The sequence below is a fragment of the Vitis vinifera genome, chromosome 5 (genome assembly GCF_030704535.1).
Source record: "Vitis vinifera cultivar Pinot Noir 40024 chromosome 5, ASM3070453v1".
NCBI classification, from domain to species: domain Eukaryota; kingdom Viridiplantae; phylum Streptophyta; class Magnoliopsida; order Vitales; family Vitaceae; genus Vitis; species Vitis vinifera.
In genome coordinates, this window is record NC_081809.1 from 5,256,150 (window position 1) to 5,315,557 (window position 59,408).

At 35.1% G+C, this 59,408-nt stretch overlaps 7 protein-coding genes and 1 non-coding gene across 10 annotated transcripts; 2 read left to right on the forward strand and 6 right to left on the reverse strand.

Moving 5' to 3' along the window:
- The first annotated feature begins 3,345 nt into the window (after positions 1 to 3,345).
- LOC100244323 (amine oxidase [copper-containing] alpha 2, peroxisomal) lies at positions 3,346 to 7,054 on the forward strand. The gene is made up of 5 exons (XM_002278208.5): positions 3,346 to 4,326; positions 5,296 to 5,680; positions 5,777 to 5,890; positions 6,045 to 6,583; positions 6,682 to 7,054. The coding sequence occupies exons 1-5, from the start codon at positions 3,545 to 3,547 to the stop codon at positions 6,884 to 6,886; spliced, it is 2,025 nt and encodes a 674-aa protein (XP_002278244.1). The 5' UTR covers positions 3,346 to 3,544; the 3' UTR covers positions 6,887 to 7,054.
- Positions 7,055 to 7,817: 763 nt separating this feature from the next.
- Positions 7,818 to 12,034, reverse strand: LOC109122557 (G-type lectin S-receptor-like serine/threonine-protein kinase LECRK3). Its single transcript, XM_059736854.1, has 2 exons — positions 10,844 to 12,034; positions 7,818 to 9,322 (listed from the first exon to the last, which is right to left on the reverse strand). The coding sequence occupies exons 1-2, from the start codon at positions 11,942 to 11,944 to the stop codon at positions 8,072 to 8,074; spliced, it is 2,352 nt and encodes a 783-aa protein (XP_059592837.1). The 5' UTR covers positions 11,945 to 12,034; the 3' UTR covers positions 7,818 to 8,071.
- A 1,487-nt stretch (positions 12,035 to 13,521) lies between these two features.
- LOC100266656 (G-type lectin S-receptor-like serine/threonine-protein kinase LECRK4) lies at positions 13,522 to 16,789 on the reverse strand. Its single transcript, XM_059736672.1, has 2 exons — positions 15,454 to 16,789; positions 13,522 to 14,832 (listed from the first exon to the last, which is right to left on the reverse strand). The coding sequence occupies exons 1-2, from the start codon at positions 16,702 to 16,704 to the stop codon at positions 13,522 to 13,524; spliced, it is 2,562 nt and encodes an 853-aa protein (XP_059592655.1). The 5' UTR covers positions 16,705 to 16,789.
- Positions 16,790 to 29,195: 12,406 nt separating this feature from the next.
- On the reverse strand, positions 29,196 to 31,191 carry LOC100256366 (primary amine oxidase 1). Its single transcript, XR_009465648.1, has 3 exons — positions 30,480 to 31,191; positions 29,811 to 30,355; positions 29,196 to 29,718 (listed from the first exon to the last, which is right to left on the reverse strand). It is a non-coding gene; the product is annotated as a primary amine oxidase 1 (transcript).
- LOC100251211 (amine oxidase [copper-containing] alpha 3, peroxisomal) lies at positions 31,090 to 35,489 on the reverse strand. Of its 2 annotated transcripts, XM_010651588.3 has the most exons (6): positions 34,601 to 35,489; positions 33,974 to 34,358; positions 33,767 to 33,880; positions 32,842 to 33,380; positions 32,390 to 32,557; positions 31,090 to 31,613 (listed from the first exon to the last, which is right to left on the reverse strand). In XM_010651588.3, the coding sequence occupies exons 1-6, from the start codon at positions 35,374 to 35,376 to the stop codon at positions 31,610 to 31,612; spliced, it is 1,986 nt and encodes a 661-aa protein (XP_010649890.1). In that variant the 5' UTR covers positions 35,377 to 35,489; the 3' UTR covers positions 31,090 to 31,609. The 2 variants fall into 2 exon arrangements, with proteins under 2 accessions (XP_010649890.1, XP_002278327.1); XM_002278291.4 differs by lacking the exon at positions 31,090 to 31,613 and having other exon boundaries at positions 32,177 to 32,557.
- Positions 35,490 to 39,326: 3,837 nt separating this feature from the next.
- Positions 39,327 to 42,938, forward strand: LOC100252916 (heat shock 70 kDa protein 8). 2 transcript variants are annotated; one of them, XM_010651589.3, is made up of 3 exons: positions 39,327 to 39,509; positions 40,472 to 40,500; positions 41,007 to 42,938. In XM_010651589.3, the coding sequence occupies exon 3, from the start codon at positions 41,009 to 41,011 to the stop codon at positions 42,731 to 42,733; it is 1,725 nt and encodes a 574-aa protein (XP_010649891.1). In that variant the 5' UTR covers positions 39,327 to 39,509; positions 40,472 to 40,500; positions 41,007 to 41,008; the 3' UTR covers positions 42,734 to 42,938. The 2 variants fall into 2 exon arrangements, with proteins under 2 accessions (XP_010649891.1, XP_002282143.1); XM_002282107.5 differs by lacking the exon at positions 40,472 to 40,500 and having other exon boundaries at positions 39,328 to 39,509.
- A 2,104-nt stretch (positions 42,939 to 45,042) lies between these two features.
- LOC100246068 (uncharacterized) lies at positions 45,043 to 46,645 on the reverse strand. The gene is made up of 2 exons (XM_010651590.3): positions 46,349 to 46,645; positions 45,043 to 46,163 (listed from the first exon to the last, which is right to left on the reverse strand). Exon 2 carries the CDS (start codon positions 46,070 to 46,072, stop codon positions 45,170 to 45,172), a length of 903 nt encoding a protein of 300 aa, XP_010649892.1. The 5' UTR covers positions 46,073 to 46,163; positions 46,349 to 46,645; the 3' UTR covers positions 45,043 to 45,169.
- An 8,195-nt stretch (positions 46,646 to 54,840) lies between these two features.
- Positions 54,841 to 58,309, reverse strand: LOC100247799 (uncharacterized). Its single transcript, XM_002282134.4, has 7 exons — positions 57,960 to 58,309; positions 57,516 to 57,633; positions 57,194 to 57,282; positions 57,044 to 57,090; positions 56,846 to 56,934; positions 56,234 to 56,367; positions 54,841 to 56,028 (listed from the first exon to the last, which is right to left on the reverse strand). The coding sequence occupies exons 1-7, from the start codon at positions 58,044 to 58,046 to the stop codon at positions 55,321 to 55,323; spliced, it is 1,272 nt and encodes a 423-aa protein (XP_002282170.1). The 5' UTR covers positions 58,047 to 58,309; the 3' UTR covers positions 54,841 to 55,320.
- Between the last annotated feature and the right edge of the window lie 1,099 nt (positions 58,310 to 59,408).

Below are 59,408 nucleotides of genomic sequence, written 5' to 3' on the forward strand. Positions count from 1 at the left end.
ATTCGATTTACTTGTTTTCATTGGTTTTGGATTGAATGTTAAAATATTGATTATAATGTATACATGTGATAAACTTTAAACATTTAGTTGTATAGAAGGTAATACTAATTAAGTGATAGTATTTTTTTTTTTCTTTTGTGGAAGGTCAGCATAAATTAGAAATTCTCCATTGTGTACGGAAATTGTGAAAAGTGTCTCTTGAAGAGACACTTTCAATATAATTCTATTTTTTGGGAATTGTGAAATGTGTATTTTCAAAATTTGAAATTTTCTACTATGTATGACAATTGTGGAAAATGTCTCTTCAATATAAACCCAATTTTTTAAAAATTATGGAAGGAGATAAAAGACATCTTTAGTATAATTCCATTTTTTGGGAATTGTGGAAGGTGTCTTTTCAAAATTCAAAATTTATGGTGGAAAGTGTATTTTTTTAGTATAAACCCAATTTTTTTAAAAATGATGAAAGGTGTCTGAGCATAATTCCATTTTTTTGGGAATTATGGAAACACCTTTACCATAAATTCAAAAACTTTCATCGTGTATAGAAATTGTGGAAAGTGTTTCTTCAGTATAAACCTAATTTTTTTAAAATTATCGAAGGTGTTTCTTCAAGATATACCTTTAGTATAATTTCATTTTTTGGGAATTGTGGAATATGTCTCTTCAAAATTCAAAATTTTCCACTATTTATAGAGACACCTTCCACAATTTAAAAAAAAAAAAAAGTTTATAATGAAAGTGTCTCTTCAAGAGACACTTTCCACAATTTCGATACATAGTGAAAATTTTCGAATTTATGTTGAAGGTGTCTCTTCAAGAGACATCTTTAGCTTTAAAATTATTTCCACAATTTTTAATATATATTGGATTTTGTGGAATTGTGGAAAGTGTCTCTTCAAACAACATCTTTGTAGAATTTTTTTTTTTGAATTATAGAATGTGTCTCTTCAAGAGACATCTTTAGCTTTAAAATCAAATTCATGAGACATTTAAATTTGTCAAATTATGGAAGGTGTTTCTTCAAGAGACACCTTTAATGCATATTGGATTTTATGGAATTGTGAAAAATGTTTTTTCAATAGACACTTTTAATATAAACTCAATTTTCTGGAATTGTAAAATGTGTCTTTTCAAGAAACACCTTTAACTTAAATTCAATTCTTTTAAATATGTATCATGATTTTAAAAATTATGGAAGATGTATTTCAAAAGACACATTCCACATGGTAAAAACTGTCGTAGATCTATCAATATTTTTCCAACTACCATTTTTAATAATTATTTTTTAAAATTGCTGCAAAAGTTGAAAAGCCCCTGCCCACCTTATTACATGAAAGTAGTCGTAGTTTGCTTGGCCAATTGAGTCCTTCAACATAAGGATAGATCTTAGAGATCATTGGTCAGATATCAAACATTGGACCCCACCCACCCACCCTCATAAGGATTTTTTTGAATTTACTCTTGGTGAAATCTGAGTAGGAGAGGAATGGCTTCGAGGTACTCGGTCCAGTAATGGAATGAGAAATGGGATGAATGTGAACTCAGTCCGATACTGATATGATGGTGGAGCAGTGATAATTCGTTGCGTGATAAAATATTGCGGAAGAAAGGTCACAGACGTCAGAAAGTCTTTGCCTTTGGGTGCTTGATGTAAACAATTGAATAGGTTTTGAATGATTCATCTTATAATTGTATTAGCATATTCTGAATAAAAGGGGACAAAGTCTTTCACGTATGGACAATTAGTCTATAGATTATACCATGACAAAATTTATGATTGTGACCTAGTCCTTATTTTCTTCAGAGAACAGTTTTTAAAAACTATAATCACAACTATTTTTCAAAGCTACTTTCCAAAATCTTTGTCTACAAGTGTTACCATCCCAGTGAGGAAGCAAAAGCAACTCAAATTTCAGTTGTACTTCTCCTTTCTATGTGAATTGGGTTGCATTGCGTATAAAGTGGAGATAGGATCCATAGATTTTCTAAGTTCTCAAGTTGAGTGCTGAAAAGAAGACCTTGTAAGTATATGCAACCTAGCATTGAAAAGGAAAAAAATATATATATATTTTATTTCATTTAATTAATTAGGTTATGTTTGGTTCTCGGAAAGTATTAAGGAAATAAAAAAAAATGTAAAGGGAAATGATTTTTTTATGTTTGATTTCATTATAATTTTTTTTAAAAAAAAATTAAATATAATTAAAATTAATTAAAAATTTATATATTTTAAAATTATTTAATTAGAGGAAATAAAGTGAAATGAGTTTAAAAAAACATATAAAAATAATTTATTAATTTAAATTTTTTTTTATTTTTTTTTCTTTCTACATAAATTTTCCGAGAACCAAACATTAATGTTTGACTAAGGTGGTGTTTGTTTTTTTGGCTTTTTGCTGAAAACCATTTAGTTTTAGAATTTAGGTTGTTTGTTTTTTTACTTTTTCATGACTTATTATAAACTTTTTACTAAATAGAAAAAGCCAAAATATGTGACTTTTTCTAAATAGAAAAAATAACACAATGGTTTTTTTTACTTTTTAATACTTAATAGAAATAAAATACTATAAAAACAAATAACCTAATATTTAATACTATTAAGTATTAAGGTTCTATTTAGAATTAAGTAAAAAAACAAACACCACCTAAGTCTAATGACTGTTGGAAGCCTGTATAAGTGAGTACTTTTCAACTGAGGAAGAGCAGTTCCTACTCCTGCCTTTAAATTAATTTATTCTTTCCATTGATGCTTGAGTTTTAATATTACTTAATTAGACTGAATAAATTAAAGAAAAACAAATTTGAAATAAAATATATTAGTAAAAAAAAATTTTAAAAATAAATGAACAAACAAAGAGGATAAGAAAGCACAAAAAGAGGAGTAAGGGAAGATACAAAATTAAGCTTGTCTTATATATGCTAAGTGAACTATATATTTAATACCCAAAAAAGAAAAACATGTGGAGAAATTCAGCCATGAACACGGCATCCAGTACGAGAGTGCCTTGTATTTCAACTGCAAAAGTCACGCCTCATTCTTTGAATATTTAGCTTATCTTGGTCCCTGGAAAAATCGCTGCTACATTGTTCTAACTTAAGTTCCTCAAACGTGTCACATTCTCACCATGAAATATTACAATTTCAGTCTTCCCTTCATTTTTTGAATATTTAATTTTCTTATATGCGAAAAAAAAAATTAAATTAAAAATAAAAACAATAAAATGATTTTCTTGTAATTTAATGTTATTTATTACTTATTCTATATATGAATGAGAAAGAAAATATGGGAGGAACAAAGAGTCAAAGAAGGTGTTATTCTCAACCATCACAGGGGTTGGAACTGAAGTGATTGACGCATGTTATTTATGAGTTTTCTTAGTAAACGTAAAAAGAGTTTAGTTTCCACAAAATTCTTTCAAAACTATAATTTTCTAAATCCGCGTGCCATGGGCCTAGGGACACCTCGATCAAATATTCAATTGATTTCCCTATAAATCTCTACTAGAAATGGTACAAAGAAGCAATAGCTAAGCACAAAGCCATGGCTTCTCTAGTACAGCATCTGGGGCTCTTCTTGCTCTTCTTCCTCCCCTTGTCACTAGTCTCTTGTCACAGCCACCACCACCCACTAGACTCTCTAACCCCATCTGAGTTCCGCCAAGTTCAAGCCATTGTCAACGGGTCGAACCCTGGCTCCAGCCACAACGTAACCTTCCAGTATGTTGGGTTGGACGAGCCAGACAAGCCCGCCCTCCTCTCATGGCTCTCGAACCCCAACTCTACAACCCTACCTCCACCTCGCCGAGCCTTTGTTATCACTCGACTCCACAGTCAAACCCACGAAATCATTGTCGACTTATCGACTCAGTCCATCGTCTCCGACAAGGTGTACAGTGGACACGGCTACCCTTTGCTGACTAGCGAGGAACAAACGGCTGCATCTGAGCTGCCTCTAACTTATCCACCATTTATAGCTTCAATCAGGAAGAGAAAGCTCAAGTTATCCGATGTGGTTTGTTCTACCTTTACAGTGGGGTGGTTTGGAGAAGAAAAGAGCAGAAGAGTGTTGAAGATACTGTGTTTTTACACTGATGGGACAGCTAATTTATACATGAGGCCAATAGAAGGGGTAACAATAGTAGTTGACCTCGATGAGATGAAGATAACTGAATACCATGACAGATTAACGGTTCCGATGCCGGAAGCGGAAGGAACGGAGTACCGATTGTCGAAGCAGAAGCCCCCATTTGGTCCTCGTCTAAATGGTGTGTCTAGCATGCAACCAGATGGACCTGGATTCAAGATCGATGGGCACAATATCAGGTTCGTGTAGCTTGTTCATTGTTTCTTGTTTTTGGGTCGGCACCTTCTGTGAAAAAACTACAAATAGAAGAGAAAAAAATCATATTCTATATTATATCACGTTAATCAAATAAATTAAACAATATTATTCTTTTATTTAATTTATTATTATTATTTTTAGGTAAGCGAAGCAAGAACTTTATAATTATTTTACCAAAAACTGATTCATTGGTTGTTAAGCTTGGTACCCGCTGTTGAAGAATCATTATTAAATTCCAGGAGCAATGCAACTCAAAGTCCAAATCTTGTTTAGTCATATGATATATCAGAAAAATTTTGAACCACAAAGTAATATTAGAGGTGGCGGTCCACAATTCTAAATTTTATGTGAAAAGTCATACCATAATCACATCACAGTGGTTCAGTTAAGCTGGACAGAGAATGTAACCATCATGTAGTTGGTGGTGGTCTATAGATGGTTGTGGTGCATGTAGGATTAAATTCAAGCACATCTTCTGACTCTACGCTTTTTTCCATGCATGGGTGTTCTGACTGTCAACCTCTGCGACCTTCGCCCTTGTGGAAACATTGGTCGTAGGGAGAGTTTTGCAGTGATAATATTGGGCTGGGTTAGCCCAATTCTGTACAGGGCGGCCTGAATAACTTGGCCAGCTTGAACCAGTGTCCGTGGGTTGGGCTCAATTCTGAGAACAAGTAGGTATTTGGTCGTCCTTAGATTGGGCCTAAATCCCAACCCAGCCAAAACTTCATATTTTGGGTTGGGTATTTTGTTAGACAATCGATTTTTTTAGAAGTAAATTTAAGAGGTTCGAATTTCTGCCCTTGTAAATAAACCACAGATATTCTCTTTCGAGACTGCTCATCAAACAAAGCTATAATTCTTTGGGGTCATGGGCTTCTAGCAGGATCTTACCCTCGTATATTTCTACATCTTAGTGCAAGAATATTTGATTTTGATTATTTGCGTAGGTGGGCTAATTGGGACTTCCATGTAAGCTTTGATGCACGAGCCGGTCTAATCATATCACTCGCATCAATTTATGATCTTCAAAAACGCACATTTCGTCGAGTGTTATACAGAGGATACTTGTCTGAGCTCTTTGTACCATATATGGATCCAACTGAGGAATGGTACTATAAAACCTTTTTCGATTTAGGTGAATTTGGGTTTGGTCTTTGCACAGTCCCACTTCAACCATTAGCAGATTGCCCATCCAATGCCGTGTTCATGGATGGGTACTATGCTGGCCAAGATGGCAAACCAGTGAAAATATCAAATGCTTTCTGCATATTTGAACAACAAGCAGGAAGAATCATGTGGCGTCACACCGAGGTTGAGATTCCAGGAGAAGAGGTAAGCAATTTCCTGACACATTTGAATGGTTTTAACATGTAATTATAATTTACATTGAATGTGAATTGTATATATATATATATATTTTTTCTGCAGATAAGGGAGGTGAGGCCAGAAGTGAGCCTAGTAGTGAGGATGGTTGCAACAGTGGGCAACTATGACTACATACTTGATTGGGAATTCAAGCCTAGTGGCTCCATCAAACTTGGGGTATATTTGTCCACACATACTATGCTATTGTCTCAAATTAATATGGTTGTGAAATACAGTAACAAAAAAATTGAAGCTTGATGGAAAAACTATTAAACTATTAACATTTGGTCGACTATGGTTTTAATGGTATGTCATTTTGTGGTTTTCACAGGTGGGGTTAACTGGTATCCTAGAAGTGAAGGGGGTGTCATACACTCACACAAGTCAAATAAAGGAGGATGTTTATGGCACATTGTTGGCACATAACACTATTGGCGTAAACCATGATCACTTCTTGACATACCATCTTGACCTTGATGTAGATGGTGATGCCAACTCCTTTGTTAAGGCCAATCTGGAAACAAAGCGAGTAAAGGATAATATTTCACCAAGGAAGAGTTACTGGACAGTTGTGAGTGAGACTGCTAAAACTGAATCTGATGCACAAATTCAGCTGGGACTGAAGCCAGCTGAGTTAATAGTGGTGAATCCTAATAAGAAGACCAAACTTGGGAACTATGTTGGTTATCGTCTGATTCCAGGGTCATTATCTAGTCCTCTTCTATCAGATGATGATTATCCGCAAATTCGTGGTGCCTTCACGAAGTATGATGTTTGGATCACTCCATATAACAAGTCTGAAAAATGGGCAGGAGGGTTGTATATGGACCAGAGTCGAGGAGATGACACCTTAGCCGTTTGGAGCCAGAGGTATATATTTTCTGATTCAATATGTTAAACTGTTTGAATAACATTTTAAGAAGTTGGTCGTTATGAATTATTTTCAAACTTCTTGCTAATATGTACAGGAATAGGGAGATTGAAAACAAGGACATTGTGTTATGGTACACAATAGGGTTTCATCATGTTCCTTGCCAAGAAGACTTTCCAGTGATGCCAACACTGAGCGGTGGATTTGAGCTGCGACCCACCAATTTCTTTGAGAGAAATCCTGTGTTGAAAACAAAACCTCCTACGTATGGGCACTGGCCTAATTGCACCACCAAACCCTAGTTTTACTATTTGTAACAGATGATGGAATAAGTATAAGAATGCTATATATTCTTGTTGGCCATATGTGTTTTTCAATCATTATTTTGACTTTTGAAAAATGTTTTAGATTGTGTGTAATTATGGTTCCTTTATCATTTTGAATAAATACAACTATAGTATAATTCCCTATCCTAATTATTTATTTTCTCATACATCATAAACCTTTTTTTTTTTTTTTGACATTTATTTTAGAAAATCTCTCATTAGTTCACTTGTTGAGTTATTGTAAGTATGAAAAATAGCTAATTAGATTAAGTAAATCATCAAAAGGAAAGGGGAGTTGAATTAGGTTTTAAAAACTTTTTCAAATTAATCAATTGAAACCAAAAATAACAAGTAAAGCAAGGAGTAAACAAAAGAGATTAAGAGATTGAGGGAAAGAGATGCAAACTCGTTTATGGTTACCATATTCCTTATCAAGAGATTTCCAACAATGACAACATTGATTTGACCAATTTGAGGTATCCTCCCACCCACCAATTTCTTTGATAGTAATACAGGGCTGAAAACAATACCTTTCAGGCCTCTCCAGTAGCCTAGCTGTACCACCGAACCACAGTAATATTATTTATAATAAGATTTAATTTCACCATTTTTATTTTATTTTTGTCATTTAGACTAAATACACATAATTATCATTAATTTAAAATTTCATTAAATATCTTTTATACCTTTTCGTTTGTTGTTTTCATTATCTTTCTTATCAAAATAAGAGAAGCATTCGATAAAATTTCAAATCCATGTAATCAGTTCTATTTAATTAAAACATCATAGGAGGTTAGTAAAATTTACTTTTATAATAATGAATAATGAAAATAAGTACGAGAATCCTTTCTTCTGGGTAATATATATCATTATTCCTAGTACTGTAAATTACAATAGACTATGAAAATAAGCACACCTAAGAATATCGTGTTTTTATTTATTTATTTTTTTTATTGGCAATACGTATCATGGTATCACCAGAGGTCCAGACCCCGGTAATACTATTTATGATATATGATGAAAATAAGGACAGAAATTTCTTTTCGGGTGGGCAGTTATAAAGCAAAATTACAATGTTTATTTTCGGTTTAAAAAGGCAGATTTACCATGCCATGAGCAAAAGTACACTATCAAAAGCCAAAATATACAACACACAAAAACTTAGCCTTTCATGAGCAGAGGTGGGATCCCAACTTCAACTGTCCCTTCCAGCATTTGTGTCACCTTTTTCATCGACGGCCTAAGAATTGGGTCTGGGTGGACGCACCATAACCCAACTAATGCCATTCTCTCAAACCTCTTGAAATCATCCAATACCTCTGAGTCATGCCCCACCAGCTTCTCTAGTTTCCCTGAAATCAGACAACTGAGAACCCAATCAATGATAACTAAGTCATCGTCTTCAGTTTCTTCCTCAACCCGGCTCAATTCTATATGCCTTCTAGCACAAATAATCTCCAGCAGCATTACACCGAAACTGTAGATATCCACTTTGGCTGTTACGGCTGCATTCCTCAACCATTCGGGTGCCATGTATCCCATTGTTCCTCTTATATTGGTGATGGTTTTGGTTTGGTCTTTGTTTAAAAGCTTGGAAAGCCCAAAATCTGCAATTTTTGCAGTGTAGTTGGCATCTAGCAGCACATTCTGGGGCTTTATGTCGCAATGAATGATCTGGGTCTCACATTCTTCATGCAAGTATAGCAGGCCTCTTGCGATCCCAAGAGCCATTTCAGCCCGCTGAATCCAGATTGGCTTCTCTTCCTTTCCGAACAGAAAGTCAGATAGTGTCCCATTTTTCATTAACTCATACACCAGAAGCTGATGACCGTCTTCAATGCAAAAGCCCAACAGCCTTACCAGATTTTTATGATGGGTCCGGCCAATTATTTTGAGCTCCGTCACGAATTCCTTCTCTCCTTTCTCAATCGCTTTCTCTAGCTTCTTTACCGCAATTTCAATATGTATGTCCTTTGAGCTTAGAACCCCACTGTACACCTTCCCTGAAGACCCCCGTCCGATTGTCTTGCTGAAGCCATTGGTTGCTTCATGCAGCTCCTGAAATGTGAACTGCCGGAAGTTAATGCCTATGGCATTTGCGTTCTGGAAGTGCTTTCTTTTGACTAATCTTCGAGCTACAGGATGGTAGTAGACAGCAAAAGCTGCAGAGAGAACTGCTAGTACTCCGCTGGTTATAAAACCCACCGTCAGATAAACCCGATCGTTGGAATTCTTCTTCTTTGGAAGCATACCGGGATCATTAATCTTCATGGGCACCTTGATAAGTGCCTTGATTCCTTTGGTAGAAACACTCTTTCTGGCATTCAACAAAGGCGTCTTCTTCTTGATACATCTAGAATCCACCAGGGAAGCAGCCATGGTGTAACAATCATCCATGACAGCTGTCACACCCTCGAAAATCACCCTAAATTTTTCACCTGGTGCGCGGTGCTAAGGACCCCTCCTTAGCCAACCTTCCTTCCCAGTCTTTTCAACAATCACACACACAAGCAACAACAAAACACAAAGAAGCAAGGACACACGAGATTACAGGAATTTCTTCCCAACTTGTATTAGTTCTCAACCTACAAGATACAAAATTGTTCCTTGAGCCAGAGGATGATGCTTACAACCCAAGCATTCAGAGATCCTCTTTCTCTCCTTCCTCTCTCTCTCTCTCAAGGCTGCAGGAGTCCTATTTAAAAGACTAGGCCTGCAGTTTCTCCCCAGGTGGTGGTGCAACTGCTCAGAACCGCTCTGAACTGCTGGTAAACTGCCCACCACCCAGATGGTGGCCTGCTGAGAAACCACCCACTTGTATCAGTTTTGCCTCAGCCCACTGTCAGTCTATGCAGCTCCTTGACTTGCTCACTAGCTGTCCAAGCTGTATCAGTGTGCCTCCCCCACACTGATGAGTGAGCCCAAGCCATGTCGAGGTGCCCATGGTCTGGGCCTGTTGCTTTCCCTTCCTGTGTCAGGTTCCGCTTCAACGAGTCATGGCATTGCGCCCATGACGGTTCCCTCGTGGTGCACAGGGCATTGCGCCCCTGTGCTGTGCATAGGCACTCGGGTGCTAGTCGGCTGTTTGTCTGATGCCCCATCTGGCCATGGCATTGCGCCCATGGTCTTCTTGGCTGGTTCGCTTGCACAAGGTTTAGGCGCCCTCGTGCTGGCGCGGGGAGGGGTTAGGCCGCATCATGCCCCGTGCTGCTGCAGCCACGGGTTGCATGCCACACATGTCGTGGAGCCCATGCGTGCATGCTCAATTGCCATGCCAAGGTGCCTTCTTGGTGCGGTCAAGGCTCGCTCTAGGTGCGGTCAAGGCTCGTTCTTGGTGCTCATCCCCCTTGAGACACCCACCCCCCCCCCCCCCCCCCCCCCCCCCCCCCCCTTAAAGAGCAATACGGGCCGTTTTCAAAGTTTCTGGAGGAGACATCAATATGTCTGAGGAGACATAATGAAATATTTAAATAAATACAAATTAATTTAAATTCCCAAAATATCCCTCTGCACCACTCCTTAGCCCAAGTGCCTTCAAGGTGCCTGTCTGGCTTGTCCTTGGTGCGCGCCTGGCTCGTCCGTGGTGCGCGCGCGGTGCGTGTCTGGCTCGCCCACGATGTACGCGCGGTGCTCGTCTGGCTCGCCCGCGGTGCGCACGCGGTGCTCGTCTGGCTCGCCCGCGGTGCGCGCGCGGTGCTCATCTAGCTCGCCCGCGGTGCGCGCGCGGTGCTCGTCTGGCTCGCCCGCGGTGCGCGCCTGGCTCGTCCGCGGTGCACGTCTGACTACTTTGTGATTCTCACACTAAGCTTCAAGGATAAGAACCACCAACCCTCTAGGCTTCCCTTGCTTTCAACCCAGGCTCTCATGGGTGCAAGGCCTACCCATGAGACCTATTTTTCCCGGTCTAGGTCAAGTGGCTAAGGGGCTGACAACAGCCTTCTTGCATCCCTCCACATCCACGTTCCTCACTCGTGCCAAATCCGCATAGCCCTCGAATGGGAAGTCAGCGTCATCAATCACCTCCACTGTAAAATTCCTAATGGATGGATCTGCACAATAATTCAGCACGATTTCTGGATGACACCCTTTTGACAGATCGTTTGGATCGAATGGAATATAACCTGGCAGGCAAGAACAGGAAACTGTTTCATTATCAGGGGAAGTGCAGAAGCCGTAAACACCGCAAATTGAATTCACGAAGCAAGGCTCCTCAACGGCTCTCCACACCCTTTCCCAGTTTCTGCCGTTCACTTTCGGGTAAACATACTGTTGGAAATTGCCATGATCATCGATGGTTGCTCGGTGGTAGTAATCTTCAACTGGGATGGAAATATTTTTTGTCAAAGCGTGAATATTAACATTGGACCCATTGACAAGGTACATGAGAGCAGTCTTCGGATCAAAATACAGACTTACATTCGTGACTAATGTTCCGGTATACCAGTACCCAGGATCTGAGAAGCGATAGGCAGAGAGCACCAAATTCCCATCCTTTTGCATTTCCAACATGAAATTCCCAGTTGAGTAATCGACAGTTCCTTTTTCATTGGAATAGAGCTTTGTGAGTTCGTCCACAACTTGTCCTGGCAAGAGAGTGTCTGTTGGGAAGTCGAAGCTCTGCCACATGACCACTGAATTGGCGTCTCTCAGTACAAAATTGCCATCATTTCCCATGAACCCCAAACTTGCAGCGGCTCCGGCGTATATAAGTTGAGTGCTGCCATTGACGTATCTGAGCTCAAGCTGGCCAGGCAAAGTCAGCCGGACAGTGGATCCTCGTTCTGCTGGATTATCACGGTTGGCTGACCAAACTAGTGTTCTTTCTGAGATTTTATCGAACCATATTCCAACAAGGTACAATCCACTGGCGAGAGGATAGAAACCAAATGCAAAATCCGCAGAGAGGGAGCGCCACGATGCATTGGACCCAGCAACAATGCTAGAACCCAAGCTTATATTTGGAGGAATTTGGGCGTAGCAACCATGGAAGCTTGAAAACAGTACTAGAAACCAGGAAATTAAAGCAACGGCCATTTTCAACTGGGTAAAGATTCAAACAAAGTGCAGATTGCCCTGAGGAGGAGAAAGATGTAGAACTTATATTTTATCAACAAAAAAAAAAAAAAAAAAACCATTATTTTAGGATTTGGTTTGGAAAACTCAAGAAAAAGGTTAAGGAAATTATATTTTTTAATATTATATTAAGTTTGGCTCGGGAAAGTAAGAAAATGATTTTCTAATATTTAATTTTATAATATAAAATACAAAAATAATAATAATTACTATAACTAATTAAAAAATTATAAATTTTCAAATTAATTATATAATCTTTATATATAATAATTAAATAAATAAATTAAATTAAAAATAATTCATAGCATCACCAATCCAATTTCCCAAACAACCAAGCATGAGCCAAGAAAACTGGGAAAATTCAATGGAATATTAGAATAGACCAAAAACCCGTAAATGATCATTTTCTGGTCTACATCATGAAGGCAACTGGACAACTAGTTTGTGGGTGGTGGGCTTGCAGTGGATTGCCTTAAGAGATAGGTCCAGTAAATTGGACAAGTCATACTCCAAGTCATAGACTCATACTACAAGTCGTGGATGGAGGCTGCCATATTTAGAATGACCAAGCAATACCGTGTATTTGGCAGAGCGATGAGTGGAGGCCCCACCACCCCCATAAAACTTTGAATTGATGACGCTTTATCAGCTCCATTTGTGGAACAGTTGAAGACACATGGGTGGAGGCTGCACCAGGTTTCTCCCAGCCAGCATACGTCATGCCCCGTAGAAAGGTTAGAAGACATTTCAATCTCCTTGAAATTTGGTCTGGATTTATTGCCTTGTATTAATTTGGATATACCACCTGAGTCGCGGGCTTCTTAGCCTCCACATACGAATTAAATATTGGGGCTATTGCACCATTTTCTCAACATAAAAGATAGAAAAATATTTGCGTTTTTATTTAGTCAAGGCAGGCGGCGAGATTAGAAGAAATTAAGCACCTCACATAGAGATCGTGATAATTGAAATCATTGACCACTGGAAAATGCCAACCGGTGAAATTGATTAATTGAGTTGTAGGTCAAATTAATATAGACTCATACGATACAAAATTAATTATGAAGGAAAATCATGGTTATCAACCAATTTGAAAAACTGCACTTTGTGTGTGATTTATGTAACAAGAATCTGATTTTCTTTTCGCCATTTTCCTTTTGATTATAAGACTTGAGTAAGATTGCAATATTCAAAATACAGCTTTCAAAAATGATCTCGTGAAAGTAAGTCAGAAAAAAATTCTTGTATCAAACGAAGCATAAATCAATCAATACTAATGCATTGCATTTGTCCATGAAATAATTCCACAAGGGGATCATCTTTCTTGTAATATGAAGTTACTCAAACCCGTGAACTCTGCTAGAAAATGGAATATAGATCAACACAACATAGTGATAGTGACAAGGGCAAATTACAGAATAACCTAGTGGAGTATTAGAATTGCCAAAGAATGAAGAGGAAATAGTTACGACCAAAACGCCTCTTTAAATGTCAAATTGGTCTCTTAAAAGGATTAACCCATAATAACACAAATTATCTTAAAACATGAGTGTTTCGATCAGGGGAGGAATACCAACATCAATACTTCCTTCTAACATTTGCATCACCATCTTCATAGAGGGCCGAAGGGTTGGGTTAGGACATACGCACCATAAACCAACCATGGCCATCCTCTCGAACCTCTTATAATCACATAAAAGCTCAGTATCATGACTAACAACAGCTTCTAATTTCCCATCTCTAACGCAACATAGAACCCAATCAACTAAAATCATGTCATCCCCTCCAGTCTCTTCATCCTCAATTCGGTGCAACTCTAAGTGCTTTCTGCAAAATATAATCTCAAGCAACATAACCCCATAGCTATAGACGTCAACTTTTGTGGTTACTGGTGCATTCTTGAGCCATTCCGGTGCCATGTATCCCATTGTGCCTCTCACATTGGTGCTGGTCCGTGTTTGGTCTTTCTTTAGAAGCTTTGCCAGACCAAAATCTGCTATCTTGGCAGTATAGTTACTGTCAAGAAGAACATTCTGTGGCTTTATGTCGCAATGAATGATCTGTGTCTCGCATTCTTCATGCAAATATAACAGACCCCTTGAGATTCCAAGCACGATTTGAGCTCTTTGATCCCAACTGGGTTTCTTCCCTTCATCAAATAGGAAACTAGATAGAGCCCCATTCTTCATCAGCTCATAAACCAGAAGTCGATGATTGTGCTGATTGCAGAAACCCAACAGCCGAACCAGATTCTTGTGATGGGTCAGACCAATTACTCGAACTTCATTCATGAACTCCTTCTCACCTTGTTGATCAATCACCTTATCTAGCTGCTTCACAGCAATTTCAACCTCTTCATCCTCTATGGTAAGAACCCCCCCATAAACAGTACCAAAAGCTCCGCCACCTAGCTTGTTTTTGAACCCATTTGTCCCTTCCCGCAACTCCTGGAATGAAAAGGCTTTCAAATTTATCTCCACCGGCACTTTTAAAGTTGGAGGAGGGTGTTTTCGTATGTAGGGCTGAGCAAGAGGATGATGATAGATGGCGGACGCCGCAAACAGTACAGCAAGTATGGAGCAGGATAAAAGACCTGCAAGCAGGACAGCCCGGGATGGGGCGCGGCTTTCATTGTGGTCATAAATCCCCAAACTGTTGTTCACCTTGGGAACTTTAAGAAATGCAACTATGTTATTAGAAGAGTTGCTTCTTCTAGCATTCAACAAAGGCATCCTTGTAGGGACCCCTCCCCTTGGGAAACACGTGGCACGCAGCTCATGGTGACGCGTGGCACGTGTTATCAGCCGGACCATCATCATCCGAATTCCCCTAAAGATATGCATGGTGCGGCTATCCTATCCGGAACCCCTCAAGGAAAGGCAAACGACGTTTCAGCTTCTCCTATCCAAGGAAGAGCAAACGACGCTGGCAGAGCGTAGACACCCGGATAGTCTCCACAACACATCCGGATAATCAGCATGATCCATCCGGATATAAATCGTCTAGATGGTCAATTAAAGTAAAGCGAGTCTTACACGCAATCACAGCAAGCAGTCATGGCCCACATCCCATTACCTGCAGAATGAGAAGACAAGAGGAAGTGACAGCAAGTCACTTCCCACGATCATTCTACATAAACACTCCCCACGATCTCTGACAACCGCATTGCCTACCATGGTTTCTGACAGCCGTTCGTAGGGTGATAATGCTCCTACTAACACCTATTGTCATCATCACAACAGAAAATATCTCCTCACCATTAATGAGAGGAACAGTACCCCTGAAGCTGTATATATATGCCTTCGCATGAAGAAGAAAGGGATGATCCCTGGTAACCCCTTGATACCTAGTAAAAGGCCAACTGATTTATATATCTTTCTCTGATCATGGCTAACAAGACCATCGGAGGGTGCGTCCGGACACCCTGTCCGGATGCCCTTTTTGCAGGTGCAACCGCTGAATCAAGAACCCCTTGTGTGTTGAGAATCGCGTGTCCATCCATCTAGCAGCAACGTGGACCACCGGACACGCGAGGTGACAACAATCCTCTTCTTGTAGCAAACTGATTCCACCCAAACACCAGCCATGCAGGAACAGTCATCCATCACTGCCTTCCGGCAGCTAACCAAATCTGACGGTGCGCTTTTCGCCATATCTCCAAATGCTCCATTGGGGAAATCCGTATTATCCATCTCTTCAAGGATTAAATCTGAAGCCAAAGAATTTGGGGCACAAAAATCCACCATCTCATTGGGGTAGCATCCTTTTGAGGGCACATTTGGATCCCATGGTGAATAACCCCGCAAACAGGTACATGTCACTGTCTTGTTATCAGGCGAAGTGCAAAAGCCATACACCCCACAAATATTATACACAATGCAAGGCTCCGTGACAGCCTCCCACACGACCTTCCACCGGCCGACACTTCCTTTCTTGTAAACCATCTGCTGGAGATTCCCATAGTCATTGATCACTGCTCGGTGGTAGTAATCTGTGATTGGAGTCGGCACTTCTCTTTCCATACCCATACGGTATCGGATAGAAGTTGTATTCATCACATACATAAAAGCAGTACTGGCGTTGAAAACTAGACTTATATTCTTATCTCCCTCAGTTAAGGTGAACCAGTAACCTGGATCTGCAAACTGAAATGACGAAATAACCACGTTTCCATCCATCTGAAGCTCCAACATGAACCTTCCCGTCGAGTAATCTACCGTTCCATTGATATTGGAGTAGAGCTTCTGGCCCATAACCAGAACTTGGCCTGGTAAGACCGTGTCAGTAGGAAAAGCAAAGCTCTGCCAGACAATTTTTGAGGAAGAGTCTCTCAACACAAAATTTCCATCATCTTCCATGGAAGCCGAACTTGCGAGCGTGCCATTGTATATTAAAAGTTTAGTTCCATTTGAGTGTGTCAGCACAAGCTGGCCACTGAGTGTGAGGTTGACGGTTGATCCAATTCGAGCTGGATCATCACGATTGGCGGACCATACCAGTGTATTCTCCTGGATCTTGTCGAACCAAATCCCAACAAGGAAGCAGCCGCTGTCAAGGCGGTAGAACCCAAAAGCAAAATGACCAGAGGGAGATTTCCATGAAGAATCGGTACCGGCAGTGATCCCTGAACCCAGGTTTTTATTGGAAGTAGTCTGAGCTGAACAAACAAAAAGGGAGAGAGCAAAAACTAGAGAGCAAACCAGAACTCCAGCAGCAACCATTGCTTCTAGGGACGAGAGATCACCAGGGAAATAGTAGAGAAAAGATTGCGGGAAGTTGTATGTGATTGCATCAAAGCCATATACATTTAAATATTTTTTTTTTTAAAAAAAATTGTTTTTACATAGGAACTCATAGTAAAGAGAGGAGTTACTTTGAGGATTTTTTTTTTTTTTTTTTAATATATATATTTAAAAAAAAATTATTTTACATGGGAACTCGTCTCTTCAACAGACAAGTTGCCTTTAGAATTGTTTTTTTTTTTTTTTTTTATAAATATTTTTAAAAAAAAAAAATTGTTTTTACATGGGAACTCATCTTAAAGAGACGAGTTCCCTTTATGAAATTTTTTTTTAAATATATATATATATTTTTTTTTACATGGAACTCGTCTATTACATGGGAACTCGTCTCTTGAAGAGACGAGTTCCCTTTAGGAATTTTGAGAAATTGTTTTTTTTTTTTTTAATATATATATTTTAAAAAAAAAAAATTTTTTTACATGGGAACTCGTCTCTTCAAGAGACGAGTTCCCTTTGGATTTTTTTTTTTTTTTTTTTAATTTGGGATTTTTTAAAATAAAAAATATATTTTTTTAAAAAAATATTTTTTTTACATGGGAACTCGTCTCTTCAAGAGACGAGTTCCCTTTGAAATTGTGTTTTTTTTTTTTTTTTTTTAATTTGAGATTTTTTAAAATAAAAAATATATTTTTTAAAAAAAATATTTTTTTTCCTAAAGGGAACTCTGAATTTTTTTTTATATTGGAACTCGTCTCTTGAATAGACGAGTTCCCTTTAGGAATTTTGAGGAATTGTTTTTTTTTTTTTTTAATATATATATTTTTAAAAAAAAAATTGAAGAGACGAGTTCCCTTTGGAATTGTGTTTTTTTTTTTTTTTTAATTTGGGATTTTTTAAAATAAAAAATATATTTTTAAAAAAAAATATTTTTTTTCCTAAAGGGAACTCGTCTCTTTTTTTTTACATGGGAACTCGTCTAGAAACGAGTTCCCTTTAGGAATTTGAGGAATTGTTTTTTTTTTTTTTTTTTAATATATATATTTAAAAAATATATTTATTTTTTTTACATGGGAACTCGTCTCTTGGAATTGTGTTTTTTTTTTTTTTTTAATTTGAGATTTTTTAAAATAAAAAATATATTTTTTTCCTAAAGGAACTCGTCTCTTCAAGAGACGAGTTCCCTTTAGTAAATTCTTTTTCTTTTTCTTTTTTTTTTTAAATATATATATATATATTTTTAAATATTTGTTTTACATGGAACTTGGGAACTCGTCTCTTGAAGAGACGAGTTCCCTTTAGAAATTTTGAGGAATTGTTTTTTTTTTTTTTTTTTAATATATATATTTTTAAAAAAATATTTTTTTTTACATGGGAACTCGTCTCTTGAAGAGACGAGTTCCCTTTGGAATTGTGTTTTTTTTTTTTTTTTTTTTTAAATATATATATTTTTAAAAAAAAAATATTTTTTTTACATGGGAACTCGTCTCTTCAAGAGACGAGTTCCCTTTGGAATTGTGTTTTTTTTTTTTTTTGGGATTTTTTTTAAATAAAAAATATATTTTAAATAAATAATATATTTTTTTTCCCATGGGAACTCATCTCTTCAGACGAGTTCCCTTTAGTTCCAAATTTTTTTTTTTTTTAATTTGTGAATTTTTTAAAAATATATATATTTTTTTTAATGGGAACTCGTCTCTTGAAGAGACGAGTTTCCTTGAATAATTGTCTTTTTTTAATTTGAGAATTTTTTTAAAATTATATATATATATATATATTTTTTATGGAACTCGTCTCTTCAAGAGACGAGTTCGCTTTTTTAAAAAATTTTATCCCTTCACCCTCTCTCCTATCTCCTATCTCCTATCTCCTCTCTCCTCTCTCCTCTCTCCTCTCTCCTCTCTCTCACCCTCTCTCCTCTCTCCTATGTGGCAAAAACTACCATATATTTGTAATAACTTCTTCCACTACAGTAATTTAAGCATAACTTTTTAAAATTACTGTAATATTGAGAAAAGTCCCCCATTTGGCATGACCAAAAAGTCTCTAATGCATATGGTGTTGGCATCGTACAGTCCAAGTCGCAAGCCTTTGGCAAAGAATCGAAGATGAGGATGTCTACCAACAAAGAATACTTTGAAAGAAAAAAAGAATGAGAATAGTGTCCCTCAAAATATTTACATTTTAATCTTTTCTAACCACATGTGGCTTTTTTTTTTTTTAAGTATAAAAAATCACCTGTAATTTTAAATTCCTAATAATCATAAAACTCTTAATGACTATGATTTTACAATTTCTTTGTTTTTTAAAAATAAAAATTAGAAGCACAATTAATAATTATGATTTTAAAGTTATTTTTAAATACTAGTATTGTGATTTAAAAAAAAATTAAATTTTTTTTAATACCATAATTAGTAACTGTGGTTTCTAAATAATTTTACACAAACATCTTTAAAGCTCCAATCATAAATTGTGTTTTTATAATTTTTTTTAATTTTCTTTAAAATCATAGTTAATAATTATGGTTTTAAAATTATTTTTACAAACTAATATTATGATCTTAAAATTATTTTTAAATTTTTCTTTAAAATCACAATTAATAATTATGGTTTCAAAAATATCTTTAAACCATAGTCGGTTGCAATTTTTCATAATCGACATTGTAATTTTAAAATTATTTTTAAAATATTCTTTCTAACCACAATTATGGTTTTAAAAATATTTTCAAAATTTTCTTTAAAATCACAGTTAATAAGTGTAGTTTCCAAAATATCCTTAAACCATAGTTCATTATAATTTTTCATGGTATTGTAATTTTAAAGTTATTTTAAAAATCTTTTTTAGAACTACAATTAGTAACTATAGTTTTAAAAATGCTTTTAAAATTTTCTTTAAAAAAAATTATAAAACTACGGTCCATGACTATGATTTTAAGGATATTTGTATAAAATTATTTTAAAACCACAATTAATAATTATAGTTTTAAAAAGAAAATGATAAATCATAATATTAGTTTTTAAAAATAACTTTAAAATTACCGTTACTAAGTATGATTTTAAAGAATGTGAAAGAATATTGTTAAAGAATGTGGTTTTCTTGTATCTAATTTTATTATTATAAATAAATAAATTTTAAAAATTTTAAATTATTTAATTTTATTATAATAAAAAATGAATTTAAAAAATATATAAAATATAATTTATTAAATTTATATTTATTCTTTTATTTATTTATTTATTTTCTCTATTTTATTTTTTCTCAAATTTTTTAAAAATCAAACATAACCTAAAATCCAAAAAAAGGAAAAATCCAATACGACTTTAAAAGAAACTTGTAAAAATTAAAAACAAATACGTAAGTTGCAAGATGTTGACTATTATACATATAAATGCAATTACCACATATTCTCAAATCATGTATTCAGAGAAACCCAGTAAGGCCCTTTTTTTCAATGAAGAAGTTGAATAATGGACGCCATTGCTTTTAACTGAAAATCCAGTGGGTACAGTTTCCTGGACAATCCATATAACCTTACAATTAATTCGTACTGCCAGCCTTGAATCTAAAACACGCCCCTTACCACATATTCTGATAAGAGCAAAACCATTCGTTACAATTAATCCTAATTCCTGTTTGTTGAGCTGTCAATATTTGAATCATTTGAAGGAAGGAAGAGAAGGCAAGTGGAATGGCTCAGAGTACCAGAATAGTCAAATAGGAGCTTATCCAGTGCTGGGGCAACTCTACAGCACCACTTCGATATGATTTGATCCTTATCTAATTTTAATTGGTCTGACAAGGATGGGACCGTTCGCCATCTTCCACGGCATCTGGTCATGGAAGTCGTTGTGGAAATTTCCTCAGGTCAATTCTAAGCATTTACGGCACAGACCTTTACGGCACAGCGACAAATGCTTAGGATGCCAACACGGTGAAAGGGAGAATTATGTTTTCGTCGACTTGTTCTAAAAATTAACATTTAGTCCATATATCATTTATATTTAAGCCTAAGACCTAAATAAAATATCAAAATTAAAATAAAGGATATTATCTTTCATTAATCCCTAAAATATATTTAACCCTTATCAGATATAAGTGAGTGTGAATTTCAATTTTTTTATGTTTTTTTTTTCCTTTTTCTATTCCCTATTAAGTATTACTCATTTCTAACTTTTTTTTTTCTTCCAATCTATATTTCTATTTTATGTCAAATAAAAAGTAATAATGTTTTTGTGTTTTTTATTTTTAAAGATATTGAATCTTTTTGCTCTTATTATAAGCAATAATAAAAATTTTAAGATTTTTCATTCAAATATTTTTTTATCTTTTTGTATTTATCTTTTAGTTTTATTTTTTATTTTAAATTTATATTACCCTTTTATTTATATTTTTCTTTTATTTTTAATTATTTTTTATATTTTCTACATTAATCATATTTAAAAAAAATTAAAATTGACTATCACCTCACCCTATTTTATATATATATTGAATCTTTTTGCTCTTATTATAAGCAATGATAAAAATTTTTGGATTTTTCATCCAAATATTTTTTATCTTTTTGTATTTATTTTTTATTTTTTATTTTAAATTTATATTACCCTTTCATTTATATTTTTCTCTTATTTTTAATTATTTTTTATATTTTCTACATTAACCATATTTTAAAAAAAAAATTGACTATCACTTCACTCTATTATATATATATATACTTTTAGCTTTTTAATTTTTAATGTTTTTATTTTAAAATTTTTAAAAAGATAAATTTATTGAAAAAAATAACTAAGATATGAAGTTCTAATATTATATTAATAATTTTTCTTATCTAGATAGACTAATGCAAAGTATTTTGATTCACAACAAGAAAATCGTCAATACAATTTTTTAGTAAAACTTTAGAAATTAAATTTTAAATAAAATATATTATATAAAATTTTATCTAAAAAATTATTGAAAGTGGTATTTATTTATTTTTATTGACTTTCAAACTTATTTAATTTTTTACTTGAAAAGTAATAGAACATGTTTACAAAAAAAATTAGTTTTTCATTTTTTAAATAAATGAGTATAAATATATTAAAAAAATTAAAGATAATCTTAGTAAAAATTTTGATAAATATTATTATAATTTTAAATATAGATTCATTGGGATAAAATTTCACAAAAAATAAAAATAAAAATAGTGGAAAGAAAAAACATTGTTAAAACTACAAAAACAAAATATGCAATTACAAAAATTTGATGATGAAATTTAAAAATAAAATTCGAAACAATTCTTGAGTGAGAGAATTTGAGTCAGGAAAAAATATTTGAGTGGAAAAAAATGAGTAAGTTTTTCAAAATCACTTAAAATTTTTAACAAAAAGTAGTCTTGTACACCCTTGTACAATTAGTAAATTTGTCTTGTACAGTTAGTGTAATACCCTTATACAATAACTCAAATTTCATTCATCATCTCATGAATATCTAACAATAGGTCGATTAACCATGTTTGCATTGCTTTGGTTTTAAAAAAGAAGAAAAATTGTTATATAATTTTGTTTTACAATTATTATAAGTGAGGTACCTATTAAAATAATCATATACAAGTTAGATAAAGTGTATGAGATGAATGTATGTTTAACTAATGTGTGTAAGGAATGTCATTTATCCTCGGTTAGGGGAAATAAACAAACAAGTTTTTCATAATCACTTAAAATATTTTACAAATAATAGTTTTGTACACCCTTATACAGTTAGTATATTTGTCATGTACACTTAGTGTAAATACCTTGTACAATGACTCAAATAAAACGTTATTTTATTTTATTTTCAATGCAAAATGTAATTAAAAATAAGACAAAGAAATTACTTAAAAACTATTATTTAAGCCAAATTTATTTATTTATTTCATTTTATTTTTGGAAATAAACAAAAAAGAATAAAAAAATTTATTTAACCATAAGAAATATAAATATAAGATCAATTGGAAAATTCCAAATTTATTTATTTATTTCATTTTATTTTTGGAATTAAAGAAATAAAAAATAAAAAATTTATTTAATCATAAAAAATATTGATATAGGATATGTTAAAAAAAAAAAGAAATAACCCCAAATTTATTTACTTATTTCATTTTATTTATTAAATTATAAAGTAATTTATTTTAATAGATTAAAATGTGCACAATTGATTTATTATTACTTTGTTAATTATGGATATATTAAAATTTTCTATTAGACAAAAAATAAATAAAGAAAATAAAATTAAAAAGAGTAATAAATATATATAATTTAGTTATTTTTCATATAAAAGATAGTCCCACAAAAAACACATAATTGATCAATTTATTTGTTTAATCGTAAACATATTATATTTTTTTATTAAAATAAATAATGGAAAAAAATAAAAATGGATAATCAATGAATGAAATTTAATTCTTTTAATTATTTTTATATAAAAAATAGTACTAAATAAGTTTTTCAATTTTTATTTTTTAAAATAGTTTTCATTTTTTTAATTAAATGTTTTTTCAAAAAGAAAATATAAAAAATATAAATCATATTACTATTTTTTAGAAAGTAATTTTTAAAATAGTTTTTGAACATAATTTTTTTTATTTATAATTTAAAATAGAAAATAATGTTGATTTTTAATTATTTATAAATAAAAAATTTAAAATAATGAAAAATTCAAATTGTTAAAATAGAATTATTATGGTTGCATGAATAATGGTGCAATAAAGACAAAAAAAAAACCTTATGTGAAAAGTCATTGGCTATTTTAGTCCATCATTATTTTATATCCTTAAAAGGCAATGTATAGAAATTTAAAGGATATATTGATATTTTAACATTTCATATCATTTTCATCAATTATGAAAGTTATATGGGTCAAATATTAATTTTTGGACCAGTTGGTCCAAAACATAATTCTCCCTTTTAATTGGTCTGTAGGACCGTACGGCATGAAGCGGTTGTGGAAAATTCCTCAGTCAATTCTAAGCCTTTACGGCATAGAGTCAGCCTTTACGGCACAGCGACAAATGCTTAGGATGCCAACATGGTAACATTATTGCCCTTGGACCCAATCCAAAACATCCCCAATATTGGAGAGTGCGTGTCTAATTTGAGTTAGAGGCACTATCAAACCTTGAAGAAGTTGGACGGCCGCCTGGGGTTGGCCCTATTGGAAAACTCACAGGCCCTGATGTGGGGCTGGGCAGTGGAAACAATTGAATACAAAGCAAATACAATTCATTTTGATATCTCAACAAAAAGAAATTCAACACAGTTTGATGCATTTTCTATATATGTGAATAGACAAAAATACAGACACCCAATAAGGAACTATCACCTTTCCGTTATAACCTGGCTCACATCCTATATAAAAGAGACGATATGACTTACCCAACTTGAATAAAGCGCCTAATCCCCAGCACAGATCAAGACACTACCAAAAAACCATTGAAGGTTTTCAAAAGCACTGCGAATACAAGTTTGCCAACCCTCTCATTTTATTATAGGGATAATATATTCAAGGTTTGAAACATTGGTAAATACAAATATATCGATAGATTTTATGTATATATTAAAAAAATATAAGAGAAATATCGTGAATATTTTGACAAAAATATTGGTGAAGTAAAAATTATTTAAAATTCATAAAAAAATATTTGAAAAAAATTATAATATATATATATATATATATATATATATATATATATATATATATATATATATATATATATATATATATATATATATTAAAGTTATTTTATAAATGTAATTGACATAAATATTATTATGAAGAAAAATATCTATATGTAAGGATATATTGGTCTTAATATATAATTTATTATTTATCTTATCAAATTAATTTTAATTTAAAAAATATTAGAAATTTATTATTATCATTATTATTTATATTTTAGTTTTTTTTAAATAAATTTATATCTTTAATATTTTAAAATAAAAACATTCAAAATAAAAATGGTAAATATAAAAAATTTAAAAGTGAAGTGATAGTAATTTTTTAAAATATGATTAACAAGATAAATGATAATACATTTAATATTAAAACTATAATTTATTTAATTCAAATATATTTAATAGTGTGAAATAAATTATGATACCCATGTGATTTTTAAATTAGGTTATTTTTAATGATCAACCTTAACAAATTTACATTGAACATATATTAGCAAAGAATATCTTAGTCCAATGGTAACTAGGGATTGGACTTAAACCTTTTGGCTTGCAAAATAAATAATAATGCGTAGTGGGCGTGCAAAATAAATATCGATTATATTTTCATAAAAATACTAAAATTATTTGTGTCAAAGTCGGCCAATAAACGAAATATCGCCAAAATTTTTCAATATTTCAAATACTGAATATAATATAACTTATTCAGTAAATGGATTAAGTTGAATTACATATAAATTGAGAGGAATAACTTGTAAATATAATTCTAATATGTTAAATTTATTAAGCTATTCTAACTCATCTATCTTGTTAACATGATTATAATCCATTTGAATTATTTACAATTTAAATTTATAAATGTACTATTTTAAAGTACTTTTAATTACTTTAATTTTTTAAATCTAAACTATTTAATTATTTAATTTTAATTATAATATAGTAAGTAAATTGAAATTTTACACTTGTTTATTATTTTATTTAATGTTTGAATTATAAAATACTTTTAATCTTTATAATAAAATATATAGATTTCACTCAAGTACTATTTTTTTTAAAAAAAAAAAAAAAACTACATAAGATTTATAATAAATCTAATGACATAGTTGGGGTAGAGAGGAAATATAATCTGAATAAATTAGAGACATAAAAATAAAAAGGAATTTTGTGATAGTTATAACTTATAAGGCATGCAAGGAAGAAGAGCAAATTCTATCATAATAAACTCGTCTTGCACGAAGAGCTCAAGTACAAGGGCGAGGTGCTACTTTATGACTCCAAGTTTCACATCTTTCTTTCCAATGGCCTTTATGTCACGAAAAAAGTCTTCCCCATCCAAAGACAACATACAAATTCAAAGTGCATGGGCATTGCCTTGAGCATTTGTTTGATACCTAAGTTTGAAAGAGTGTACAAATTTTACAAAAAGCATGAAGTCATTGTATGTTTCCTGTGAAACATGAATCCTCGAGGTAACACCTACATGGTAATTCTCTCATGAACTCAAGATGACAAAGCAAGCATCCCTCAAGGTAAATTCATTAGGTTTCTTATTTTTAACCCGAGATGAAATTTTAATAAATTGAGAACCCCATGAGGATATTCAACTTCGAAATTTTGATGTGATTTGCACTACTACCAAAAATTCATTTTTAAATTCAAAGAAATTACAATATATATATATATATATATATATAAGGTCAGTGTATCATTTCAAAACCTTGATGAGATTCGATTTTAGGAAACTCAAGAAAATAAAGTCTGATGACTTAACTCTAAAATTTTGAGATGGAAACTTCAATTCTAGATTGAGCAAGATGAAAATTGAATAAGGTAATGCTCAAATTCAAAATTTTTGGATTCATAAACTTGATTTCAACTCAAGCAAACTACAAATTTGAAAAGTTAGTGGCTAAATTCAAATATCTTGAATTCATAGGTTTTATTTGGAATTTATAAGTTAATACAAATCAAAAATAAAAATATCAATTTTTATGAATATATGGGTAACTAGATTTTACGGAAATTTCAAAAAATATTTATAGAAAATTTGACACAATATATCAATGAAACAAATATGTATAAATTTATGTAGTAAAGCATGTTTGGTGGAGTGGCAGAAGATAACCATTTTATACCCGAAGGTTGAGATCATGGCACCACATGTTTAGGAGTTTTTTTCTATTTAGCTTTGAAAAAGCAATCCCACATCAAGAACCTGTAACGGAAAGAATGATATATTGCATCAAGTCATGTCACAAATAATATTGGGCTTTGATTGGGCCCTGTTCCATTTCTTTCTTGGTTAGCCACAAATGAGTCTTGCGGCCCAGTGGTTCCCATGAACCCACTTCCACTTTGATTTTTAACAAGCCTCACCAGTTCTTAAATGGTCCCAAGCCCATTTTGGTGCCTTGTAGAGTTTAGTTTCATTGGTTATCACATCCAAGACATGTTTCTAACCTTCCCACTTGATAGCCACCATTCAAATTTAGGTCTGTATCATTTGTTGGATTCCCAAGTGTTGGGATTCCTACGAAACATCTTGGGGATAAATTTTTTACTTTAATCATGCTTGTTTAGGTTATTAAAATTTCTCTTGGATGCATTACATGTTGTTTTTCTCTATTGAAGTGTTTTGGATTTCAATGGAAACCTTTGGTTTTTTTAAAACCCATTTTATGCTTTCTTTTTTTCTTTTTTTCATGATGGAAAAATGACTTTCACATTGTCTTAAAATTGGATTGTTGTGGTTTATACTACATTTATGCTTAGGCGACTAAAAAATAGGCTTAACAATGAAGGCATCAAGAATGAACTAGAGATAATTTAATCTTGCATTGTTTTTGGTTTTTTTATTTTAAATTTAATTGAAGTCATAACGTGACTAGTTTTAGTTTTAGTTTTCGAATTTAGCTTAGGTATTTTCATGAATATCTTTGGTAATGAATTGAATTAATGTTTACACTATTCAAATGAATTCTATTTTCCTTTTTGTAATATTGTAGATGAGTGTTTAGGATTAGGGATGATAATGGATGGGTTTTTTCGGGTATCCGCTCCATCCTGTCCCTAATGAGGCAAGTTTGAAATTTAAATAAATGAATTTGAGATTTTTTTTTTAAACTTGTGATGGGTTCAAGGTAGGTTCAAATATTGCCTTGTTCCACCCGATTCAATATAAATTATTTTTTATGTTCCTATTTTTAATATATAGATAATAATAAAAATAATAAAATATTTTTCAATAAAATAAGTTATAAAAAATATAATAATTTAATTATTTATCACAAACATATATATATATATATAAAATTAAAAAAATGAAAATGATTTTTAAAAATAAAAATAAAAAATTTTCTAAAATAAAAAAATTAAATGTGTGGAATGGAACAAGTATGAGAATTTCTTACACTGGCTTTCCCGTCCCATCCTGTTTAATTTTTTTAACAAAATGGGGATGATAATTATTTAAAATAAAAGGGGTGAGGTTAGAATAAAAGCGACCCATCTTAAACCCACCATGTTGTCATCCCTATTTAGGATAAAAGAAAAACTATTTGATAGGAGGATGGCGAATCCTCATGATTATGATAGGATAAGTGCTTGAAGAGACTTATCATGCATCAATGCCATCATTTGATGTATGTGTATTAGATGCTTAAGGTCTCCAATCCTACTAAACATGTTGAATTTGGGAATAACAAATCTTTTAAGGGTCAATAAAAGGTGTCGAAGCGATTTATTGCATGGTACGAAGAGTGGGTTCCATATCCTTCCTTTTATGAGCAAGGGCCTTTGTCAAGCCTGAATTTGATTGCCTAAAAAGGCCTACCTTGAGGATAGCAAGGTTGTCATGGTCTCTAGCTTGCCTTAATTGCTTACAATTTGTGAAATATTTCCTTACTCCCTCTCTTGTGTTGCTTGTTCTCTTGCATGCAATTTTTCATGGATGACTATCGAGTGAGTTAATGAGTAACATCATCTAATTGCCCTTTAAGCCTTACATTTTCTTGAGCCAACACCTCATTTTTTTTTTTTGGACAATTTCTCTATTTTCCAGAAGTTTCCTCCACCTCGTTATTTTTCGACAATTTCTCTATTTTCCATAGGTTTCCTCCCTTTCTTTGTTCATCTATTTTTCTATTATATTTATCCACTATTAGAGTTGTATGGAAGGTGCAAAGTCATCCTATATCTGTTTACCATTTGTACGAGTTTGCACCATGATCATTGATTTCTATTGATGATACTAATCTATTACACTCTCTTAAAAAAATTGTGGGTTCATCTTAGAATCCAACCTCCTCTTTAATACAAAAGAAAACTAGTTAAAGTTGGGTGGCCAATTTGGCCGACCTCTTGCCAATGGTCGTGAGTTATAGGCAGTTAATAAAAAGATAAACAAATAAAGGTAGTGTAAGATGAATAAATACTTAGATATTACACATGCCTTAGCCCACTCTAATCTTAGGTTTTTTATGGTGTCTTGGTTTGACCCATTTGGTAAATTTTATCATACTTCTTGTTGAAAGACACATGTTATCACATACTTCATTAATATATCATTAAACAATTATTATGGGATCCTTGGTTTGAGAGTAAAGCTTTATGCACTTTGAAATTAGGATGGTGGAGTCAATCGAATTTAAAATCTACTATATTGCATTAAGTGTTGTGGCTATGAGATTGCCTTTTACTTCTCAAAATGTCAGGTGTCACTTGGTTATGACAACCCAAAATACTTGCTTTTACAGCATTTCTCATATAAAACATCATGTTTGTTCCCCAAAATGTTCTAATATTCAAAATCTAAAAATATTTAATTCTTCTCCACAACATATCATACAATATATTTATAAGAATTCCATTCTTGGATAAACATTTTAATATAAGAATTACATTTTTGTGACATCAATTTATAAAGTTAACTAATTTAAGAATTCCATTTTTGTAGCATCAGTTTTAAAATTAACTAATACTTAAATGAGACTAGTATCATCATCTAGATGAAGGAGTGAATCAACTGAAGCCCAATTTGTTGCTGACCCAGAACTGGGTAAGAGCCCCCTGATATGACCAGGCCTTGAATCGTGGTCAGTTGAAAATACAACATAGAGCAGGCCCATCACAGCTCTACTACAACTTTGTTGAAGAAAATCATCGGAGCAATGGGTTGCGTTCAAAAAAGTTAGCCGGCCGGAGTTGGAATCCGTCGTGAAGTGTGGGCATTGCCGGGTAATCTTCCTGGTAGGGAATGTGATGGAACCCTACTGTGTACCATACTACTACATCTTTGTTTGCGATGCTTCTATTCCTGCACACAACAACAAATGTTAAAAAGAATTGGCTTAAAATATATTCTGTCATCATCTGTTACTGATACTATTTATCGAACTTCCAATTTACCTGTTGCTCCAAACAGCCAGCTCATCATCTCCTCGACTCCTATCAGCATAAAACCCACCAGCCCACCTCTCTGACTTGTTATAAGCAGTCACCCACATTTGATACTTGGTGTAAGCCACACGAATTTGGGGATAATCGTCATCGGATAAGAGGGAGTAAACCGGTTGTCCAGCAATCAATCGGTAACCCACATAATTCCCTGTTTTTGTCTTTTTATTGGTATTCACTACTAACAACTCCGCTGGTTTCGAGCCCAATCGAATCCTACCCTCAGCTTCCGTCTTGGCCATTTTCTTGACTACCGACCAGTAACTCTTCCTTGGAGATTTGATGCCAACGCTTGTTGTCTTTCTTGTTCCTAACTTAGCTTTGATGAAAGAGTTATCCATTCCGTCAACATCAAGGTCGAGATAGTAGGTGAGAAAGTGGTCATGGTTCACGGCAACGATATCATCTGCCAGTAACGTACCAAACACGTCCTTCCGTATCTGATCTGTATTTGTGTATGATGTGGCCTTCATTTCCAGAACACCAGTGAGCCCAACCTGACAGTATAAAGGGCATCCATGTTTTACTTCAGAAAAATTAATGACATGCATGTGGGTATGGTCATAGAGCCATTCACCCCTACTTTGATTGACATAAAGGTAATAATAAGGTAGATCTTACCCCTACTTTGATTGACCCACTTTGTTGGAACTCCCAATCAAGGACATAATCATAATTCCCAACAGTAGCCACCATCCTGACCACCAAATTCACTTCTGGTTCCACTCTTCTTATCTGCAAAAACCATTCAATAATCCATATCACATTTTCCCTAAACCGAAAGACACTTAAACCACCTTACCGTTCGTCCAGGGACACCAATTTCAGTATGTCTCCAAGCAACATCCCCTGAATGCCGCTCAAAAATGCATATCGCTCTGTCAACCTTTTGTGGCCGCCCGTCTGCCCCAGCCATGTACCCATCCATATACACTGCATTTCCCGGACAGTCGGCCAGTGGCTCAAGGGTGTCAGCAGATCGACCAAACCCGTATTCGCCCATGTCCATGAAAGTCCTGAAATACCATTCACTTGTAGGATCCATGTACGGGACAAAAGTCTCGGAGACATGCCCTCTGTATAGCACACGCCGGAACCTCTTTTGTTTTGCATCATATACAGAAGCTGTGGATATAATCACACCCGCCCGAGCATTGAACCCTACATGGAACATCCAATTACCCCATCTAACCTTGTGACCTTCCATGGTGAACCCGCGCTCTGTTTCATTACATGGAAAGGAAGAAGGCTTCTGCTTTGTTGATTGATAATCGGAGCCCTTGGCCGGAGGCACTACAGTTTTAAATCTATCTATGTACTCTATAATTTGCATGGTTTCAACATCTATTAGTATGCTTATACCACCAATTGGTCTTGCATAGATGTTAACTGTGCCTCCTCTGTAAAAGCTTGCAATCTTAAGGGCTCTTTTAGCAACAAGTTCCCCAAACCAACCAACTGTTAATGGTATGCAGGAGACTTCAGATAGATTTAAGCCCCTTCTGAGTATAGAGTTTTTGAACCTGGGGTCCTTCTTGGGCAGTTGGCTGGCTTGGTAAAGCTCCTGATAAGTGAATGGAGGGTAACCATGGCCTCTGTAAACATGTTCTGATGTGATTGAATTAGTGGCCAAGTCTACAACGAGTTCACGGGTCTCTCCCCCTGCCCGAACCACCACCTTGGCTCGACGGGGAAAGGACTCATTGTGTTTATTTGAAGATAGCCACTTGAGAACATCTCTTTTTTCGGGATCATCTACATCAACAAAATGGAAAGTTAGGTTAGGAAGAGTAACAAGATGAGACTTCTGAATAATATGCCTTATGTGGTTGATTTCGGCCGGATTGAGAGGGTCTAGGGGGTGAGGAAGACTGGCTATGAAGCAGCACTGTAGGGCAAGACCTAGAGCAAGAAATGGAATACTAGCCATGGATTCTTCTGTGATGCTGCTTTATTCCCCACAAAGAATTGATCCAATTGTTGTGCTTCCAAACAGTTCACTGTTTGACAATATATATTAGGATACGTTTTTTTTTTAAAAAAAAAAATATTGAATCATGTGCTACAAGTGACAACTACACATATGAGCCGTATCATAATTGCAGCCATTACTTTGGTGTCCCATTTTACAGCGATTTGCTGGCTTTTCTTTGTGAGGAGCAATACACACTTCACAGCTAAGCCTCCCATTTCTTTTAGTCCCTTTCTTGCATTGAGGACTAAGAATCTTTAAATTGCTTTCCTTTTCTAGTTAAGTAAATGGCATTCCCCTCTTTACACGACTCTTCTACCTTCATTATCAGTATCACAACATCCTATTTGAAATGGGCCAATTGAGTGTTTTTTATTTTCATTAACCCATCAAAATATGCAGTCGTAATTGCTACAGTTACTCCACATGATCTTAAACACGGTATGATCCTTGGGAAAAATATTAAAATCATTACTAATAGGATGATGCATAGTGTACTCCAAGCATAATCTAAGGCAAGTCGCTTATCGATGTGGGACAACTTGGCCACTTGACTTGCCTGGGAGGCTTTACTTTGAGAACTGGATTGCTGTCAAAGAAATTGGACGGCCTCAGCTCAAACCCCCCACTTATCGTTGGCATCAATGGAAAATCTTCTTGATAAGGCACATGATGGAAGCCCATTGTGTACCACATAACTATATCCTTGTTTTCTATTTCCCTGTCCCTGCATTTAATGTCCACAACAAACTCTATCAACAAATAGATCAAAATGCTTCACCTAATGTAATATGGTGCTCCAAAACCAGGTTTAGGTATTGTAAAATGTTTCTGCTTCTCAAAGTAATATTCATTTGCTTCTTACCATTTTCAACATCTTAAATACTTAGTTATAAAGAAATATATTTAAAAACAGTATGTTATTAAGCATTTTTCTTAATATTGTTTCCATTTTTTAGATTTTAAAATAAAGCAAATTTCCGAATTTTAATTAGGTTGATCAGACAGTACCTGAGGCTCCATTGAGCTAAAGTGTCATCCCCTCGGCTTTGATCAGTGTATAGTCCTCCAACCCATTTTTCAGACTTATTGTAGGGTGTGACCCAAACATTGTATCTAGTGAATGCTCCACGCCTTTGCGAGTAATCATCGTCGGTTAAAAGCGGGCCTACAACAGATCCTGGGATCAAACGATAACCCACGTAATTCCCAACTTTTGTTCTCTTGTTCGGATTCACGACTAAAAGCTCAGCCGGCTTCAAACCCAATTGGATCTTAGCATCAGACTCTCTCTTAGCCGTCTCGCTCACAACCGTCCAATAACTCCGCCTAGGTGATCTGTTGCCACTCACTAGCGTCTTTCGCAAATTGGACTTAACAAAGGAGTTGGTATCACCGTCCACGTCAAGATCAAGATGGTATGTAAGGAAATGATCATGGTATGCACCAAGGGTATTGTCGGCCAAAAGTGTACCATAGACTTCCTCATGTATTTGATCTACGTGAGTATAAGTGGTCCCTCTCACTTCAAGCACCCCACTCAACCCAACCTGGCAAGACAAATGATAGGTTACTTTTAAAGACACAACGGTCATATTAACATGTTTTAAAAAAATTATAGAATTAGGAGGCACTATTCTAAGGTTTTGTGTATTTACTATTTACAGCAATGTAATAAAAAAGATGCTCTTGTGTGAAAAGTGAAAACACTTTTAAGCTTTTAACAGTAAAGAGTAACAACGTGGCTCTTCATGGTTGTTCCGCAGGGCGAGGGATTTTGTCTGGATTCAAATCTGAAATGCTTGAAAAGTCAAAAGATGCTTTCCAAATAAAGAAAACAAAGCAAGACACGTGGCGTTGATTGGATTCAAATAGAAAATGTCCAAAAGCATATTATCAAATTTTGTCTCGTCCAACTCTGAAATATTTGAATTACCGAAAGTTTTATAGAGCCGCTTTGCAGGAATTCCCAGTCAATGATATAGTCATAGTTGCCCACAGCCGATACCATCCTCACCACCAGACTGACCTCCGGCCGAGACTCGGTAATCTGCAAAATCCATTTTTAAAAAGTCAATAAAATTATCTCTAAATTATATATACAAATACATACATCGGATATTAGTCTTGAGAAAACAGAGACCAATTTTCCAGGAATCTCAGCCTCTGTGTGACGCCACATGATATCCCCAGCATAGCGTTCGAAGATACAAAAAACATTAGTCATATTCACAGGCGTCCCATTCTGGCCAGTCACGTAACCATCCATGAAGACTGCATTTTCTGGGCAGTCTGTGAGGGGCTGAAGTGGCATGGCACATAGCCCGAACCCATACTCGCCTGCATCAAAAAATGTTCTAAAGTACCATTCTTCAGTTAGGTCCATGTATGGGACGAATAGCTCTGATATATACCCTCTGTACAAAACTCGTCGCTGCTCTTTTTTCTCCACATCGTATATGGACGCTACTGATATGATCGGACCCGCTCGCATGTCGAATGCTAGGTGGAAATCCCAATTCGCCCAACTGATTCATATTTCATAGCAACATTATGCAATAACCTTTTTTATTTATGAACCTACATTAAAATTCATTTTATATAAATGTTGGATTAAATTGATAGCCTCACATGAAATATAGTTGATTCAAAGGATTTTTTTTCACAATATTAGAACATCAAATTGATAATCTAATAGATTTAATTTGGCAGAAGAAACATAAGTATCGGTAAATAAGTAAGAAAAGGTATTATTAGGCAATCACTTTACCTGATTTGGTGGCCGTGGATGGTAAAACTGGGTCCATCTGGTTGGACGACTGTGATACCCTTCAGACGTGGACCAAAGGGCGGCTTCTGCTTCGATTCTCTGAAATCCGTCCCATCTGCTTTAGGCACGGGAACCATCAATCTGTCGTGATATGCGATGACCTTCATCTCGTCTAAATCAACGGTCACCGTTATCCCCTCTATGGGCCTCATGTATAAATTGACTGTCCCATCCAAGTAACAGAACATAACCTTCACAATCCTTCTGCTAGTCCCCTCCTCACCGTACCACCCCACAGTATAGCTTAAGCCCACAATCTCCTCCATCTTAAGCCCCCTTCTGCCGACAGACGCCCGAAACGGCGCGTGCGTTAGCGCCAATGAATTAGCAGCCGTCTGTTCTTCAAAAGTGAGCATAGGGAATCCGGAACCACTGTAGATTTCATCGGAAACGATGGAGTGGGTGGACAAGTCCACGATGAATTGATGGGTTTGGTGGTTGAGTCGGGCGATAACGAGGGCTCGGCGAGGTGGTGTTTTGGCGGTTGTGCGATGGGCGAGCCATGAGACGACGATTGACTTGTCTGGTTCGTCTAAGCCCACGTAATGGAAGGTGAGGTTGTGGTGCGATGCAGTGATTATGGTTCGGACTTGGTCGAGCTCCTGTAGGGTGAGTGGGTCAAGTGGGTGATGGAAGTGGATGGAGGCTGCGGAGAAGATTGAAAGGGGGAATGTGAAGAATAAGAAGAAAAAGAGAGTGTTGCAGGCTGGAGCCATAGGTGGGTAGTGGAAAGGGGATGACAAACAGTCTACAAGACAACATCTTTACAAATCCAAAAAATAAAAAATAAAAATGGATGGATATGAATAGCTGTTCTGGGAGTTAGCGATTGTTATCGTTTAGCCGAATTCGTGCACTTTTATTACTGATCTTAGTGCCGGCCAGTAATGCCCATCAACTGGCCCACCTTCCCCTGATAATCTGATAATTTGGAAGAGTATGTTTAGGCAGAAATTAAAAAAAGAAAAAAAAACTCAAATTTATATTTGACAACCAAATGTCTTAAAATGAGAAAGCAATATGGCAATAGGGATACGAGTGCATGAGATTGGACGGAGTAAATATTTGTTTAAATAATTCTAAAAGATAGTTTTTAATAACAGTTTTTAAAAATAGTTATATTTTATAAAATAAAAATTTATATGAAAATTTAAAATATTTTTAATCTTTTTGAATATTTTTAAAAATAATTTTTATCTTTAAAATTTTATTTTTAATTATTATTATTATTATTATTATTATTATTATTATATGTATAATTATTATTTTTAAATGATTTTTAAAAAACAAGTGAAAATAATTAAAAAAATATTTTATAAAAACACTTTATTTTTTATTTTTATAAAAACAAAAATCATAAAACAGTTTCTGATTATTAAACGTGTTTTCCATTTTATATATATAAATCAGAAAACCGTTGTCTAAAATAGTTATCAAACATGTCCTTAAATTTATTTATTTATTTAAAAAATAAAAAGATGGGGATGATATTAGTTTTGGCTCCTGTTACCTTTTACATCCAGATTTGTTTTACTAAACAAAAGGCCATAAGCCATATCAACAAAATATATGCATATTAATGCTTTGCGGTATATCATTACATAAAAATTTTAGGTCCAAATACATTTTTTGAAAGAAAAAATTCATATCACTTAAAAAAATAATTATATCATATTAATTTTTAACATAATATATTATATTAATTATATAAATGAATCACCCGAGAAAAATTAGACATCAGAACTCATGAAAATGCATATGTATATTATCAAGAATATATACATATATATATATGAAGAAATTGTCCTTCATTTAAAAAATAAAATTAATGGGTGAAAGGGTTTTAGACCAAGTGGTGTTTTAAAAGGATAAAAGCATAGAAGACAAACGTGAATAGAAGAAAAAGAAGTGAAAGTCTACTTTCATCGTTATTGGCTTTACAATGACATAAAGGTGTTAATCCTTTATCTCTTCATATCCTAAATGCATAAATGGAGTTATTTTAACATCACAAAATTCATTATGATATCATACTTAAGTTTGATATTTCTTCATAAATTAGTTGATAAGACTCATAAATTTGATTGCTAACTATTTTATTATATGTTATGTTTTAAAATGTAAATGTGTCTTATCTTTTTCTAGTTTGGTAAACAAACAATGTGTTAGGTATCATAAAAAATTTAACCTCTTGTTGGATGAAAGAACCAAAATCCAATCTTTATGGATCGAATGATGGATCATCGTGGTTTACTAAGGGATTAAGTTTATCCATATTTTCATTTATTTCATGTTCATCTTGTTGGATGGTTATGACAAACTTATCTTCATCTCATTTTGTCTCCATTCATGATAGATAGGCATTTTAGTTATCATCTCATATTTGTTCTTATAGGAATAAAGAATTTTTTTAAAATGAGTCTCATTTCATAAGGACTCATGAAATTTAAAATATCGTTATAGGGTGGAGGACCATAAGCATACATTTGTTTAAGGTTTTCATCTTCCAGTGAGGATGAACCAAGTATCAATGACTTGCTAGTTCATTTTTGGCTATATATAGATAATTAACTTGAAACTAACACAAGGAAATTTTGTTACTCAAAATATCCTTCATTTTCCTTATCCTTCCTTTTCTTGGCAACTCATGTGTATTTGTCCATAGGAGACATAAAATTCAATGGTTGAGAGTTATTACGCTTATTCGTGAGGTTGCAAAGTGGAAGTTCCATGGAAAGAACTTGTTGAAAATTTGTTGCTCCAACATTGCCCTTAACACAATCCAATCTATTATTATGCTAAAATGTAATATAAATTGACAAACCTAAAAAATTTTAGTTTATTCATACTTATATAACCTAATCCAATTATTTAGCATGTGTCAAAACAACCTTATGTTGATGAAATAAAATTCAAACTTAATCCAACCTTGATAAACAACATACTGTCACCTCAGCCTAACTTCTAGAATAATCCACTAGTACTAACAACTATCTATTATGGGTGTACATTTTGCAACCCTATTTTACTCTATTTAGATATGGTGTATTGCACATTGTAAATTGATATAAATATATAATATCACAAGCTCATGTATAGGGTGGTTTTTCAGTTCATTATCTAGAACTTTCATGGTATTAGGGTTTAGTTCATTATCTAGAACTTTCATGGTATTAGAGCTTCTAGGATTTTCTCTACAACCAAACACGAAGATGACTTTTTCTTTCATTGCATCTACTCCAATATCCTTTCAAACTTCTCTTCCCAATTCATTTCATCCTTTATAGGTACTAAATCACACTTTGCCTGTAAAATTAGACAAATAGAATTATATTCTTTGGCATTCATAGATGGAAAATGTGATTTATGCTAATGGATTTGAAGAATTTGTGGAAGGGTTGAAACCATGCCCTTCTAAGATAGATGGATTTGATGCGACAAAACTAGATCGAATTCATCATTTAGAGGAGATTTGATCGTATGATCCTTAGTTAGATATATTCATCACTCACTCCTGATATTATGATAAAGATCATGGGACATACAACCTCACATTCTACTTGGAATGCATTGGAAAAAAAATTCCTACCTCCTCAAAGGCACGTAGTATGCAACAACGATTGCAGTTGCAAACATTGAAGAAAGCATCTTTGACTATGATGAAGTATATTCCAATGAAGAGTATTGTTGATAGTCTTGCTGCTATTTCCAAACCTGTAATGGAGCATGACCACGTACTGGAGCTTCTTGGAGGATTAGGTCCTGAATATAATTCTTTGGTTGCTTCCAGAATTCAAATCCTAATGCACAATTTTCTAGTGGAAATCATCGTGGTAAAACGAATTCCAATACCATTTGTAATCCAGGAGGATGAGGCCACAACTTCAGCAAGCCATAGTGACAACTCTACAGAAAGTTTTGGTCACACAGTCCATATTTGATACTATTGTTTTTTATATAAATTACCAAGGGCAAGACATTGATCCAAAGTCAGCAATGGTTGCTTCTCTTTCTTCTACGAAAAATGAATAGTCTGAAACCTTGTTTCTTAACTTTGGAGCAACACATCGCATGTCTTAAGAGTGTTGCCAATCTATCTGATGTTAATATTTTCATTATGAAATAAATCTATGAGATTATGTGTATTTAGTTAAAACCTCATTAGAGATGAACGAAATTAACCCATGAGAGTTATTATAAAATAAATATAAGGCGTTAGATGAGATAAGAAAATTCATGTTCAACCACCTCTTAGAATAAAAATTGAAAATTTGAATATAAAAATTGAAATTTTGAATATAAAAGAAATAGAATTAAATTCTTGTGTTTGGACGATTTGATTGATGAAAGTTTGAATGATACTCGTATAATTGAAAAATAAAAAATAAAGTTTAATCTTTAGATTTAAAGAACAAGTCAAAATTTATACTCTTTGAGATGTCTAAAAGCGGGGAAAGCTTGACGTGAAAGAATTTCTTGTCTTCCCTTTAGCATATCTACACTAAAATTAACCCTCATTTACAAATTTGGTGAACTTTCCTATCAAGCCATCCAGCCTTTCTGGGCCTAGATGGGCCTGAAATTCTAACGGATATAGAAAATACCACATCATGGGCCTAAAGCCCAATTTGGGGTGCGCTGACACTTGTCGCTTCGAACTGGCTGGTCGCGCCACGTAGCCGCATGGTGTCTCTGGAGCCTTCTGGCAGAAACTTTGGAAACTGTTTCTCCCCCTTCTGGGATGGTCTAGAATTTGGTTTCGGACTATTAGTCTCTCCACTTTCCTCATCTTCGATATCACTGCTCGTCTAATTCACTCTTCCGCTGCTAACTGCTGTCTCTCTTAACGGTAAGGTTCCTTCCATTGCCGCTTTTCAACGTGTTTAATTAGTTCACTACCGTGTTAAACGTTGATGCGATTGTATTAGCTTGCTTCTAGTTTTGATTGCTTATGGACTTGTGCTGTAAGAGAAGCATTTTTCTTATTTTTCTTGGTTCTTCAAACCCATGATCTTAATCATCATTCCTGCTACTGGGTCGGTCCTGTTATCGCGTATTGATGTAAGTATGAGTTGCTGAGTTGCATTTCTGCACATTCAGTTTTTCGGGGTTTGGTGTTTGAGTCACAAAGAGTTCTTTTTAACTAGTACATCCATTTTCTTGTATTGATCTTGGTTTCTTGAGATGGGTCGCCCTGGTTGTGTTGATCTTCGTTTCTAGAGTTGGGTTGCCCGGTTTGATGGATATTTGATTAGTTTTGAGCTAGTTTGTGTTTTTTGGTGGGGGAGGGATATTCTTTGTGACATTTTATGTTGTTTATGACATTTGGTGAAAATATAAATCATTTTTCCTTATTCATGCGAGTAGAAAGGGTGGGTGTCATGCAAATGTTAAATCTATTGATTGCTGACAAAGATGCCTTAGAGGTGTTTGTTGGAGAACCTACAAGAACCCTACTATATTGAACTTCAAGTTGTAGAAGCTGAGCAGAGCCTAATTTGGTGTTGGATTATACATGTATCTCCATCCAGGCTGAGGCTTAAGACCTGGGACATCATCCTTCTAGCCAAATTTTGTTAAACGGAATACTTTCTAAGCTCTTTTAGGTACCAAATCTGTGTTATTAGCAGGATGTCAGCTTATCAAAGTATTAATTTTTTACTGTCATCCTCCTAACTAAAACATATTTACATATTTTATCTCACGTGTCTAAGATACATCACCCTGTTTGAATTCATAAATCACATCTTCACAACCAAATGTTGCAGCAATCAATTTGTTAAGTGCTTTCTCATTTTTCTGATTTTGTAGTCATTGGAGGTGGAGTTTGCAAAGCCAAGGTACTTGAACAACTCCTGAGGTGGTGATATTATTTCAGTTATGGATGAATGGTTGTGTTTGGATCATCTGATGAATAATTTACTTTCTGCTATATATTGGGCATGGGAGTGACTTCTAAGGCTTATGTATATTATTCCCAGAAATTTCCACAGTGTAACTTAAACCACGGAGCTTGTGTCCTATGGATTTGTTCAAGATCTTTAATTTTTCTGAAGGGTTTTTCTCAAAAATTGTTCTCACTACAATTTGATTCTCATTGATATGATGAACTTCTATTTCATGAAGGTTAAAAGAAGTATAAGATTGGAAAAGAAAACTTAGGAAATATTAATGTAGATAATTGACGGGATTCTTTTTTAAAGATGGGTAGAGAGACCATAAAATCCCAATGTTGCTTTTATTTATGATATGATGGTACTATATACCTTGTAATTTTCTGGTTCTGCCATGTTTTATTTGCTTGTGATTGTCCATCATTTTCTTCATTAAATAATGTCAAATGCAGGAATGGCTGAACAAGCATACACTGTGGCATCTGATAGTGAAACAACTGGAGAGGAAAAGATTTCCTCAGCTTTCCCAGAAATTGCAATTGGAATTGACATTGGCACTTCACAATGCAGTGTTGCAGTCTGGAATGGCACCCAGGTGGAGCTCCTTAAGAACACTAGAAACCAGAAGATGATGAGATCATTTGTCACCTTCAAAGATGAAATTCCTTCAGGTGGTGTAAGCAACCAAGTCTCGAATGAGCTTGACATCTTATCTGGAGCTGCAATTTTCAACATGAAACGCCTAATTGGTAGAGTTGACACTGATCCAGTTGTTCATGCAAGCAAAAGCCTCCCATTTTTGGTACATACAATGAACATTGGGATTCGGCCATTTATTGCAGCCTTGGTGAACAATGTATGGAGAGCTACCACTCCGGAAGAAGTTCTTGCAATATTTTTAGTGGAATTGAGAACCATGGCTGAAGAACAACTTAAACGTCCCATAAGAAATGTTGTTTTAACTGTTCCAGTTTCATTCAATCGGTTCCAACTGACACGAATTGAGCGAGCCTGTGCCATGGCTGGCCTCCATGTCCTCAGATTGATGCCTGAACCAACTGCTGTAGCACTGCTTTATGCACAGCAGCAACAACAGACTATACATGAGAATATGGGCAGCGGAAATGAGAAGGTTGCTCTCATTTTTAATATGGGTGCAGGATATTGTGACGTAGCTATAACAGCTACAGCAGGGGGAATTTCACAGATAAAAGCCTTATCAGGGACCACCATGGGAGGTGAAGACATGCTTCAGAATTTGATGAATCATCTCGTGCCAAATTCAGAGTCTTTCTTCTTCAACCATGGAATTAACGATATCAAATCGATAGGGTTGCTTAGAGTAGCAGCTCAGGATGCAATTCACAAGCTCTCTTACCAAACTTCTGTTCTAGTTGAGGTTGACTTGGGAAATGGGTTAAAAATAAGTAAGGTTGTGAGTCAGGTGGAATTTGAGGAATTGAATCATGATGTGTTTGAGAAATGTCGAAGCCTCATAATCCAGTGCCTGCATGATGCAAAGGTGGAAGTAGAGGATGTGAGTGATGTAATACTCGTTGGTGGGTGTTCCCATATTCCAATGATTAGGAATGTCGTCAAGGATATCTGTAAGGGAAGAGAAATATATGCAGGGATGAATTCATTGGAAGCTGCTGTTACTGGAGCAGCATTGGAAGGAGCAGTTGCTTCAGGTATTAGCGATCCTTTTGGCAATCTGGACTTGCTAACTATTCAAGCTACCCCTCTTAGCATTGGGATTCGAGCTGATGGAAACAACGTTGTTCACATCATAAATCGGAACACCACAATTCCAGCACGCAAGGAGCTGGTTTTCTCTACTGCTCATGACAACCAAACTGAGGCACTGATTGCTGTTTATGAAGGTGAGGGGAAAAAGGTAGAAGAGAACCACCTGTTGGGTTTTTTCAAGATTACCAGGATTCCTCCTCTCCCCAAAGGTGTTCCAGAGCTTAATGTCTGCATGGACATTGATGCTTCAAATGTATTGAGGGTTTTGGCGGGGGTGGTGCTGCCAGGGAACAAACAACTAGTGACTCCCTTCATGGAAGTCAGGATGCCAACCGTTGACGATGGCCATGGCTGGTGTGCTGAAGCTATTCATAGAACTCATGGATCGACTCTAGACCTGGTTACATTGTGGAAGAAGGCAATGGAGTAACATGTAATAGAGGGTGACTGTAATGCTTAAGGTTTTGGCCCTGTGGTGAATTCTAAACAGAAACAATTGTCATGATAAATGTTTTAATCAAGATGCCAGTGTGTACGTAGTATTAGGAGTGTAAGACTTGTGTGTTGTCATGATACGTTGGAAAAACAAAAAAAAAATGCATGGTGAATGGAATTCAATGGTGTTCTGGTTGTCAGTGGTAGCAGAAGGCATTTGCTAGAAAATCTGAAAGTCTGATTGTTGTTGGAGTTAAGAGTCTATAACAAGGGAGTTTTTTTTTCTTTTTTTTTCTTTCCTTTTTCTATAACCCAAGTGCAAACCCCTTGCAGCTATATGTTATGTGAGAATAATTGGTAACCATTTGGTTACAGTGTCATGGAATTTTCTAGCATTCCAGAGCTATGGTTTCCTAGGCCGCAATGAACACTAGTTCACGAGCAAACCGTGGGCGTGGGAAAGCTGTGGTAGGTGCTTTTTGTGGGATACAGATGGATGTCTGCAAGGTGTTTTGATATGATCCTTTCGCTGATTATTCCATACTGCTAGAACCCATCACAATCTTGAAAAAGGGTGTGAGCATCTTTATATCTGCATAGAGGGTGGAATGTAATGATCTCCATGAGTAGGCAAGTAAAGCAGATTGAATTGCGCTTGTTTTACTTGAGCAACTGAACTAATCAGATCTTCTTCTTCTCAAGAAGTTTGGGAGGACAATTTAAGATTGCAAGAAGCAGCCAGCTTACCCCACGCTATAAAATTTTCATTAAACGTCCAAACATGCCCACAGGTCCCTTCTTTGCCACCATTAAACAAGTTATACCCTTTTGGTCTTATTTTACTTGGAAAGGGTAGTGAGTTAGGTGGTTGGGAGTTGTGGGGAGAAATCTATTTCTGTGTAATTTTGCAAATGATAGCTTTTGAGATTTGGAAGTGTAGGTGGTTCAGAGGCCACTGCTATAATGGTTGCTTTGTTTAACAGCATAGCATTACAAAGTAAACGGTCAATAATATATAATTTGCCCTTGATGATAAGACATCAATCTTGAAAAGTTTGGAGGGTAAAAGCCTCTGCAGCATAATTTTCATTTTTCTCTCCTTGGACCAGCAGTAACCATGGTAGTACTTTCCCTCAAAAGAAATATTATGCCTTAAAAACCACATCCTGGCCCAGCCATAACTCTTTACAACTAAACCAGGGCTTCTAGGAAATATTAGACATTTCTTTTGTAATACCAGCCTGGAATCCTGTGGTTTTCCTGACCATGTTTCACTCAGGTATCTATCACTAATATGTTTTCTTATTTCGAAATTAGTCAACCATGGACTAGAAAAGATGGATTCTCATTTATGCATACAAATTCATTGCACCCAAAGGGTCACGATTTTCAATCGAAGTGTATGGGATGGAGGGGCAGGAATCTGAAAGATGGGTTCAATTATTCATACAAATTCATTGTCCCAAAGGATCAATCCATGTTCAGTCCAAATGCTTGGAGAGGGAGGGGAAGGGCAACGTGAACCTGAAAGCTATGTTCATCCATTCATACAAATTCATTGCCCTCAAGGACCAAAGTAGATTCAATCAAAATGCTTGGGGAGAGAGCAAGATAGAGGGAATCACTACTCCATAAAGGTCACCCACAAAAGACAATGATACAATGAAAATCAGCAGAGAGCAACAGAAGTAGAGAACTGATTTTCAATTACAAGTCTACAGCAGGGTTAACATTGAGCCCTTCTCTATTTTCCGTGTCATGAATGAACTTGTTGACATATTCTAGAAGACCCTTAATAAATGGGCCTCACTACTGATAATGGCATATGTTTATTATACATGAGAGCTACATATTTTGTATTTTGCTATGATGTGATTGCATGACAGATTCACCAAACCAGTAGCAGACTAAGAAATATGAACACCCTTTTCCATTACAAGCACAATTTTCATACTGAGTAATCTAAACCTGCTGCTACAAAGATAAAATATAACCCCATAGATGTTTATCTAGCATCAACCAAAAGAATGAGGCATTTTATCTAGTTGTGCAAGGAAAAAACTTCTCTGACCTTGAGACAAGGGTTAGCCACTCCAGAGACAGAGCATGTTGATAAAATGTGCAAACATTTAGAGTGAGGAACAAAGTGATACAAAGTCATTTACTTATTCATCATTCCCATGAAGAATTTTAAATACAGAAGACAGTAGCCTATTGAGTCTGGTGCAACAATCAACTAGAATCCTTTCCCCGTTTTTTTCTTTTAATTAGGTATAGAAATCAATCCAAGTGAATTACATGAAGTGGGCAAAAGAGGAGTTGCTCTACCATACCTGCTTATATACAAGAGTCCATGTAATTCAAGCATGTCATTTATAAAATCTTCACTCAGAAATATTAGTTTTGCACTCAACTGAGAAACAACATACATCTACTCATTCTTCCAAGCATACAAAATCAGTGAAAAACCAAGACCTTGTAATTTAAACTCCCTGAAATTCTGTGAGCAAGGCGAAAGCAAGGCAGAGGAATCAAAGAATGGTTGGCTTGACCACAACTTCTCAGCTGAGGAGCAAGTTTGGAACATGAAAACTGCATTTCCGACACTTGGACCAAACAGCCAATTATGGACATCCCAGAAAACTTCTACCGGGAGCCCATCGATTAAGATGGTCTGATTTCCCCGAAACTTCCATCGGAGGTGCTTCACCTGCATAACCATCTTACTATCTATGCGGATGGCGAGGAAGGGGTCGTCTGTACCAACTGTGTCACACTCAATTGATAGATTATGATTCTGGCCATTGTCCCAAAATTGAGCCTTAGTGCCATACAACTTCTTTCCAAAAATGTGTTCCTTCTTGCTAACGAAGATGGCATTGTAAAAACCAGGTGTGGCATTAGTCTTTTTGAATGCTTCTTTCCTCATATCCCCGAGAAGTAGAACCATCTCTCCATTAAACACCACTGCCAAATAGAAGCCCTCCAATGGCTCAGGCCCAGATCCGAATTTTGCCAAAGAGAGATCCCAATATGTGTCGACTTGAATAGAATTAATCTCAAAACTCTTAGACCCTTTTCTTTTGGCGAACAACCATGGCTTTATGTCAAATTTACAGAGACACTGATTCATCCAATCATCGATTTCAACACTAAGGCACTGACCCACCAGATTTTTGCTCCATGTAATTATGATCAAGCAAGATTTGCCTCCTAATTTACATGAATAGACGCATGTAACCAAATTTTGAGCAGTACTCCTAGAGACACCTGAAGAAGTAGAATCAGCTACTTGAACCCCATTTTCACCAAAACAAGATGGGAAGTCTCTCATACTGACACGAGGAAAAACCCAAGATCTCCCTGTTTCTCAGCACACTGAATCACAATTTGGCCCCCTCTTCTGCTGCTGCAGCATCAATGCTCTGTTTGGTTACCCAGAAAACCAAGGAAAAGAAAGGGAAAATCAACTCTGGGTGCAGCATTCTTTCTTCGATTTGGGAACCAAAAAAAACAAGAGAAAATCTGCGGTTTCTCGGCAAACAAAAGGAATCTAATGAAATAAAAAGGGTAAAGAGGCCTAACAAAGTAAAGAAGAAGCGCATCGTACCCGAACGGAAATCAAAAGAGAAGTGAAGAACCCCATGCCGTGTTCCAGATGGCCCGGAAAGAATCTGGTGGTGGACTCAAGTAAGGGCTTGGCTTGATGGGAAAGGGAGATGGGTATTTGTGATGCCCGCTATCAAAGTCCCAGGAATCAACAGTGTTAAGGAAAGGACAAGGGAGCTATGGGCATAGTTGCGGAATATAAATAAAGGGTAGTGAATGTTGGGCAAAGTTTGGGGAAACGGACAAGAATTTCACTCTCACTCACTCACCTTTCACACTGTTGCTTCTTTCATTCCCTTAGGCATACGTCCAATGCCCCATGGAGCTTGATCAGATTATGAGTCCATCTAATGGTATTCAAACTCTACTCATTGCCTGCCCATTAAAAATCCCACAGTTTTTCTCCTTTTTTCTCTTTTCAAGAACATCTTTATATATCCATTTCAAGTTATAATATATTTTAAAAAAAAAAAAATTGCAACCAAAAACAAATCAATTTTGGACCCAAGAGGTAGCTCTACTCTGCATGTTAACATACAAGTAGGGAATTGACCATACTCCTAATGATATTTGGCTTAGTAAAAACCTCTCTTTCCAAGTCAAAAGTGGTCATGCAAGACAGAGAAATATAGAATTCCATTGAATTATCAGTAATCCAACCCCATATCAATTATCATTACCTATTTTAATTATTTTACTTATATGCTAACAAGAAAAGTTGCAAGTGAAAGCTGTCGTGCAATGAAAGCAACTAGCTTTATAAGCCCTTTTGCCTTTGTGGCCTTGCCCTCTTTATGAATCAGACAATCAGTATATATGCATAATTGTGTTCTCTTTCTCATTCCACTACCACTAGCAGCTCCAAATTATATGCATGAATGCATTTCTGTTGGGTCTAAAGACCAAATCCCCCTTTTTCAACCTCAATCCCAGATATCCACTTAAGACATGCCCATTGTCCATATTGCTATGTGGAAAAGTAGAAGTGGAAGTTGCCTTCCATGTATACTTTTAGTGAAGCTACATGAGCCTTGGTACTGAAGTCAGGGTTTGGTTTATCATTTGGAATGATGTAACAGTTCAGAAGAGTGAAATGCCTGCAACATCTTTGCAGGGCTGCAATGATATCATTAGGGAGAAATGTGCTTATGTTCATTATTATTTTTATTTTTTTCTCAAGATAATCATAAACTGTGTTGGAATTCATTCTATATCTTCAACCAGTCCAAGGCTTTTGATGTGGTTGGGTTGACAAGAATCATATCGACTGGAATTGTTATGGACAAGTGAGGGGCCTTAGTGTTGAGTGCTCCCTGTTGCTTCAGATGGATGCTGCTCTACCCACTTTCAATCTTGGCATTAGATTTCTCAATGATCATTTCCTATAATTAATTGCAGACTTCCTGCTTTGAGCGGCCCTGTTGTACTTAAACAAATGCTTTTATTTGTCCAGTTCTGCAAGGAAGAAACTTTGGAGGAGAAGGAAAGAAGAAAAAACAACAAAGAAAAAAGAATCCCACATCAATATGTCAGCCAGCTAAACAAAGCGATAAGGTGGAAGCATGATTTCAACATTACAGGGAAGAATCAATGACTGAAAGCAACGGTTTATTCAAAACTGCTCAAAGACTCGTTCATGTAAGCTTGACTAGAGAAATATGGTAGCACAAAAATCCTAGTCTGTGCCTGGACATTGCCCAGCCCCACCACTAAGCTAAACAGTAAAAGATCTCGGTCTTAGAATCTGGGTCAGTCTCAAATTTAATATGGAAAATCACATTTTGAAAATATCTTGATACACGACATAAAAGAGCCCACAAGCAGCTCATTACATATGTATCACCAAGTCACCGTTACAGAGGTATCCAAATACGACATGGTTTTATATCGAAGTCGAGAATTGATTCTAATATCATTTTATAATATTATGTTTTAAATGTATTAGATCCTAACAACTTTGAAACACATCTACTTAATTTAAGAAAAATCACTATATAAAAACCTTTTTATCACACCAATAAAAAATATCAACTTGGTCATAATTGTCATAAACCAAAAGGAAGGAGGAGAAGATGGTGTATGGCTTTGATCCACAAAAAGGAATGGTGACCAATAATTTCATCTGCCTAAAGTGGACATAAATACCTTAATAAGTAGTATTAGGATTGACTTCTTTTGATGGATTTGTTAAGCTATGATAATTAATATGGAAATGCAAGTGTGCTTCACCCGCGAATGTCAAGTCACGAGCCTAAGTCTTTGAAAAGGACTTGAGTACTCAAGTTGTTTGGTCGGTTTGTGTAACTTAATAACCACAATTAGAAAAGGAAATAAATTTTGGACTACCCTCTCATCCCCTTCCCCAATTCAATCATTCATATCTTATCCCTTTCTCAACCGAAAATTATTTTTCATTTACTTTTATTGATATCTTCCTCCTTAGAGTTTTGGATCTTGACATAATTTAGACGGAAGAATGAAACTAAAAAAAAAAAGTAACCAAAATTATAATTGATTTTTTTTTTTTTGGTAATTTGATTAAAAAGGTCATCAAAAACACATAGTAAATATTTGAAATGGGAAATGATATTTATGTTAAAATTGATTATTTTTCAAATAAAAATATAAAAAACGATAAATTCGTAAACATGAGAATATTTTATCCCTTTTAATCGATTATTCTTTTTCTTCTCTCTTTTATTTTTGAGTGCTTCTTCGGTCCTTCCTTTCCAAAGTGTAATCAAGTGAGAATGTAACAGTGATTTTGAAATCCTAACCACTCCTCTGTTTTTATCCATCACAATTAAAGAGCAAAATTGATACATGATAGTGATTTTTTGGAATCCCAATGGCTTGTTTCTTTTCCGAAAGCCATGTAAAGTGAAATTATGATATCTATTTATTTTTTTCCAATAAAATATCCTTGAAGCTTAACCTGCCTCTTACCAAAAACCCCTCATTTCCTTACCATCAATTCCTTGTAATTCCAATTTTCTTAAAGCCTCAAACTCTTTGGGATATTTTGAGGGCATTTCATTAAATGAGGTAAAGTATATTTCTAAGGAAAAAAGTATGAAAGACTTTAGATTCTACTTCGTCTTCTACTGTACATGCAAGAGGAAGAATTGCCTGTATTCTGTGAGTCATAAGCGTGCCCTGTCGTGTTTAAACAATTTGTATACAATCATTGGGGCCTTGGGCCTGCAGATGAATATGGAGTAAGGAGGAAGCTAATGGTTGAACATGCTCTACTTTTTCCTCTTTATTCATATACAATCAGGCGTGATGAGTTGAGTTGTAGATGCAACTTTTCTTTTGTCTCCCAGTTTATAAATTTCAAAATTTTGTAACAATACTTTGAAGTGGTATGTAAGTTTTGGATTGTCCTAACTTAGATCTAAACTCGATTCAAATTAAATTTGGGTTAAAAAAATTTAGTCAAAGCCCACCCGTATATTAAAAATTATTGGAAGAATTATCTTTTGGGGTAAGATGAGCTCTCAAATTAACAAAAAGTCCATATAACTCTGCAAATTGAGCTCAAGACCCAATGAAAATATAGAAATTGAGTTGAAGGATATCATCATTCAATATTTTCAAAAATGCCCTTTATTGATTTTGAGAAAAAAAAAATTAATATTTTTGAAAAATACTTTTATTTAATTTAATATTTTTTAAAATACTTTTATTTAATTTAATATTTTTTAAAAATAAATTTATTTAATTTAAAATTTAAAAAAATTAATTTAATATTTTTTTTAAATACTTTAATTTAATTTAATATTTTTTTTAAAAAAATTTAATTTAATATTTTTGAAAAAAAAATTATTTAATTTAATATTTTTGAAAACTACTTTTATTTAATTTAGTATTTTTGAAAAAAAAATTATTTAACTTAATTTTATAAAATATTTTATATATGTTCTTAAAGGGTATATTTGTCTGTTACTATTTTATATCCTTCAACTCAATTTAAGGAGTTATATGAACCTTTTGTTAATTTGGAGGCCCATCTACCCCAAAAAATAATTCTCCCAAAATTATTGTCCAAGTCCGTTCTAACATTGGATTGATTCGGATTGAATCGGGCTAACCCATCCAAACTATAAGCCTAAAGATATATGTAATTTAGATTGTTTGCAGGTATAATGTAATGGAGGCGCGGATGTTGTAGTGAATTATGGAGAAGAAGGAGACAACTCCCCCGACCCACAACGTGTAGTGGAATTCCTGACAAAGGACCTGAATCATAGCATCCCACTTCTCCACCTCTACCAGCCAAACCAGGACGCCCTGTAGGAACTGAGAGGGACTAATCTGGACAGGCTCCACACTGGTCCCCGCCCCCTCCGCCCTGAAAAGTGGGTCTGCACCTTCATTAAACCATACTGCGGATACTTATTTTTGTACTGTTGAATGAGTAGCACAAGGACCCTGGGAGGATGGACCTCACTACTCTACACCCTTTGTGGAGTTGAGTGGTGAATTCTCCATTGTTATCATTGTGTTCCATGGCTCATGGGGGTGAGATTAGTTAGAACATTGCTTCAAATTCAAATGCATTCCACTGACAAAAGGAAAATGACAAGTCAAAATACTCTTCCGAATTGGTTCTTGATGGGATGATGCAGCTTGCTTAGCTGTGACCCAATTCAACAAAGAATCAACAAGGAGCAACCCAAGCCAGCCCATAATGTAATGGGCCTAACTCGCTGTACTATATCGGTATTAATGCCAGCCAAATTCCAATCACTGGGCCAGACATCCACTGTCCGACCCATTAATCCTTCTGGACCTTAAAGCGAATTTCAAAATTGAATTCTACGCATTCACCAGCAGAAGTAAAAAAAAAACATTCTTAATTATGTTGGTTGAATTTTAGTTGCCTGTCTCCAAAAAGTTGAGTCAACCCTTTTGTACAATTGGCAAAACCAAATCCTCCAAATTGGCTCATAAATTTTCCACGGTTTTCAGTAATGACCAAATAATTCGATCTTGTCTTGGTCGAACCAGAGGAACGAATGGCTGAGGTTGAACCGAAAAAGGAACAGTGGTGCCGTGCCGTCGTATTAGTCTGATCGGTTTGGTGATGGATGTCATATGGTGGGTCTGAATGTTGGAGGGTGGTGGCCCTGTTGGGCAGTGGATTTGAAAGACGCAGGATCTCTACTTTAGGTGAAAATAATACAAGTCATGATTACCCAAGGGGATTTGTGGGATGATACTGTTGGCAAATGATAGGAATTAGTCTATGCCACACGCCTAGCTTGAATGGCTGCTTGTACCATCAAGGGTCCCATATATATTTTGAATTTTGGATCACCCCTTTTTTCCTAGGGAGGACCCCACTGGCTTATCCATGCCAATGACATTTGTGAATTGTGGCTTAGTGTTTACATTTGCCGGTCTTCGGATTGGTTTATGCCTCTAAATTACCTAATTCGTCTAATTTGAAAAAATAGCTGGTTTGAGGTTGAAAGGAAATTTAGAATGTTGTAATGGCATTTCTGAAGGACATTTTGGTCACTGTGGTCATTGGATATTTGATGGAAGTTATTAGGATTTTTTTTCACATCAAATTTGATTTTCCAACCCTCACAAAAGTATATAGAATTTAAACCGCATCATATTAATAAGATGTTTATTATGTTAATTTTATAGGGATTACCCAAAATACTTGTAAAATACCCAAACATCAAATTTCATATTAATAACTCAAACACGACAAAATCATGTTATAACTTATAACTCAAAATCAAGATTATGTTAAATTATTAAGAAAAATAAATCAAAACTGTACCTTGATCCATTGTGTTATAATGGAATGGGATTTTAGTCTTTTATGTCTAAACCTTTCCTTTTTTTATAGATAAAAAAAATTATTTCATTTAAGAATGGGATATGAGGAAATTCTTTAAATTTATTTAGACTAGGGACTTCAACCTATTTATATATTTTTAGTTCATTTTTTATCCATCATAAAAATTAAATTAAATTAAGTGATCTTTACGTATTAAAGTCCACACTTAATGAGATGCCTAAGCCTAATAAAATAATAATAATAAACTTATTTAATCACTTTAATGGGTTAACCTTGTTTTCAATACTTAATGACTTAATTGAACCAAGCTTTCGCAATTTCATAATCTCCCTTACGAATGGCTTGTTTTCCTCGATCGCAATAAACGGGTCAATTCCTTCCCTTATAACCATACTTGAGAGTTTTCTACCTCATACAGCTCATCAATCATTTATTTGATGTCTCATTTTGATCTACCATATCTAAATGAGATTGCTCATAAGATATGTCCTTTTTATTTCCCTTGTTCAAAAACAAAAAAAATTAATTGCATGAGTTTCAAACTTGAATTTTGATTTTGAAAATGATAGCTAATAATTTACAATTAATCAACATGTGTGGGCCATTTTAATAATTTTCCAACAAATTTATCTAATTCTAATTACTCTGCCTCATTACACTCAAATATAGCCAACATAAACAATATCATTTTGAGATTTTTCTTTGTATTTCCTCGTCCTCAACCATTTCTTGTTTTATTGATAACATTTTTTCTTTTCGTGCTTTGATGACATTTCTTATTTTATTCCCCATGTTAATTAAACAATATTATTTTGTTTTTTCTTTTACTTTTTTTATTAATTAAAATATTGGCTTATTTTAATTTATCTACTTGGAGTTTCTATTGAATACACATAATTTCTGTTAATTTAAAATTTCATTAAATATTAAATGAAAGAGAAATTAAGTGAAAATAATAAACAGGAAAGATAAAAAAAAAATACAATATATCTAATGAAATTTCAAATTATTGAATATTAGATGTATTTAACTAAATGAGAGAAGTTAAATGAAATTAAAGTATTAAAATATTCATTATCCTCAAGTAATACTATAAAATAAATGGCGAGTGCATTGTCCATCTCCTATTTGGTAAAATTTTAATTAACATGTTAAGTTTCAAAAGATCTCAAATGCAATACCAAAGTAAGTTACTATCATTAAAATACACCATAATTTTGAAATATTGGCACTCCCATGACCGTTGTCATTATTTGACATTGTCAATTGCAATATCATTGTTGTCAAATGTAATACCATTTTTTTTTTTTTTTTTTGCATTTCATTACATTAAAAAAAAAAAAAGCTCATATTATTTCAAAATTTGGTGTTGTTATTTTGACATTTGCATTTGAAAGTAACTATGAATGACAAAAAGAAAAAAAAAAAAAAAAAAGAAAGAAAAACAAAAAAAAGTTTGTGGCTTGTTTGGAACCGTTTTTTAGAATAGTTTTTTATTTTTCAAAATAAAATATAAAAATATATGTTTAATAATTAAAAATTATTTTTTTTATTTTTATTCAATAAAAAATATGATATTTTTAAATAACATTTTTTAGTTATTTTTTATTATTTTCTAAGGATTGTTTTAAAAAATAATTATACAAATGTATAAAAGGATTAAAAAAATCATTAGATATAAAAATTATTTTTAAAATATTAAAAATAAATTAAAAATATTTTAGGTGTTCTATAAAATTAGATAACAATTTTTAAAAACTGTTTTAAAAAAATTATTTTTTAAAATAGCGACCAAACAGGCTATTGACATTGCTATTTTACCATGTTGCATTAAAAATGTTCCTATATGCTGACCTAACTTGACCTATTTCTAAATGCATCCAAAATTTTCAACCTAAAATTACCATTGACAGATGAAATTCTTAGATTCATTTTAAACTATACCCTTTGATTTATAATGGGTAATACCCAAATTCAGGTATGTCAAGGCCCAAATAAATCCAATTTTGAATGTCTAATTAAAAGCCATGATGAGTTAAAAGGGTAAGGAGATCAGGAGGCCAATGTCCCATCCATTGGAAAATGCACTAGTCTTTTGTTGGAGATTCCAAGGAGAATATGCATATAGTTGGTAAGAAACTACAATTAGCTGAGAAGGGTAAGTATGACAAATATCCCTGGCATGACCATCACCCATTACTGCTTCTGTCCCTGTTCTTCTTCTCAAGAACCCCAAAAACAAATGAAAGGGGACACTGTAAACCCACCAGCTACAAAGAATAAATTCCAAACGCTTGACTGTGGCAGTAGAAACACAGCCCTTTGTCCGCTTCGAAATCCAGTCTCTAGCTAAACAACAAACCCAAATTAGGGAGTAGTGAAAGAAGCCAGCCACAGATTTTCAAACGTCACCTCTCACCAACAGAACCACCTTGATGCCTCCAGGACAATGCGTTAGACGACAAAACCAGGTGCACAGTTTCAATTCCCAACAACACCCTCTCATACTTGCCTGTAATCAGCTCAACCCTCCCCCTCCCCTCCATTTTGACTTCTCAAGCTACAAAACACGACACATATTCCTACTATCTCCTGCCATCGTTGAAACCAATATAAAAAGACACATACGTAGTTAAACAACTACATTATAATACGTAGGCAAGAAAACAAAGTGAAAGTCTTCAAACTCTGGGTCTTTTTTTATTATAAACAGAAGTCTCACCAAGCACATCACAGATTAATAAACTACCATCTTCACAAGGGAAGGAAGAATAAAAGAAAAGCAAAAATAAAAGGAAATGTTGAGAATTTGAATTGAAACAGAGATTTTTCCGAGCTTCGTTTTTTCTTGGAAACTTCTTGATTTCCAACCAAAATGATTTCCAATGCAGTGTTCGCCGTCTCGACCACGCTATCTTGTTCCCATGCTTCGTAGACTCAAGGCCACACAGCTCAAAATGGGACATGGTGCACACTCTCTCACACCCCGCCTAGCACGTAGTCTTTTTTTTTTTTCTCTTTTCTAACTCTTGGTCTCACCAATCAACTGTTGTGGGTACGTTTAGGGGAAATATTAATAAATCAATTATTAGCAGTGGTGTCTTGTTAATTTAATATGTACTTTTCTTTTCTTTTCTCAAGTCATCTTTCTTTCAAAACCGCTGAGATACTGACATGTGGCGGCGTTTGAGCTGAGGAGAGACGATGGAAATGAGGCCACCAAGTGGGGGCCTCATCTTCGACCTGTAAATCATCTCGTCGTATGGCCTCCTGTAGAACTTCAAAAAGGGCAGAAACGATTCACGAGACTTGTCGGCCCTGCTGACGTGGCACTCCTTCCTGAAGAACAGTGCGGGTGATTGGAGGAAGGATGGCCTTGGGGTCCTCGGATGGTTGATGCTCATGGCGTCGTTTTTGCCGTAATTGGTTCGCTCCGGCAGTGGAGTCGAAGCAAATAGGCTTTTCTTGGCCGGCCTGCTGGCGCTGCCGCCGTAGATGCCTCCGCGTGGCGTCCTGGCAGCAGGAGATGCGAAGGAGAGTGATCTGGCGTTGAGTGGGGAAATCAGGGCCGGTCCCAGCATAGAAGGTGAGGGGCTGGTGGGCCCAACTTTCGAACCTGACGTGTCGGCCAATGAGAGGTACCAGGGTTTCAAAGAGTCGAAGTGGTGGGAAACTGTGAATGAAAATCGTGAGGATGAGCATGACCCGATCTTCGCCGTCGACGGTATCGAAGAGGGGTCAAACCGGAGCGACGAGGCTCGCGGATACGATGAGAAGTCGTTGAACTCCAGAGACTCCTCAAAGTCCAGCGAAGAAACCACCATCGTCGCCGGAGATAACTCCAGGAACGGTCGAACGCCCTGCAACCACCAAATTCAAAATATAACGACATAGCTCAAACAAGCGTGAAGAATTCCGATTTGACTCAAGCTTCATGGCCCACTGAAGAAAATAAAAAAGGCAGTAAAAAGCAAGCGCCATGTATGGCGTTTCAACAGAGTTTGACAATAGCGTGCAGCATGCAGCGTGCAGGACAAAAATTCAAGCATAATTTGAATTTTTTACCTTCCACAGATAAGAGAAAAGCGAGGGAGGATCGATGACAAAAGCCTTGTGAAGCCGACCGGGGTAATATTCGGCTACAATTTTCAGTGCAGTCAGCAATAAATTCATAAAAGCCGAAGCCGATCTGAAAAAGCCTGCATTAGCACGCGTTTAAGTTCTTCAAATGGTGACTCTCAAAAGAAATAAAGATAAAATTGAAGATTTCTATTTTAAAATAATAAAAATAAAAATCAGTGCAGAGCAAAGAGCAGAAGATATCAGTTCTGCCCTGTGAAAAAGGTTGATATTGACCAATTCTAGGAAGATAACATCAATTCCCACATATACCCCTACATTCCCGACCATTATCACGAATGGACATCGACATCTGAAGGGCAAGCCGGGCAATTTCTGAGAATATTTCAGAAATTGCCGGCTCTCCGACACATGGGACGCCTGCTCTGCAACGTGCGCTACTAAAAATAAGATTTCAGAAAAACAAAAATAGCCTTAATGCGCTCGTAATAGAGATTCAACTTGTGGCGTTGGAACTAAAATGACCAAAGCTACCCTCAATTTTCAAAATCCTATATTATTATGAAGGGCAATGGAGTCATTCCGGATGAAATGTACCTGCGTCAAAGAGGAGGACGAATTGCTCGACGTTTCTAGGCATGGTTTGAATCGCCACCTCCAGTGTAAAAACCAGCAAACGAGTAAATCTGAAAAAAAAATTCACCCGAAAAAAAAAATTGGAACTGATTAAGACGTAGAAAAGGAAAGCAGAATTTCTGTTTTTGTTTTTAGTTCTGTTTCTGTTATGTTACTCACAGTTTCTGTGAATGAAACTTCTGGTAGTCCTGCTTAATTCGAAAAATCTGCAACAAAAATACAAAAATGTCACTTGCTTTTGTTCTTGTGTGCAAAAATATACGAGAGAGGGAAAGAGAGAAAAAGAAAGGGAAGGAAAGAGAAAATTACCATTACAGGTCTTGACTCTTCATCGTGGCCTGCGACGTAAGCGACGCCTTCAGCGAGCTCGGCGGAGAACTCATCCGCGATCAAATGCTCTGTTTTCAAAACGAGAAATTAAAAACAGACACAACATTTTTTATTTTTAGTAAACCGACTTTAGTGAAGTGTTCACTTTAACGGCTAATTCAAAGAAGAAAAGCGAGATTCAAAAAACAAAAGCGAGATTCGATTTTAACTCAACAGACAAAAAGAAGAGAAGATTCAAGCAAAAGATCGTCCAAGCTGTTTTGTTTCTTCAAGGAATTAGTAGGAAAAAAAAAGGGTGTACCAGTTCCAATGCTCTCTCTCCAAGAAAGGCAAGCTCTCAAGTGCTTCGCAGCCTTCCTCACACTATCACCTTTCGCTCTCAGAAACCGTTCCACACAAGCGTTGTTGCAAAACTTCTCCTGCAAAACAATACTTCACATCAGAAATTTCACAGCAAACTTAAATCCATATATAAACCTACTGATCTACGCCACTCAAGGCAGAAACGGAAACAGAGATTCCAATGACTGAAACCAACAGAAAATGCTTCGCAGCTCAAAAATATTCCTACAGCAATAGTAACACTAACACCTGTGCAGCCAAATCAAGGTACAACTGCTGAATCATAATTCATCATAAACTACCTCTCCTTTTTCAAAGCCAAAAATGAAACTATGAAAGCAACACTCACAGGAGAACAGTACCCACACTCGTCTGAAACAGTGAAACTTACGAAAACACCAACCTGTTTCACAGTAAGTGGAGCTTGCTTTCTGAGAAGCTCAAGTACAGCTTCAACTCTCTCTTTCTCTTTCTGATCTTTCTTCCCCATTTCAAGACTCCGACACGACCAAGAAAATCTCAAGAAAACGCTAATATACCAAACTTCTGCCTCACGCAATCATTAAAGAAAAAAAAACCCTAGCAGTAGCTCAAGGTGGAGAGAGAAACGGAGAGAGGTTACTGCGTTGAAGAATGAGAGAAAGAAGAGAGAAGCCCTATTTATAGCAAACGACGGCTGACGGAGGCCGTTGAAAGCAGCTTCGAACAAACAGCATGAGGTTCGATAGCGATCCGTAACGGAAAACGTCGGCTGCATTTAATACTTTTCCCTTTTTGCCCCTGTTCTTTTCGGTCAGAAACTCAGAACAGTTGTTTTAGGATGCTGGTATTCCAATTGGGAAAAATAAAAAATATATATAATAATGGAACTGGCAGAAGTCAAAGGCTGCAGTGGCATTTGATGTAGTTTCGGGAATACTAGAGGTTGCAATGGTAAAATGGGAATGATAAGATCCCTTTATTTGGAGTCTCGGCGTGATGATGGGCCCAAGGGAAGAGTCTAACCCGTGAGCGGATATCGCGGGATAATCATGCTGATGAGTTGATGTTACTGTGTAGATCTGAAGTTTTCTTATCCTTCCCTACACCTTCTTACACCCTATCATTTTCTCTTCCAAGATCATATGCAAGTATTTAACAAATATTTTTATATATATATATATAATAAGTTTTTGATTAAATTTAAAAAATCATTTATAATATTTTCGAAAAAATATTTAATAAATAATATTTTTAAAAACACTTTTACGAAAATAGAGTACTCATAAAAGCAATCTTATTGAAGCTACAAAAAAGAAAGAAAAAAATTAATCAAGTGATGATTCGAGTGAGCAAAAATAGTGACAGCTTCTTTCTGGAAGATTCCGATTAGAGAAGCAAGATCAATAAATACTTTTGTCCCGCTAAGATACTCACGCTAATACAATAACACACACTAACCCATAAGTCAAAACCTTGATATTTGTCTTTCAAATTAAATTAAATTAAATTAAACGTTTGAATTCCGTCTCTACCACGGCGGAGACCATTTTCACACTAGGAGACTTGCACCACAAGGTCGCCGACATTCTCTACGTGTCAATTTTTTGACACGCTTTCTTCGGTTTTTTTTAATCTCGCTCGGTACATATAGGCATAGGCCTCTACCCCCTCAGTCTCCCCTCCATGCCCCAAACACCTAAACCCAAAGTCAAAAACTCCCCGCCCCCACAAACCTAGAAGGCAAGGGTTGGCATTATTAATTTTATAACAGCCCACTACTAAAAAGTTGAAGCTCGTCGCTTAACTATAGAGAAAAGGGGGTGGCGAATTTAGATCAATAGGCTAAAAAGCAGCAAAATTAAGCGTAGTT

Coding starts and splice junctions, on each gene's coding strand:
- LOC100247799 (XM_002282134.4), bottom strand. CDS start 58,046: ATGGGGAAGAAAGATCAGAAAGAGAAAGAGAGAGTTGAAGCTGTACTT. Junction 57,091..57,193: donor AAGAGTCAAGACCTGTAATG/GTAATTTTCTCT, acceptor TTTTTGTTGCAG/ATTTTTCGAATTAAGCAGGA. Junction 56,029..56,233: donor TTTTCTCTTATCTGTGGAAG/GTAAAAAATTCA, acceptor TGGTGGTTGCAG/GGCGTTCGACCGTTCCTGGA.
- LOC100244323 (XM_002278208.5), top strand. CDS start 3,545: ATGGCTTCTCTAGTACAGCATCTGGGGCTCTTCTTGCTCTTCTTCCTC. Junction 4,327..5,295: donor ATCGATGGGCACAATATCAG/GTTCGTGTAGCT, acceptor TTATTTGCGTAG/GTGGGCTAATTGGGACTTCC. Junction 5,681..5,776: donor TTGAGATTCCAGGAGAAGAG/GTAAGCAATTTC, acceptor TTTTTTCTGCAG/ATAAGGGAGGTGAGGCCAGA.
- LOC100246068 (XM_010651590.3), bottom strand. CDS start 46,072: ATGAGAGACTTCCCATCTTGTTTTGGTGAAAATGGGGTTCAAGTAGCT.
- LOC100252916 (XM_010651589.3), top strand. CDS start 41,009: ATGGCTGAACAAGCATACACTGTGGCATCTGATAGTGAAACAACTGGA.
- LOC100251211 (XM_002278291.4), bottom strand. CDS start 35,376: ATGGCTCCAGCCTGCAACACTCTCTTTTTCTTCTTATTCTTCACATTC. Junction 33,881..33,973: donor CTGAGATTCCTGGAAAATTG/GTCTCTGTTTTC, acceptor TGGATTTTGCAG/ATTACCGAGTCTCGGCCGGA. Junction 32,558..32,841: donor TTAGCTCAATGGAGCCTCAG/GTACTGTCTGAT, acceptor CATTAAATGCAG/GGACAGGGAAATAGAAAACA.
- LOC100266656 (XM_059736672.1), bottom strand. CDS start 16,704: ATGGTTGCTGCTGGAGTTCTGGTTTGCTCTCTAGTTTTTGCTCTCTCC. Junction 14,833..15,453: donor GCGATTCTCAACACACAAGG/GGTTCTTGATTC, acceptor GGATAGGATAGC/CGCACCATGCATATCTTTAG.
- LOC109122557 (XM_059736854.1), bottom strand. CDS start 11,944: ATGGCCGTTGCTTTAATTTCCTGGTTTCTAGTACTGTTTTCAAGCTTC. Junction 9,323..10,843: donor TGGAGGGATGCAAGAAGGCT/GTTGTCAGCCCC, acceptor GTGATTTTCGAG/GGTGTGACAGCTGTCATGGA.